The 70889-nt window shown below is 41.1% G+C and overlaps 2 protein-coding genes, 1 long non-coding RNA gene and 10 other non-coding genes across 15 annotated transcripts in view; 2 read left to right on the forward strand and 11 right to left on the reverse strand.

The window, feature by feature from the left end:
- Window positions 1–130, reverse strand: part of LOC147321743 (uncharacterized) — a 10169-nt gene extending 10039 nt beyond the window's left edge. For both annotated transcript variants that reach the window (XM_086305874.1, XM_086305872.1), the window contains exon 1: window positions 1–130. This exon is cut by the window's left edge and continues 122 nt beyond it. The gene's annotated coding sequence lies outside the window, so the exon portion shown is untranslated.
- Window positions 131–18825: 18695 nt separating this feature from the next.
- trnas-aga (transfer RNA serine (anticodon AGA)) lies at window positions 18826–18907 on the reverse strand. Its single transcript has one exon. It is a non-coding gene; the product is annotated as a tRNA-Ser (tRNA).
- A 908-nt stretch (window positions 18908–19815) lies between these two features.
- On the reverse strand, window positions 19816–19887 carry trnag-ucc (transfer RNA glycine (anticodon UCC)). Its single transcript has one exon. It is a non-coding gene; the product is annotated as a tRNA-Gly (tRNA).
- A 1353-nt stretch (window positions 19888–21240) lies between these two features.
- Window positions 21241–21322, reverse strand: trnas-cga (transfer RNA serine (anticodon CGA)). Its single transcript has one exon. It is a non-coding gene; the product is annotated as a tRNA-Ser (tRNA).
- A 575-nt stretch (window positions 21323–21897) lies between these two features.
- On the reverse strand, window positions 21898–21969 carry trnag-ucc (transfer RNA glycine (anticodon UCC)). Its single transcript has one exon. It is a non-coding gene; the product is annotated as a tRNA-Gly (tRNA).
- A 1360-nt stretch (window positions 21970–23329) lies between these two features.
- On the reverse strand, window positions 23330–23411 carry trnas-aga (transfer RNA serine (anticodon AGA)). Its single transcript has one exon. It is a non-coding gene; the product is annotated as a tRNA-Ser (tRNA).
- Window positions 23412–24319: 908 nt separating this feature from the next.
- Window positions 24320–24391, reverse strand: trnag-ucc (transfer RNA glycine (anticodon UCC)). Its single transcript has one exon. It is a non-coding gene; the product is annotated as a tRNA-Gly (tRNA).
- A 1354-nt stretch (window positions 24392–25745) lies between these two features.
- On the reverse strand, window positions 25746–25827 carry trnas-aga (transfer RNA serine (anticodon AGA)). Its single transcript has one exon. It is a non-coding gene; the product is annotated as a tRNA-Ser (tRNA).
- A 575-nt stretch (window positions 25828–26402) lies between these two features.
- Window positions 26403–26474, reverse strand: trnag-ucc (transfer RNA glycine (anticodon UCC)). The gene has a single exon. It is a non-coding gene; the product is annotated as a tRNA-Gly (tRNA).
- Window positions 26475–27828: 1354 nt separating this feature from the next.
- trnas-aga (transfer RNA serine (anticodon AGA)) lies at window positions 27829–27910 on the reverse strand. The gene has a single exon. It is a non-coding gene; the product is annotated as a tRNA-Ser (tRNA).
- Window positions 27911–29911: 2001 nt separating this feature from the next.
- On the reverse strand, window positions 29912–29993 carry trnas-cga (transfer RNA serine (anticodon CGA)). Its single transcript has one exon. It is a non-coding gene; the product is annotated as a tRNA-Ser (tRNA).
- A 13512-nt stretch (window positions 29994–43505) lies between these two features.
- LOC147321754 (uncharacterized) lies at window positions 43506–44494 on the forward strand. Its single transcript, XR_015130878.1, has 3 exons — window positions 43506–43712; window positions 43883–43934; window positions 44135–44494. It is a non-coding gene; the product is annotated as an uncharacterized LOC147321754 (long non-coding RNA).
- Window positions 44495–47613: 3119 nt separating this feature from the next.
- LOC147321755 (myelin-associated glycoprotein-like) lies at window positions 47614–51920 on the forward strand. 2 transcript variants are annotated; one of them, XM_086305894.1, is made up of 7 exons: window positions 47614–47736; window positions 47902–47953; window positions 48190–48573; window positions 50378–50683; window positions 50767–51283; window positions 51432–51471; window positions 51636–51920. In XM_086305894.1, exons 2-7 carry the CDS (start codon window positions 47905–47907, stop codon window positions 51876–51878), a joined length of 1539 nt encoding a protein of 512 aa, XP_086162020.1. In that variant the 5' UTR covers window positions 47614–47736; window positions 47902–47904; the 3' UTR covers window positions 51879–51920. The 2 variants fall into 2 exon arrangements, with proteins under 2 accessions (XP_086162020.1, XP_086162019.1); XM_086305893.1 differs by lacking the exon at window positions 47614–47736 and having other exon boundaries at window positions 47875–47953.
- Window positions 51921–70889: the final 18969 nt, after the last annotated feature.

Consider the following 70889-nt stretch of genomic DNA (forward strand, 5'->3'; position numbering starts at 1 on the left):
GAGACAAGGGTGGGCAGATCGATGCAGATATCGATCCAAACGTTGGTACTACTTTATTCTCTTTGAATGGAAAAGCAGCTCTCTGTGCAAACACCTCCTCTCATGGAACATTCTTACTTTGTTTCGCAACCCTTCTTCTTCGTCTTCCTACAAATTGTATTTGTCGTTGTCAAACAACAAAATGGTGAATTACCGCCACCAACTGGTGTGGAGTGTGAACTGGAACGTCGACCAGCAACAATTTACTTTACTTTTAAAAACTGGAATAAGGCCTGATAACTTTCACTTCTTGAGTCCTTTTGCAGTAAATCAATAAGATTCAGTTTCATTTTTATGTTACTGAGGTTTTGGATCAGTTACCTTCTCACAGTGTAATATAACATGCTCTACAGTTTCCTCTTCTCTTTTTTGAATGCTTTGAATGGAGGTTATAATCCACCATCACTGAACTAAAATGAAACTCATATGTCGTGTCCAAATTCATGGGCTGCATCCTCCTGAGGTCGCATTTGTAGACCGATTACGTCACAGCGACGCGCCGAAGGCTGTCCAAATTCGTAGACTCCTCCGAATGCAGCCGACAAATGCGTCCTCCTTTTCCCCGAATTTGAAGGATGGGTCGGGTGTGTCCTTCGTGGCCTGCCATATCCCAGAATTCATAGCGCAGCCCAGCCAAACTCCAGTTTCCAACAATGGCGGCCGCTACTAAGTTTTAAAATTACTCATACTAATCTTTCTGGGTCACAAAATAAACTTTTAACATATTTTCAGGCGAGAAAGTAGTTGTGTAAACATCAAATATCTGCTCGGTTTATCAAGATATCGCATATTTGCAAAAGTGCTTCGACGTTTTCGGAGGCTTCTGCTACCCACCAGCTCGATAGCTAGCCGGGAGCTTGAGGGTTACTGATGCGGCCGAGAACGGCACAACTCCCGGCACATCATTTTCAGATCACCGCGGACTTTCGCTGCTCAGGTTAAACGTAATATATAAGTCCCTTAGACAACCTAAAAATGTTATTGTTGGGCTTTTTTCAGTGTTTTGTTTGTTCGTGAGTAAATCGGTGTGGCTGAGATTAAAGTTATTAGATTAGATTAGATAAAATAAATGTATTAATCCCCCTGGGTGGGTTCCTCCTTGGTTTTTACACAGCTGACTAAACGTCAAACAGAAAACTGATTAAACAGAAGTATGAGACAGTCGAGAATTTACGCCAGTGTCTGGTTATATTTTAGATAGCAAGGAGCAGACGGCTGAGTTTATTAAACTCCACCGAGACAGCGGTGACGCTAATCAGAAGGCTAGACCGTTCAATTTCACGGCCGTTTACTTCCAGCCTACCCGACCTTCTGAGGACCTGGCCCAAGTATACCGCGAAGGCCGGGTCCTCAGGAGGATGCAGCCCATGAATTTGGACACGACCTTAATAGGAGGTAATTTTTTCTTAATGGATATTGTCATGGTCCGGGGTCCTTAGACCCAGAGTTTTGTGTTTAATATTGGTATCATCTTGTGTTTTGGGTTAATTCTTGTTTTCTTGTTCTTGGGGGTTTTGTGTTTAGTGTTTTCTATACCTACCCATGTCCTCCCCCAGTGCTCTGTTCATGTCCCTGAGTTTGTTTTTGAATTTTTCTGTTTTACTTTGAAGGTCTCAGTCTAGGTTTGTGTTCTTTTCCTGATTACCTTGTGTATTTATAGTGTGTCTATCTCTGCTTGTCGTTGGTTTGTCTGTGTATCGCTGTGTCTCTAACCCCAACATTCTCCGTGCGGTTTTCCCGTGTTCGTATGATTTCAGATTTGTTTACTACTTTTCCCCAGTTTAGGTTATTTTGTGGTGGACCACTAGAGGGCTCCACTCACACCCAGTGTATAGGAAGCGTCTTCCGTGGGTTTTGCTGGGATTGTGTAGCGCGGTTAAAGAAGACCTCGGGGTTTCCCCGGCTGAACTGGTCCTCGGCCAGCCTCTCCGGGTCCCTGGGGAATTCTTACCTGAGAGCCCTCCCCCATGTTTCGATACCTCTTTGTTGCCTTTTCGCCCCCCAAGAGACTCATTTCCTGTTCCTGGTCCTGTGCACCACTGCCTGCCTGACACTTTTGTTCCGAGTTTGTTGGACTCTGCTCGTTTCGTTTTCGTCAGGCACGATGCCCATAGGACTCCGCTGCGTCCACCATATGACGGGCCATACAGGGTTCTTAAACCAGGCAACAAACATTTCATTTTGGACTTTGGCGGTCGGCAGGAAGTTGTCTCTGTTGACAGACTTAAGCCTGAACATGTTATGCAAGAGGATCAGGTGGTCCCGGCCCAGGCCCCTCGCCGCGGCCGCCCACCTGCCACCGGGCTGATGGATTCTGTTTTTTCCCCCAGGAGTGACCCAAAATCAACGGAGTCCAAGTCGTCTGAAGCTTTTTCTGACCGCCAGTGCCAGCCTCGCTCCCGGGCTGGGTTGCCCTCTGTCAGTTCCCCACCCCCCCCAGTTCAGCCGTTCCGGCCGTTTGCTTAAGCCCCGGGTCCTGGACTAGTTCTGCTGGGTGTTCGGGGGGGACATGTGTGGTGGACCACTAGAGGGCTCCACTCACACCCAGTGTATAGGAAGTGTGTTCCTGTGTTTTGTGGCGCGATATGCGCAGTTGATGTTGGAGACGAATAAAGAAGGAGTGAGAACTGAGAGCTCTGTGTCGTTGTGCTTACCTCCACAATGTTTCAGTTTTCCTATCCTGCACTAAAACTCACTCGCATCTCTGCGTTGATCTGCATCTTGGGTCTTTCCTTACAACACCACACGACTGCTGCCACAGCCGTGACAATTATATTCATTTCACTTCAATTTTGATTTTATTTTTTATTAATGCATGTATGCATTTCCTTTTATATATAGCACTTATTTACAATAGCAGTTTCCAAGGTGTGTTATTGCAAGGTAAAGGTCATTTTAAACTTTGTAAAAATATTCTACTAATATCTTATATTTTAACAGGAGTGACTGGTTTTAAAAAAGGGATTTTTTACGTCTGTGTAATATTTCTTTAGTCTCTGTTACTCTGTTGTTTCTCTCCATACTCAACCTTGTTTTTGTTTTTCCCCTATAACACACAGTTATGCATCACATATTATAAATCTGACTTTGATAAATATTTAGATCTTCATACATTTCAGGGTCCAAGTGTGGGTTGACTGAAGTGTTTGCTTTTATCCCCACAACATCCTAAACTTTTACTGTTATGTATGAGCAGAAACGAAAAACCAAAAACAACATGATATATGCAGTACTGTCTTCAGCCTCTAGGCGACATTGTTGTTCAGGAAGTATATTCTCCTCTGAATAGTTGCTAAAAGCGCTTGTCTAACCAAAGACTGTAAACAGAAGACAAAAGTTTATGAACTGTAAAACAGAACAGATACACTGAAGCCACAGTGATATTAAACATACAGCACTGACAGTGATGACAGACAACACAGGGCACTAGAGTGCGAACAATTTGGTCACAAATGCGACCAAATTTTTCAGTGGTGTGACTGTTCGGGTAACAAAAATAAAATAAAATCTCTGCAACTCTCTGTGTGGTCAGCAACAGACACACATTATGCCCCTATCGTGGACTAAACCAATCAGAGATAGTCAGGGGCGGGACCTCTCTGATTGGCCGTGGTCCAGTTGAAAGTGCAGTTGGAAGAGAGAGGTGAGTAGCTTGAATAAAGCGATATCGATTCATTAAATCCTGAATCGACTTTTAAATATAACTGTGTTTTGCCAGAAACACCAGATTCTCAGATTAAAGCTCACAAAACCATTTCAACAACCACCAACCAGCAAATGAGAGCAGGTACACGGATTCCACACAAAGACGTAAACACAGACCCGACGCATCAGAATCAGCTTTGTCTTTCTCGGCTTTCTCACCCGACGGCTCGTAGACGGACACGCTGTCGGAGCTCTGTGTTTACGTCTTTTTGCGCTGATTCTGAGCTGCAGGTTTTGTCTCTCCAACCAAAATTCACCGAGCCAGCAGCAAAAGAAGCAGCAAACTGCGCTTCACATTTGATAAATGTCATCATGAATTCCCTCTGAGCTTTGCTGTTTTGCTTCCACCACGATAAAAATCATACTTCATGCAGAGCTCTCTCTCTCTCTCTCTCTCTCTCTCTCTCTGTACTTCAAGAACAGTTTCCCGTCTCAAATCTGTTTTCTGCATTTTTCATTCGCTTATTACCCATCAGTCTACCGTTGTTTACAGCACTGTCTTTTTCTTTTCTTTCTTTTTTTTCACTTAAATGACCTCGGACAAGAAAGCCTATTTTTTCTGCTGTTGTTCAATACAGAAGAAATTAAAACTTTTTAAAATTATGCAGAATATTGCAGAATATTTTTAAGGTTATCTGCTATAAAAAGCCAGACCAGGAAAATCTCTTTCATGTTTTTCTGTGTTTTATTCTCAGTTGCTTTGACACAAAGGCATCTGCTGTGATGTTCAAAATTCTGATGAAGTCTCACATGTATCAGTACTGATAAATGATCAGAATTATAATATTTCTGACTGTCTGAGGCTAAATTGAATCGAATCAGGACTTTGAGAACCAGAATCGAATGGATTATAGAAATCAGTGATGATACCCAGCCCTAGTGAGCAGCCTAGGCACGACAGAAGTGGATGTAGCTGTAATAGGAAAAGAACTATTGATAACTTTTCTGTTAAGTTAAGGCCTGATCCTTCTGAAATTCATACCCAGTGCTCTGACACGGTGTCATCAATCTTTGAATAATGCTGAAAAAGCACAGTGTATCCAGAAAAACACATTATATGCTGCAATAAATGCACTGCCCAAGTGTCCCCTCTCCCCACTGCCTTTCAGCAGCATGCAACAGCAAACAGGTTGTCAGAGGAGCCGAGATGATGATTAAGTTTAACATTTTCTACAATATTGACAAAGCACTTTAAGCACAAGATTGTTAGTTAATAATTTAGAAATGAATATTGTCTGTATGGACTGCAATTCCCCCCCCCCCCCAAAAAAAGTGCACATGTAAAACTGCGGTGTTAAGCGATGCGGTTGAAAAATTTAAGTGCGCCTTTTGTGCCGGTGCACCCATGGCAAACAGTTAGTCTAGAGCCCTGCAACATTACAGGTCAGTTTAGGTCAGTTCCAAAAACAATAATAAAACAATAACGCTATCAGGATAACTGGTGACATAAATCCAGTATGCCTCTGATGACTGGACATGAGCAGTGTTACAATTTATAAACTGATGAAAGATTTTATTACTAAAAAAATTAAGGAGTGTTTTTAAAATAAAATCTTTGTGGAAAATGAAGGTGTGGCAACAAAAATAAATATATTTGAGCAATAACTCAAGTTGTTCAAATTTGGAAGGAAGCATGATCTCTGGGTGAAGACTGTAGTAACCGGAGGATGAGAAACAATGATGGTTTAATGAGCACTGAATAACAGAGAATTCATTTGTCTTCCATACAGTTACTGGATGTAGTGTTTGTACAGCACGTTTTAAAAAATGCAAAGATAATGACTTTAAATGATCATATTAAATGGTTAATCAGTGACTTTTAAATTATAAGTTTTATTTTCATATTTAGTTGATGGAATTTGTCTTCATGTTGCAACAATCAGGAACAGCTGACAGTGAAATCTCCTTTTGAGCGGGCAGTTTGTTTAAAACCAGAGTTTATTTCAAAAATATCATTAAATGGTGGACATTTTACAGTCTGCACACCCACCTGTAGCTCCAACCCCTCACAAAGTAAAGTGGCTTCACATAGTGGTGAAACCACATACTACAATAACACCACATCTACAGTAAAAACCTGTTAACAATGCTCAAGGGTTACTTGAGCATCCCTCAAAATTTATACCCATCCTTTGCCCTTGGGACCCAAACGGGCCCCATTTTTCACTAGGGTCACACGAGGGTTAACCTGATTGTGAAATGGTTCATACTCTGATCACATCTATATGGTTTAAGTCCAGCGTGAATAATTTATGTCTCATTACAGCTCACAATGTTGTATATGAAGAATCTGAAAAGTAATAAACTGTCAATTAGTGCAATAAAAAGTATACAGTGATAAAAATGAATATAAAAGAAAATGCTCAAGTAAAGTATTAAGAAATGTACAAACATATTCAACCAACCTGATTAAACTTAGTACTTCTTTACTTTCCACTATGGCAGTCAGCACAGCACAGTGTTTGCAGTTATAGAACCAGTTTTACTTACAGTGTGTGTGCGCTCTGCTGTTGTGAAACAACAACATTTGAACGCATGAATGCTGAGTCAGGCTGATCCTCGAAAGGATCCAGACACACAACTACAGGATACAACCACAATACTTATTCACAACATCTTAAATGTATAAGCTCAAATATGATGACTGACACATAATGAACCCCAGAAGCAGGTACTATTTAAAGTACAAAACCTGTGAAACAGAGGAAAGGCTGCTGTACACGGAGGCACAGCAGGTGAGCTCAATGGATAGAATCATGTTTTTGTAACTGCTGGATCATATATTCAGTCAGGAGCTCCCGAAAGTCAAGTGAAAATCTTTACATTTTTCCAATTCAATTCAATTCAATTCAATTCAGTTTTATTTATATAGCGCCAAATCACAACAAAAGTCGCCTCAAGGCGCTTCATAGATACAGAGAAAAACCCAACAATCATATGACCCCCTATGAGCAAGCACTTTGGCGACAGTGGGAAGGAAAAACTCCCTTTTAACAGGAAGAAACCTCCAGCAGAACCAGGCTCAGGGAGGGGCGGGGCCATCTGCTGCGACCGGTTGGGGTGAGAGAAGGAAGACAGGATAAAAGACATGCTGTGGAAGAGAGACAGAGGTTAATAACAGATATGATTCAATGAAGGTCTATTAATACATAGTGAGTGAGAAAGGTGACTGGAAAGGAAAAACTCAATGCATCATGGGAATCCCCCGGCAGCCTACATCTATTGCAGCATAACTAAGGGAGGATTCAGGGTCACCTGGTCCAGCCCTAACTATATGCTTTAGCAAAAAGGAAAGTTTTAAGCCTAATCTTAAAAGTAGAGATAGTGTCTGTCTCCCGAATCCAAACTGGAAGCTGGTTCCACAGAAGAGGGGCCTGAAAACTGAAGGCTCTCCCTCCCATTCTACTTTTAAATACTCTAGGAACAACAAGTAGGCCTGCAGAGCGAGAGCGAAGTGCTCTAATAGGCTGATATGGTACTACAAGGTCATTAAGATAAGATGGGGCCTGATTATTTAAGACCTTGCATGTGAGGAGCAGCATTTTGAATTCAATTCTGGATTTAACAGGAAGCCAATGAAGGGAAGCCAAAACAGGAGAAGTATGCTCTCTCTTTCTAGTCCCTGTCAGGACTCTTGCTGCAGCATTTTGGATCAGCTGAAGGCTTTTCAGTGAGTTTTTTGGACATCCTGATAATAATGAATTACAGTAGTCCAGCCTGGAAGTAATGAATGCATGAACTATCCTTATGAGGAGCAGCTTCCTGTGCTGCTCCTCATAAGGACGCATCTTATGACATCTCAGTTTAATGTGAGAACTCATTATCGCAATTTATTCATTAAATGTTTACAATTCACCTAGACTTCACCAATTATTGTACTGAGCCTTGCAATTGGATTTTTTTCATCAGCCTCAGCTTATAGATAAGGTAGAAAAAGCTCCTCCTCCTGCCCCTCCCTTATCTCTGGTAGGTTCCTAGCAGGTGTTTGTTTTTCCAGCTAAGCAAACAAAGAAAGAGGCGACCTTGTTTCAGTCACTCTACTCTCTCTTCCAGGATCTCCACCCTCCTCTCTACCACACCTGAAACGGTCAACTTCAACTTTTTATCATCTGCTGATCAGTTGGAAACTGTTTATGCTGGGAGCAAACATTCAGTCTTTGCCTGAGTGTTGAATCAACCACGTCAGTGAAACCATCTCCCATCAGTAAGTCTGTGTTCCTGTAGCTGCCTCGATGATGACTTACCTGTTTCTCTCCTCTGTGCAGCAGTCCTGCCATTTTCCCATGTGAGGGAGAAATGTGTGAGAGAGCTGTGGAGGAGATTCTGTTCCTCTTTGTGAGATTAAAACTCTGGATTCATTAACAAACTTTCCAAGGACCTTGTTAATAAAGTCTGTGGATTTATCCCTGCCTGAAGATTGTGTAAATAGTTTCCACTTCATGACTCCTGCATCTGAGTCCGTCCTGCCTCACTGGATATAAAAAAACAACTTGTTTCAGTATCAGTTCTTCTTTTAGTGACTGTTTATGCGGATGTGTGACTTGCAGTCGGAGCATGACCCGTAACAACTGTGCCGTGTTTTTGAGGGTCTTTTCTTTTCTGTGGATGATCATTCCTGGCAGAGCAGGTGAGTTTGTTCCTGCCTTGTTTTTCATTTAAATAATGATTAAGACAATAATGTACAGTAAATGTTGCAGCACAGAGGAAAATGTGTCAAGATACAAACTTTACATTTTAAAGCTTCACAATAAGGATGATAATACATCAGTGACCAACAATGTCCAGTGACTTTTGTCACTGTGCTGTAAATATGATCACTAACATCTAACAGCTGTTACTCATGTTGACTTTGAATGAGGAAGTAAAAGGCCTGTGGATGGAGCAGGAGGGGGAGGGGAACTATTGAAAAGATGCTTCCTGTCAGTAGGTTAGGTTCAGAGTCTGTTATTCCAGTGACTTGCTCAGAGGTTAAATGAGCTTTCTGTCTGAATTTTCCAAACTCCAGGATGGACAAATTTAGTTTTCAGTAAATCTGCTTTCTGGCGCAGAGCTCTGGCCACTCTTGGACTTACTGAGACTGTGGAGTTAGTGAGAGAGATGTGGGTGCAGGGCTTTTCTGATTTTGCATATAATTTGCATACCAGTTCATGTGGAGAAAGAGAAGTAGGCAAAGCAGGTAATTTTAAAACTGAAAGTTCAGAGCTGAAGTTTTACTTTCGTCACATTTTTATCTGTCCGGCTGGGGTATTCCCATGATTAGGGATGGGTATCGTTTAGGTTTTATCCGATACCAGTACCAAACCGGTACTTTTGAAATGGTGCCGGTGCTTAAACAGTGCTCGAACCGGTGCTTAAAGAATGGAGAACACACACTTTGTCCAAAAACCTCTCATGTTCAGCTGGTTTTTGTAAAAAGATAACAATGTTAGCCTTTTCTGCAGCTATAGGGCATATATGGTATCACTCTTGGCTGGAAGCAGTGCTTAAACAATGGAAAAAAACACAAACTTTATCCAACAACCTCTCATGTTTAGCTGTTTCCCTCTTTTTCTTTAGTCATTTTAGCCTTTTTGGCCAGGGTGAAGGGAGCATCTGCCATCAAACAAGAAGACAGCCGCATGTAGCTATGATGATGTTTGCTAGTTCACCTTACATGCATTAATTTAATAACGTGGTTAGCCTACTCAACGTAAATTACACACGAGGAACATTAAGCTACTCACGCAGAGAAGAACGGCTGCTGCTGCATCATCATCCTCATCATTTCTGCTACACTGGCGGGGCTAGGGGCCAGGACTCTACTCTTCGGGTTTTTGGGGGATGTTGCAACTCCGGGTCCGATAACAGGCAACCCACCCGCAGTAGATGTGCTCGATGTGAGGTCTCGCAGCAAGCTATCAAGTAGGGCGAATTTCTCGGCTTTTAACAAAATGCTATACATCACCAGGTGTTTCATCAGATTCGAGGTGTTACCTCTTTTGCACAGTATCACCTTAAAGCACTTGTTGCAGGCTGCTGAGTTTGCATCTTTTGCTGTGAAGTACAGCCAGACTTTTGACCGCTTCGCCTTGGGCATTTTTAATCTGTAGCTCTGCTCTAAAAGAATGTACATACCTGGGCCCGCCTACTATCCTCGGAAAGATAAAATGATTGGCTAGAATTCAAAGTGTATGACATCTCAGGGGGAAAAAAAGCACCGAAATAAAGTCTGGTTACTACCGTTTATGTCAGAACCGGTGCCATGATGGCACCGGTTCTGACATAAATACCGGTACCCATCCCTACCCATGATGCATTGAGTTTTTCCTTTCCAGTCACCTTTCTCACTCACTATGTGTTAATAGACCTCTCTGCATTGAGTCATATCTGTTTTAAATATGTCTCTCTTCCACAGCATGTCTTTTATCCTGTCTTCCTTCTCTCACCCCAACCGGTCGCAGCAGATGGCCCCGCCCCTCCCTGAGCCTGGTTCTGCTGGAGGTTTCTTCCTGTTAAAAGGGAGTTTTTCCTTCCCACTGTCACCAAAGTGCTTGCTCATATGGGGTCACATGATTGTTGGGTTTATCTATTATTGTACAATCTACTGTACAATATAAAGCACCTTGAGGCGACTGCTGTTGTGATTTGGCGCTATATAAATAAAATTGAATTGTATTAAGAGGTTGCTGTGGACTTGTGTCCTCTTACCAGATGTTTCAGATCCTGAGGTGTCCTGTGTTTTTATGGAGAGATGTGTCTTACCGTGCAGTTTCCAGAGTGGTTCTGATGTTTTCATCCACTGGGTTCAGGGGACAGCAAAAATCCTTGTCCACTCCTTCTACCACAACAAAGACCAACTTGGAGATCAGGACCAGCGTTTCAGAAACAGGACTTCTCTGTTCAAGGATCAGATCTCAGTTGGAAATGCCTCACTCCAAGTGACAGGGGTTACAATCCAGGACCAGGGCAGATACAAGTGCCACATAAGCACCATCGAAGGAAACCAGGAGTCATTTGTTAACCTGAAAGTGAATGGTATGAAAAATATGCAGTATAACTTAAAACTATAGAGTCAAAAAGGTAGGCATAAAGAAGTTTTTAGATCTAGTCAGGTATTACACAAAAGGCTCCCTCAGACCAATATATACTCAGGACTTGCATTTTGTGGATATATAATAATGGGTGGATAGTGCAGTGGGGCCACGTGATGGGTGTGCATTCCATTGAAGCCTACCTTGGAATAAGAAGAGATATGTAACTGAAACAATACTAGTTATGTCCCCTAGATTAACAAGGTCCATGTCAGTTGACATGGACAGGACACACTGAGAAAAGCTCCTGGAACATAAGGGATGAGAATACAGGGCTAGAAACAGCTCACTGATCCAGACCACACCACCAGGATCTACAGCAATGACATCAGTAACAGCTCCCAGAGGAGGCTGACGTTTAAATGTAATATGCAATAGAAGAAAAAGCTGATCACGAACAACATGCGTTGGCTATACTGAAGCATTAGTTAACTGCAAAATGGAGTCTAATTACAGCTGTGCATCATTTTATTCTGTGCAGTGACAGAATTAAAGAATAGTTCTTTTTCTTTACAGTTCACCTTTTAAGTCTGGGAAGAGTAGATAGTGGGCCTAACTTTGGCCTTCTAATAACTAAAAACAACAACTGTTATTGAATGGTGCATACACCCTTGTCCTCAAACCCCAGTTATTGGCGAATCAAGTTTCTCTTTTGTTTTACAGCTCTGGTGCGTCAAATCATTATCCAGCAGGTAGGAAACAGACTCACCTGCAGCTCAGAGGGGATCTACCCTGAACCTCAGCTCACCTGGTCCACCAGGCCTCCATCCAGCATCACCCCCGAGAACACAAAAGTCCAACAGATTGAACAGCAGCTTTACAACATCAGCAGTTTCCTGATATTTCCACACACTGATACAGATCTGGTCTACATCTGCACAGTCAGCACACACAGGAACAACAGGAGGGCAACTTGGAGGCAGCTGAGTAAGTATTGAGTCCAAATCCACAAACTATTTACTTCTGAAATTTTCTTTCGAGAATGCAAAAAGAACAGATTATATTTCATTATGTGGAATAACCCGTCGCAAACCAGATGGGAGCAACTATGAACCAAGATTAATGGGTTAGTTAACTGAGTTTAGCTCAAGGTCAGAGTTTACAGCACTATTAAGGTGGTTAGCCCGGCTGGACACACAACATGCTATGTTCACAAATTTAATTTAACATCAGCTGGAAGGTGAGTATTTTCAAACATTGTGTTCATTTTTCCAACACATTCAGCATGTTATAAATTTTCTGCTGAAGGAAAACTTTTTATATACTCTGGTCCCTCATTTAGTTACATTTTTTACAATTACTATTGATGTTTTATGGCTGTAAAACCTCTCACTGCAAAAGGACACGGACCTTCAGAATAAAACAGGAAACTGTCACAGTTCTGGGTCAGTTTGACCCAGTATTTTGAGTTGTCATGTTTTGGTGTGTTTTTGCATTTTGGATTCTTTTCTTATGGTGATGATGATGATGATTATGAATCTATGTTTCAGTTATTCTTGTTTAGGGAGTTGTTCGTAGGTTTTGTGTTCTCATGTTTTTTGCACGTTTAGTTCTAGTTCCATATGTCATTTTCTGTCTGTCTCTCAGTGTCGAGTCTGCGTCTTTGTGTGATGGTTTCTTGTTCCTGTTTTATTGTGAAGGTCTGCGTCTCATGTGAGTGTGTTCAGTTTTACCTCTTGTCTCGTTGATTACTCCCAGCTGTGTCTCCCACCTGTGTGTAATCTCCCTGTGTTTCTCTGTGTGCATTTAAGTCGCGTCTTCTGTCGTTGTAGTTGCTGGTCCGTCTGTGTATCCACCCTGCTTCATCTGTGTGTTTCCCTGCTGTCAACCGCCAGCTGTTTCTGTTCGTGTTCTGTAGTCAGTTTGTTCCCAGTATAGTTTAGTCTTTGTTCTGTTCGCCTTTTGTCCATTTTTATTTTGTGTTTAATAAACCACCCTCACACCTTTACAAGTGCCTGCGTTTGGATCCTCCTTTATTTTCCACATGGCTCATCTCACTCGCCGTGACAGAAACTAACAGACACAGAGAACCAGAGAAGACACTGAACTGAACAGACAGACTCACAAGCAGACACAGTGACACCATAGACAGAGGGAACTCAGAGCAGTGGGAGCAGGCAGGCACAAAACAAAACCCTAACGAATGGCAAACGGAACCCAAAGACATAACAGAATAAACAAGAACACAGAATATTATAAAGAAACACAAAACACTGAGTCGTCAGACTCCGGACCATGACAGAACCATGTTATAGCAAGGGACCACTGTATGTAACATGCAGAACTAATGTTATGGAAGTCACACAGGAAAGTTAGGGTTTCTTTAGGATTTATTTAGTTTATAGGATAGTGTCAGATCTTAATTAACTGAAAAGCTAAATCTTTAAACTAATAAAGTTGAAAGTTTCAGAGTTTTAGTGTGAGATCACAAAGGCTACAATAATCATCTGATGAAGAACTGCTACACTGATTGCGTCTTCAGTACTGCGCCTTGATGAGGAGAGATCAGAAACAGCTGAGCGAAACACTTTGAGGACACCTGCTTGCAGAGGAATACAAACAATGGAGGCGTTTGACCCTCATGTCAGGCTCGCTCCTCCATTACAAACTGTCAGCACTTTCTTTGGATACGTCATCAGAGCTTTGTGCACCTATATCCACACATTCCTGCTCCTAGTTTATTCCGTGTATTTATATTTCTCTTTCTCATAATGTGTTTTTTCTGTCTCTGCTCCTTGTCCTTTATGCGTTTCATGTGCTTTTCTGAATTCCTGTTTTCTTTGACTCATCCCTCTGGACTTTATGTAAGTTTTCATCAACTTTGCTAAAGGTCTAAGGAGCTTGGAAAGAAAAGCACCTGAACCTCTTTAAGTTGCTTGAACACATTTCATCTCTCATCTGAGAGGCTTCTTCAGTTCTAGGGTCAAATGTTCTAGGGTCAAACTGTGAACTGCCCTCTCTGTCCACTGTGAACGAGCATCTTTGAACAGAGGCGGTGACATAGATGTCCACTTCTTGATGCATGCTCAATCATCCAGGTAAGTAAAGCTCCAGAAGTTGATTCTGTTCATCTGGACGTAGCGTTTTATGGGAGAAACATTTCGTCACTCATACGAGTGACTTCTTAAGTCTCAGCTGACTGTGGGTTTCCCCAATCTTATAAACAGTACATTTGCATATGTACTGGAAGGAGGTGGAACATTTGGAGGACTGGTCCAGGAAAAACAATCTCTGCTTAAATGAGAAGAAGACGAAGGAGATGATCGTGGACTTCAGGAGGGGAAGACGTGCACACACACAAACCCATGCACATTGGAGGATCTGCAGTCGAAGTAGTATCCAGCTACAAGTTCCTGGGTATATACTTAGATAGCAACCTCACCCGGGAAAAAAAGGTGATCAGGAAGGCTCACCAGAGGCTCTACTTCCTGAGGAGGCTGAAGCGCGCAGGAATGGAGAGCTCAGTCCTCATGTCCATTTACAGATGTGTGGTGGAGAGTATTCTGTGCTCTGGCATCAACGTGTGGCATGGACACTGCACTGTGGCAGAGAGGAAAGCTCTACAGAGGGTGGTGAACGCTACACAGAGAGTTGTCGGAGGCAGCCTCGACATACACACATCCAAATGCAGGAAGAGGGCCACCTGTATGATTAAGTACCCCACTCACCCAGCAGACACACTCTTTGTCCCGCTCCCCTCAGGCAGGAGGCTGAGGAGCATCAAATGCAAAACTACCAGACTAAGAAACGGCTTCATTCCAGAAGCTGTGAGACTTCTGAATGCATAAATGGACAAGAACTGCTATTATAGCACCTTAATCACTACTGACACTTACTGACACCGTCACTTTATCAGTGCTGGTCATCATGCCCGTTTGGTGCTAAAGTATTTATCTACACCTATAGTTATACATACACGTTATACCCATACTCCATACTAGTATTATGGTTGTTGCACTCTAGTTATAGTAGTATTTATAGTAATATTTATTGTATTGTTTTGTTACTTGTCATTTCATTTTATTTATTACTTATTACTTTAGATTTAATAATGAAGAAACAGAAATTTTTTTGCGTCTTTTCACTCCGGGACCGTGTGTCCATAATTTCGTTCCACCTCATATTAACATGTGATGCAAATGACAGTAAAGCTCCTTGAATCCCTGATTTCTTCCAGTTAATTTGCTTTGTTTTTGTCTTTGCTTGTGTTTTTCAGTTTCAGTTAAGGGTACCTACTCTGAAACAACAACAATTCCCTGCTCCAACTTAAACTCTTCACTAACCGATCTTGTCTGGAGATTCAACCACAGTCAAATAATCCTGAGTCGGACTGGGTCTGATGCCAGCTACACAGTCTCAGAGGAGTGGAAGCAGCATGTAAAGGATGTGTCAGAGTCAGGCAGCCTCACACTGCAGGACTTATCCTCAGATCAGGAGGGAACATACACGTGTGAAATCGGTGACGCTGTGGAGACACACATTACAAACACCTTTCTCAAGTTAGACAGTATTAAAGGTAAGTATTAAAGTTATTAACTGTAAAATCTGTGGAAAATAAAAACATTAGCAAACAAGCATCATGTGGGCTCTAGGTACTGTTGTTTTAAATGTATTTTTGTCTTCCAATCTTCAGACAACAGAGTCATTCCAGTGTGGCTTATCATTATTATAGTAGTAGTAGTAGTACTACTAGTAGTGCTTCTAATCTGGTACTATAAAACGAAAGGTAAAATAATCTTCTCCCTTCACTTTATTAAGAATTAACTTTTGATGTATAAGCCGTTTGTACTGATGGTTTTTCTCCTTTTTCAGATCAGAAGACAGGCAAGGAGGCGAGAAATGCAAAGAGGTGAGAAGTGACTCGGATGTAAGCCGGCAGTTTTCCTTTTTCTTTTTGTATTGGAATGCACTGAAGCAAGTCAATATATACTGTCTAATTAGTCATTTGGCAGCCTTTTTCATCACTTGAATTGAAACTTCAAAAACATATAGAGTATTATTATTTTCTGCAGAATCATTTTTAAATGTAAGTGTTAAATATTTTTAAATGTTTAAAGATCTATTTCAAAACTTGGTAAGTTGCTTACAGATGCTGACTCAAAACTAATGTTGGTGTCATAAAACCTCTTGCAATGTGCTGAGTTTCACTAAATGAAGTTGAAAATTTTTCGGAAGCAGGGCTTCTGAAAAATTGTATGGCAAAGTCAAGATAAGATCAGAACAACTGTTACGAAAGATCCATTGAGTTTTTTTGATTAGTGAACAACAATACACATGAAAGGAAAAAGTTTGAGTTTGCTAAACGTTAGCACCTTTTTGCTTGCAGAGAAAATTCTGAACCAGACAGAGAAGGCCAAGGCAAAGAGATGACCACAGCAATGCTGTGAAGGCGAAACCCCCAGGAAAGGTCCAGTTCTCTAAGGACAAATTACATTTTTTTAATTAAGATAATATTGTGAAACAGTCATGTGACATGTGACTTTCTTATCATGGAGACAAGAATCTGCCAAAAGTAAAGCACTGTTGCCTGAATGCACCAGTGTTCAGTTTTTTTTCCCTCTCGTATGTCTGAAAGCATCGTCGTTCTTTCCTGTAAATTTCAAGAAGTAACAAAGCAAGACATTCACTTCTGAACCAACTGATGTCGGGCTGTTCACACTGAAAAAAAAGAGTCAGTTCCTCACTTTAGTCCAAAATGATTAATAATGGATAAAAACATTTCACTGGAATATGATGCACACACAATGTCTACAATAGTCCAGGAGGCAAAACATCTTCACAAAGCAAAAGTAAAAGTCCAGTTCAATTCAAATGATTAGTACTAGCATACCTGGACAATGAGGAGTGTTTGTACATGCTCCTGGGTCTTTTGACCCACCGTTGTTTTCTATTATTGTGATGTATTTTGGTTGTGGTTTTCTAACGCTTTGGTTTTTGGCTCTGTTCTTGTCACGCTGGGGCAGCAGTCGTGTGGTGAAGTGAGAAAAGGATCCAAAATGCAACAACACAGTACAAAACAGGAAATGGGGAACAGGGAGCAACTAAAGCCTATACTGGGTAAACTAGTAAACAAACCTGAAACTAGTGATGGCCCACTTGAAGCTGATGCTCCGGTGCCTGTGTCAAAAAAATCGACACACTGCTTCAGAAGCTCTGTGTCGAAGCTTGATTCGTTTGGCCAAAGTCACGTGATCAGTGACGTCCGAAGCTTCATTTAGAACGTGACTGCTTCGGTATCTGATTCAGTGGTTTATAAGCAGGTGAACCATTCGCGGGATTTGTGGAGTGTTTTGATGGTTACAGATAGCAAACCACTGATATTTCTATTGAGAGATTTGGAGCCAGCGAGGAAGAGAGGAGTTTCTGTTGTGTGAGAGTATTTTGAGTTCATTTTGGTCAATAGGGTGGGTTTTCCAGCTTTGTGTTCTTGTTGTTTGCTTTTGTTTTGTGTGTGTTTATTTTATCTGACAACGGGAAAAACTTCAAATGTCAAAAATCTGCTTTTCATAATATAAATATCATTAAATAACTTTAGAAAGACTTCTATTTGACTCTTTACATTTAATGTTATAAAAATATATATTTTATGTTTTAAATAATTTTAAAATGTTAGTCTGCAAAATGTGCAGCAATTGAATTTATTTATTCTCTTTAGCTGATAGTTTGTGGGGCCCAGTTAGAATGTATAACTGCATCTATACCAGTTTCTCTGCACTCCAGCCTCTTCTGTTCCATGTGAAGGGATTTTCCTTAAGGAAGGAGAAATTATCTCCATGAAAAGGAACAGTTTCAGCCATCGCACAGTGGAACAAATTCTCTTCTTAAATACAAATGGAAAAGGGCTACCTTAAATGCATCATGTTTTTAATTTGCAAGTTTATAAGCACTTTCCCTTTCCAGTTCACAATCAATTCTACCCCCAGGTCAAAAATATGTATAGGAAAATTTCCCTAATGTAATATTATTTATAAATATACCTGTCTAGCGATTAACTGCATAAGTACATGGAGGCAGGACCTCACAGCAGAAGCATACTCCATAATGTGTTGTACATTATTATATGTATATTATATGTAACGTGGTATTTTTCAATTATTGTATGTACCAACATCAAGAAGTCACAAGCAAAGAAAGACCAAACCACGGTGCATACTTAAACAAGGAAAGTTTACTGGTCAAAATTATTTATTAAAGTAATAAACAACATTTTTGTCACCCCAAAAAATACATGTATAAAGCAACACAACGGTGGCCCAATATCAGACAGAATTCCACTCTGTAGAGTGAGCAATCATAATGAAGCAGTTGGTTTTATTTTGTAGATTCAAGCTGCTCTTCATATTTTTGGCCACCAGATGTCACCAGAGAGGACTGTGTTGAAAAGCTTTGAGTTAATGAACCGTTTTTCAATACAAGCTTCAGAAAGCTTCATTTGGCCATCAATACCTGAAACCATAAGGACGCGGGGAGTCATGCAGGAAAGACACGGAGAAAGGAAAGTAGATAGAAATGGGGAATACCAAATCACACAGAGTGACGAGGAACACAGGCAGGCACACACTATAAATACACACAAGGTAATGAAGGAATGACACACCAGAGGGGAACACAGCTGAACCTAATTAGACACGACGAAACACAAAACTTCAAAGTAAAACAGAAAACTCACAAACTGTTTTACAAACACAAACTCAGGGACACGGACAAGGCACAAGGGGGAAGAACACAGATAGGGATAATAAAACACTGAACACCAGAACCAAATCCTAACAACTAATACAAAATCAGAAGAAAATAGAAAATAACAGCTACACGGGGGCACGTGTGGGGTGGCTAAGAGACCAATTGAAGGATGCCATGTTTACTGAATATGTGCCTAATTTTGTCAGGACATAGCTGGGTCCATTGCTTCTGCGTGCTCTATTTTCACAAGCAAAGGCCTGGCTCTTTCTCAGGTGATCTCCATGACTTCTTCTCAAATCAACGTCAGGACTGCTGCAAAACAGCTGACCGTTGTCGACAGGATTCGAACCTGTGCGGGGAGACCCCAATGGATTTCTAGTCCATCGCCTTGACCGCTCGGCCACAACAACCACATTGGGCTGTGCAACTACATACTTGAAACTACATATAGGGTGATCGTGGCTCAGGGGGTTAGGAATCGCATCTGTAACCGGAAGGTCGCCGGTGCGATCCCTGGGCTCTCTGTCCTGGTCGTTGTGTCCTTGGGCAAGACACTTTACCCTACTTGCCTACTGGTGTTGGCCAGAGGGGCCGATAGCGCGATATGGCAGCCTCGCTTCTGTCAGTCTGCCCCAGGGCAGCTGTGGCTACAACTGTAGCTGCCTCCACCAGTGTGTGAATGCGAGAGTGAATGAATAGTGGTATTGTAAAGCGCTTTGGGTGCCTTGAAAAGCGCTATATAAATCCAATCCATTATTATTATTATTATTGAAAGACATACGTCTTCCAAGTCCTACGCCACACATCTTTCAAGTAGGATGTGCACAACAACGGCCACGCTGGATTGTAAATGCGGTAGCTGCATGACTTTGGTGCGAAAGCTTGTGGTTTTGCAGTTCCGTGAGATTGGTGCAGCACAGCTGCGGTTGAAGCTAGCTGGCTGACATTAGCTTGCTTGTTTGCATGAACAGTAACACACACAGCTGATGATTTTGCCACCGCAAAGAGCTGATCAGTACATGGTTAGTAAAATGTTATCTTCATTCCAAACATTCAGCACAATATTTAAAGTGGGACTGGGTGTCTTTATGAAGAAGTAGCGTGTCCAATCCCATTTTCATGTAAGAAGGTATAGGTATGAAGTGATGAGAACTCAAAGCCTGTGTGAACAGTGTCTTTCCACAGCAAACGGTAGCAGCGAGGCCGATGAAGAATGCACCTGGCCTGACATTGTAAGCATTTGCAGAAAGAGCGGAGAACGTTTTTAGTGTAAAACAACACGCAGCCCACGCGCTTGAACAGCACTGCGAGTGGCAACTGCGATGGCCGGGAATCGAACCCGGGTCAACTGCTTGGAAGGCAGCTATGCTCGCCACTATACCACCATCGCTGTGAAAGATTACAACATCACTGATTCATTGTCCGGCTTATACAGATTTTCAGGACAATTAACAAGGTGGGCATTGTGATTACTCGCTTGTCAGGTTCTAAACTGGTCAAAAGGTAGATCACTAAAAAGACTAGTGCTTTCATGCAACTGCACATTTAATCTCATCAGCAAAGCTTCTTTGCTACTCAAGTGTGGCCTCTCACGCATTTAAACTCTTGCGTGATTTTTAGCACCTTGAGAGTCGCAATGGTCACGCGAGTTCTTCAGGTCACAGCAGACAAGGTGAGAATAGGTGTGAATCTGTCTTGGGACGAATCTGGGACGAGGACGTCTTTGGCTCCTCTTTCAAGTTATTGGACTTTGGCAAAAAGGTTTTACGCTTCATTCAAAAATGAGAGCAAGTGTCTGTGTCCCGAATACAAAGTGGGAGCTGGTTCCACAGAGAGGGGCCTGAAAAGTGATGGCTCTGCCTTCCATTGCACTTTAAAATCCCCTCGGAAGCCAGCAGTCTGAGAGCAAAGCACTCTGTTGGGATGATATGGCACTGTGAGATCTTGTAGACAAAATTGGTGGTGATTATTCAAGACCTTGTGTGTGAGGGCAAGCATTTGGATTTTTATTTGGGATTTAATTGGGAGCCAATGAAGAGAGAAGTCCATATGGGGGAAATCTACTCTGTCCTTCCAGTCCCTGACTGTGCTCTGGATGCAGCGTTTTGGAAAACAGTGTAAAGGCTTTTCAGGAAGCTTTTAGGACACTGTGAAAATACTGAATTTGAATAGTGGAGGCTAGAAGTAGTGAATGTATCCTTCCTCTCTATCATTAGATGGAGAGAGTGTACAAAGGCCGGCATAGTGGGTCTGTGGCCACTCTTGCTTGCGCTTTTGCGTGTCTGTCAGCCAGCTGTGGAGAAGAGCAAAGTTTTTACATGCAAAGAGCTGTAGTGAAAAGCAGTGTTCCAAACAATGAAATGTGTCCACTCCTTGTGCTTTTCATGCAGTAATGTTTGAAGCTATTTCTGCTGTTGTCCCATTCCCGGTGAAATCCGCTGTGCCTCCAATCCCGATCCTCTTGCAAAGCAATCAGCATTTGTCAGACGCATGAGTCATTGGCGGTACTCAGACTGGATCCTGGACGACTACACGGGGCACGTGTGGGGTGGCTAAGAGACCAATTGAAGGATGCCATGTTTACTGAATATGTGCCTAATTTTGTCAGGACATAGCTGGGTCCATTGCTTCTGCGTGCTCTATTTTCACAAGCAAAGGCCTGGCTCTTTCTCCTGGCACCTTCTCAGGTGATCTCCATGACTTCTTCTCAAATAAACAACTGGACTGCCGCAAAACAGCTGACCGTTGTCGACAGGATTCGAACCTGTGCGGGGAGACCCCAATGGATTTCGAGTCCATCGCCTTGACCTCTCGGCCACAACAACCACATTGGGCTGTGGAACTACATACTTGAAAGACATACGTCTTCCAAGTCCTACGCCACACATCTTTCAAGTAGGATGTGCACAACAACGGCCACGCTGGATTGTAAATGCGGTAGCTGCATGACTTTGGTGCGAAAGCTTGTGGTTTTGCAGTTCCGTGAGATTGGTGCAGCACAGCTGCGGTTGAATCTAACTGGCTGACATTAGCTTGCTTGTTTGCATGAACAGTAACACACACAGCTGATGATTTTGCCACCGCAAAGAGCTGATCAGTACATGGTTAGTAAAATGTTATCTTCATTCCAAACATTCAGCACAATATTTAAAGTGGGACTGGGTGTCTTTATGAAGAAGTAGCGTGTCCAATCCCAGTTTCATGTAAGAAGGTATAGGTATGAAGTGATGAGAACTCAAAGCCTGTGTGAACAGTGTCTTTCCACAGCAAACGGTAGCAGCGAGGCCGATGAAGAATGCACCTGGCCTGACATTGTAAGCATTTGCAGAAAGAGCGGAGAACGTTTTTAGTGTAAAACAACACGCAGCCCACGCGCTTGAACAGCACTGCGAGTGGCAACTGCGATGGCCGGGAATCGAACCCGGGTCAACTGCTTGGAAGGCAGCTATGCTCGCCACTATACCACCATCGCTGTGAAAGGCTACAACATCACTGATTCATTGTCCGGCTTATACAGAGTTTCAGGACAATTAACAAGGTGGGCATTGTGATTACTCGCTTGTCAGGTTCTAAACTGGTCAAAAGGTAGATCACTAAAAAGACTAGTGCTTTCATGCAACTGCACATTTAATCTCATCAGCAAAGCTTCTTTGCTACTCAAGTGTGGCCTCTCACGCATTTAAACTCTTGCGTGATTTTTAGCACCTTGAGAGTCGCAATGGTCACGCGAGTTCTTCAGGTCACAGCAGACAAGGTGAGAATAGGTGTGAATCTGTCTTGGGACGAATCTGGGACGAGGACGTCTTTGGCTCCTCTTTCAAGTTATTGGACTTTGGCAAAAAGGTTTTACGCTTCATTCAAAAATGAGAGCAAGTGTCTGTGTCCCGAATACAAAGTGGGAGCTGGTTCCACAGAGAGGGGCCTGAAAAGTGATGGCTCTGCCTTCCATTGCACTTTAAAATCCCCTCGGAAGCCAGCAGTCTGAGAGCAAAGCACTCTGTTGGGATGATATGGCACTGTGAGATCTTGTAGACAAAATTGGTGGTGATTATTCAAGACCTTGTGTGTGAGGGCAAGTATTTGGATTTTTATTTGGGATTTAATTGGGAGCCAATGAAGAGAGAAGTCCATATGGGGGAAATCTACTCTGTCCTTCCAGTCCCTGACTGTGCTCTGGATGCAGCGTTTTGGAAAACAGTGTAAAGGCTTTTCAGGAAGCTTTTAGGACACTGTGAAAATACTGAATTTGAATAGTGGAGGCTAGAAGTAGTGAATATATCCTTCCTCTCTATCATTAGATGGAGAGAGTGTACAAAGGCCGGCATAGTGGGTCTGTGGCCACTCTTGCTTGCGCTTTTGCGTGTCTGTCAGCCAGCTGTGGAGAAGAGCAAAGTTTTTACATGCAAAGAGCTGTAGTGAAAAGCAGTGTTCCAAACAATGAAATGTGTCCACTCCTTGTGCTTTTCATGCAGTAATGTTTGAAGCTATTTCTGCTGTTGTCCCATTCCCGGTGAAATCCGCTGTGCCTCCAATCCCGATCCCAGTCCTCTTGCAAAGCAATCAGCATTTGTCAGACGCATGAGTCATTGGTTGTACTCAGACTGGATCCTGGACGACTACACGGGGGCACGTGTGGGGTGGCTAAGAGAGCAATTGAAGGATGCCATGTTTACTGAATATGTGCCTAATTTTGTCAGGACATAGCTGGGTCCATTGCTTCTGCGTGCTCTATTTTCACAAGCAAAGGCCTGGCTCTTTCTCCTGGCACCTTCTCAGGTGATCTCCATGCCTTCTTCTCAAATCAACGTCAGGACTGCCGCAAAAAAGCTTACCGTTGTCGACAGGATTCGAACCTGTGCGGGGAGACCCCAATGGATTTCTAGTCCATCGCCTTGACCGCTCGGCCACAACAACCACATTGGGCTGTGCAACTACATACTTGAAACTACATATAGGGTGATCGTGGCTCAGGGGGTTAGGAATCGCATCTGTAACCGGAAGGTCGCCGGTGCGATCCCTGGGCTCTCTGTCCTGGTCGTTGTGTCCTTGGGCAAGACACTTTACCCTACTTGCCTACTGGTGTTGGCCAGAGGGGCCGATAGCGCGATATGGCAGCCTCGCTTCTGTCAGTCTGCCCCAGGGCAGCTGTGGCTACAACTGTAGCTGCCTCCACCAGTGTGTGAATGCGAGAGTGAATGAATAGTGGTATTGTAAAGCGCTTTGGGTGCCTTGAAAAGCGCTATATAAATCCAATCCATTATTATTATTATTATTGAAAGACATACGTCTTCCAAGTCCTACGCCACACATCTTTCAAGTAGGATGTGCACAACAACGGCCACGCTGGATTGTAAATGCGGTAGCTGCATGACTTTGGTGCGAAAGCTTGTGGTTTTGCAGTTCCGTGAGATTGGTGCAGCACAGCTGCGGTTGAAGCTAGCTGGCTGACATTAGCTTGCTTGTTTGCATGAACAGTAACACACACAGCTGATGATTTTGCCACCGCAAAGAGCTGATCAGTACATGGTTAGTAAAATGTTATCTTCATTCCAAACATTCAGCACAATATTTAAAGTGGGACTGGGTGTCTTTATGAAGAAGTAGCGTGTCCAATCCCAGTTTCATGTAAGAAGGTATAGGTATGAAGTGATGAGAACTCAAAGCCTGTTTGAACTGTGTCTTTCCACAGCAAACGGTAGCAGCGAGGCCGATGAAGAATGCACCTGGCCTGACATTGTAAGCATTTGCAGAAAGAGCGGAGAACGTTTTTAGTGTAAAACAGTACGCAGCCCACATGCTTGAACAGCACTGCGAGTGGCAACTGCGACGGCCGGGAATCGAACCCGGGTCAACTGCTTGGAAGGCAGCTATGCTCGCCACTATACCACCATCGCTGTGCAAGGCTACAACATCACTGATTCATTGTCCGGCTTATACAGATTTTCAGGACAATTAACAAGGTGGGCATTGTGATTACTCGCTTGTCAGGTTCTAAACTGGTCAAAAGGTAGATCACTAAAAAGACTAGTGCTTTCATGCAACTGCACATTTAATCTCATCAGCAAAGCTTCTTTGCTACTCAAGTGTGGCCTCTCACGCATTTAAACTCTTGCGTGATTTTTAGCACCTTGAGAGTCGCAATGGTCACGCGAGTTCTTCAGGTCACAGCAGACAAGGTGAGAATAGGTGTGAATCTGTCTTGGGACGAATCTGGGACGAGGACGTCTTTGGCTCCTCTTTCAAGTTATTGGACTTTGGCAAAAAGGTTTTACGCTTCATTCAAAAATGAGAGCAAGTGTCTGTGTCCCGAATACAAAGTGGGAGCTGGTTCCACAGAGAGGGGCCTGAAAAGTGATGGCTCTGCCTTCCATTGCACTTTAAAATCCCCTCGGAAGCCAGCAGTCTGAGAGCAAAGCACTCTGTTGGGATGATATGGCACTGTGAGATCTTGTAGACAAAATTGGTGGTGATTATTCAAGACCTTGTGTGTGAGGGCAAGCATTTGGATTTTTATTTGGGATTTAATTGGGAGCCAATGAAGAGAGAAGTCCATATGGGGGAAATCTACTCTGTCCTTCCAGTCCCTGACTGTGCTCTGGATGCAGCGTTTTGGAAAACAGTGTAAAGGCTTTTCAGGAAGCTTTTAGGACACTGTGAAAATACTGAATTTGAATAGTGGAGGCTAGAAGTAGTGAATGTATCCTTCCTCTCTATCATTAGATGGAGAGAGTGTACAAAGGCCGGCATAGTGGGTCTGTGGCCACTCTTGCTTGCGCTTTTGCGTGTCTGTCAGCCAGCTGTGGAGAAGAGCAAAGTTTTTACATGCAAAGAGCTGTAGTGAAAAGCAGTGTTCCAAACAATGAAATGTGTCCACTCCTTGTGCTTTTCATGCAGTAATGTTTGAAGCTATTTCTGCTGTTGTCCCATTCCCGGTGAAATCCGCTGTGCCTCCAATCCCGATCCTCTTGCAAAGCAATCAGCATTTGTCAGACGCATGAGTCATTGGCGGTACTCAGACTGGATCCTGGACGACTACACGGGGGAACGTGTGGGGTGGCTAAGAGACCAATTGAAGGATGCCATGTTTACTGAATATGTGCCTAATTTTGTCAGGACATAGCTGGGTCCATTGCTTCTGCGTGCTCTATTTTCACAAGCAAAGGCCTGGCTCTTTCTCCTGGCACCTTCTCAGGTGATCTCCATGCCTTCTTCTCAAATCAACGTCTGGACTGCCGCAAAACAGCTGACCGTTGTCGACAGGATTCGAACCTGTGCGGGGAGACCCCAATGGATTTCTAGTCCATCGCCTTGACCGCTCGGCCACAACAACCACATTGGGCTGTGGAACTACATACTTGAAAGACATACGTCTTCCAAGTCCTACGCCACACATCTTTCAAGTAGGATGTGCACAACAACGGCCACGCTGGATTGTAAATGCGGTAGCTGCATGACTTTGGTGCGAAAGCTTGTGGTTTTGCAGTTCCGTGAGATTGGTGCAGCACAGCTGCGGTTGAATCTAACTGGCTGACATTAGCTTGCTTGTTTGCATGAACAGTAACACACACAGCTGATGATTTTGCCACTGCAAAGAGCTGATCAGTACATGGTTAGTAAAATGTTATCTTCATTCCAAACATTCAGCACAATATTTAAAGTGGGACTGGGTGTCTTTATGAAGAAGTAGCGTGTCCAATCCCAGTTTCATGTAAGAAGGTATAGGTATGAAGTGATGAGAACTCAAAGCCTGTGTGAACAGTGTCTTTCCACAGCAAACGGTAGCAGCGAGGCCGATGAAGAATGCACCTGGCCTGACATTGTAAGCATTTGCAGAAAGAGCGGAGAACGTTTTTAGTGTAAAACAGTACGCAGCCCACATGCTTGAACAGCACTGCGAGTGGCAACTGCGACGGCCGGGAATCGAACCCGGGTCAACTGCTTGGAAGGCAGCTATGCTCGCCACTATACCACCATCGCTGTGCAAGGCTACAACATCACTGATTCATTGTCCGGCTTATACAGATTTTCAGGACAATTAACAAGGTGGGCATTGTGATTACTCGCTTGTCAGGTTCTAAACTGGTCAAAAGGTAGATCACTAAAAAGACTAGTGCTTTCATGCAACTGCACATTTAATCTCATCAGCAAAGCTTCTTTGCTACTCAAGTGTGGCCTCTCACGCATTTAAACTCTTGCGTGATTTTTAGCACCTTGAGAGTCGCAATGGTCACGCGAGTTCTTCAGGTCACAGCAGACAAGGTGAGAATAGGTGTGAATCTGTCTTGGGACGAATCTGGGACGAGGACGTCTTTGGCTCCTCTTTCAAGTTATTGGACTTTGGCAAAAAGGTTTTACGCTTCATTCAAAAATGAGAGCAAGTGTCTGTGTCCCGAATACAAAGTGGGAGCTGGTTCCACAGAGAGGGGCCTGAAAAGTGATGGCTCTGCCTTCCATTGCACTTTAAAATCCCCTCGGAAGCCAGCAGTCTGAGAGCAAAGCACTCTGTTGGGATGATATGGCACTGTGAGATCTTGTAGACAAAATTGGTGGTGATTATTCAAGACCTTGTGTGTGAGGGCAAGCATTTGGATTTTTATTTGGGATTTAATTGGGAGCCAATGAAGAGAGAAGTCCATATGGGGGAAATCTACTCTGTCCTTCCAGTCCCTGACTGTGCTCTGGATGCAGCGTTTTGGAAAACAGTGTAAAGGCTTTTCAGGAAGCTTTTAGGACACTGTGAAAATACTGAATTTGAATAGTGGAGGCTAGAAGTAGTGAATGTATCCTTCCTCTCTATCATTAGATGGAGAGAGTGTACAAAGGCCGGCATAGTGGGTCTGTGGCCACTCTTGCTTGCGCTTTTGCGTGTCTGTCAGCCAGCTGTGGAGAAGAGCAAAGTTTTTACATGCAAAGAGCTGTAGTGAAAAGCAGTGTTCCAAACAATGAAATGTGTCCACTCCTTGTGCTTTTCATGCAGTAATGTTTGAAGCTATTTCTGCTGTTGTCCCATTCCCGGTGAAATCCGCTGTGCCTCCAATCCCGATCCTCTTGCAAAGCAATCAGCATTTGTCAGACGCATGAGTCATTGGCGGTACTCAGACTGGATCCTGGACGACTACACGGGGGAACGTGTGGGGTGGCTAAGAGACCAATTGAAGGATGCCATGTTTACTGAATATGTGCCTAATTTTGTCAGGACATAGCTGGGTCCATTGCTTCTGCGTGCTCTATTTTCACAAGCAAAGGCCTGGCTCTTTCTCCTGGCACCTTCTCAGGTGATCTCCATGCCTTCTTCTCAAATCAACGTCTGGACTGCCGCAAAACAGCTGACCGTTGTCGACAGGATTCGAACCTGTGCGGGGAGACCCCAATGGATTTCTAGTCCATCGCCTTGACCGCTCGGCCACAACAACCACATTGGGCTGTGGAACTACATACTTGAAAGACATACGTCTTCCAAGTCCTACGCCACACATCTTTCAAGTAGGATGTGCACAACAACGGCCACGCTGGATTGTAAATGCGGTAGCTGCATGACTTTGGTGCGAAAGCTTGTGGTTTTGCAGTTCCGTGAGATTGGTGCAGCACAGCTGCGGTTGAATCTAACTGGCTGACATTAGCTTGCTTGTTTGCATGAACAGTAACACACACAGCTGATGATTTTGCCACTGCAAAGAGCTGATCAGTACATGGTTAGTAAAATGTTATCTTCATTCCAAACATTCAGCACAATATTTAAAGTGGGACTGGGTGTCTTTATGAAGAAGTAGCGTGTCCAATCCCAGTTTCATGTAAGAAGGTATAGGTATGAAGTGATGAGAACTCAAAGCCTGTGTGAACAGTGTCTTTCCACAGCAAACGGTAGCAGCGAGGCCGATGAAGAATGCACCTGGCCTGACATTGTAAGCATTTGCAGAAAGAGCGGAGAACGTTTTTAGTGTAAAACAACACGCAGCCCACATGCTTGAACAGCACTGCGAGTGGCAACTGCGATGGCCGGGAATCGAACCCGGGTTAACTGCTTGGAAGGCAGCTATGCTCGCCACTATAGCACCATCTCTGTGAAAGATTACAACATCACTGATTCATTGTCCGGCTTATACAGATTTTCAGGACAATTAACAAGGTGGGCATTGTGATTACTCGCTTGTCAGGTTCTAAACTGGTCAAAAGGTAGATCACTAAAAAGACTAGTGCTTTCATGCAACTGCACATTTAATCTCATCAGCAAAGCTTCTTTGCTACTCAAGTGTGGCCTCTCACGCATTTAAACTCTTGCGTGATTTTTAGCACCTTGAGAGTCGCAATGGTCACGCGAGTTCTTCAGGTCACAGCAGACAAGGTGAGAATAGGTGTGAATCTGTCTTGGGACGAATCTGGGACGAGGACGTCTTTGGCTCCTCTTTCAAGTTATTGGACTTTGGCAAAAAGGTTTTACGCTTCATTCAAAAATGAGAGCAAGTGTCTGTGTCCCGAATACAAAGTGGGAGCTGGTTCCACAGAGAGGGGCCTGAAAAGTGATGGCTCTGCCTTCCATTGCACTTTAAAATCCCCTCGGAAGCCAGCAGTCTGAGAGCAAAGCACTCTGTTGGGATGATATGGCACTGTGAGATCTTGTAGACAAAATTGGTGGTGATTATTCAAGACCTTGTGTGTGAGGGCAAGCATTTGGATTTTTATTTGGGATTTAATTGGGAGCCAATGAAGAGAGAAGTCCATATGGGGGAAATCTACTCTGTCCTTCCAGTCCCTGACTGTGCTCTGGATGCAGCGTTTTGGAAAACAGTGTAAAGGCTTTTCAGGAAGCTTTTAGGACACTGTGAAAATACTGAATTTGAATAGTGGAGGCTAGAAGTAGTGAATGTATCCTTCCTCTCTATCATTAGATGGAGAGAGTGTACAAAGGCCGGCATAGTGGGTCTGTGGCCACTCTTGCTTGCGCTTTTGCGTGTCTGTCAGCCAGCTGTGGAGAAGAGCAAAGTTTTTACATGCAAAGAGCTGTAGTGAAAAGCAGTGTTCCAAACAATGAAATGTGTCCACTCCTTGTGCTTTTCATGCAGTAATGTTTGAAGCTATTTCTGCTGTTGTCCCATTCCCGGTGAAATCCGCTGTGCCTCCAATCCCGATCCTCTTGCAAAGCAATCAGCATTTGTCAGACGCATGAGTCATTGGCGGTACTCAGACTGGATCCTGGACGACTACACGGGGGAACGTGTGGGGTGGCTAAGAGACCAATTGAAGGATGCCATGTTTACTGAATATGTGCCTAATTTTGTCAGGACATAGCTGGGTCCATTGCTTCTGCGTGCTCTATTTTCACAAGCAAAGGCCTGGCTCTTTCTCCTGGCACCTTCTCAGGTGATCTCCATGCCTTCTTCTCAAATCAACGTCTGGACTGCCGCAAAACAGCTGACCGTTGTCGACAGGATTCGAACCTGTGCGGGGAGTCCCCAATGGATTTCGAGTCCATCGCCTTGACCTCTCGGCCACAACAACCACATTGGGCTGTGGAACTACATACTTGAAAGACATACGTCTTCCAAGTCCTACGCCACACATCTTTCATCACTGATTCATTGTCTGGCTTATACAGATTTTCAGGACAATTAACAAGGTGGGCATTGTGATTACACACTTGTGAGGTTTTAAAAGAAGTTGAATTTAGATAATAAAAATAACAAAAACACTTTTTACAGTAGCTTCACTCGTGCTGTCCTTTTCTAATGTTGATCTGCCGGTGTTCCTTCAGGTAATCTGGATCTTTAAAAGTCTTATCACATATATCACAATCAATCCTCCTATTTATTTACGAAAGTGAATAGGAAAACTGTATGTTTGTATGTATGTGTTTCCAGCATGTTGCAGATCTGAAAGAATATAACCTCCGTCACCACTATGTGAGTCTTCATGCCGACAAATATGACAACTTTCAAGGACAGTGAAGTAGAGAGAAGGTGAATGAACCGTTGGTGGGTCTGAAGAAACAGCCGTCTGTATTTACTCACAGCCTAGACATCAGTGACAATGCAGTGAAAGCTAGCTACCTCATCGCTAATGAAATTGCACTAGCATCAAAACCATTTATTGAGGGTGAATTTTTAAAAACGTATAATGAAGGCATCGGAGATAGTGTACCCTGAAAAGCGCCAGGCCTTTGTAAATATCAGCCTGACAAGAAACACAGTTGCCAACAGGATTTCTGATCTTTCAGAGGATTTGGACAGCCAGTTGAAGCAAAAAGTAAAGTTATTTATTGCGTTTTCAGTTGCAATTGATGAAGGCATGGACATTACAGATGTTCCGCAACTGGCAATTTTCATCCGCGGAGTTGATGACACATTGACCGTTACAGAGGAGTTCGTGGAGTTGGTGCCGATTACAGATACAACGACCGCAGCTGCTATTTTCACCACACTCGTCGGCGCACTGGACAGGGTTGGAGTGGAGTAGTCCCACGGTGTCAGCCTGGCTACAGCTGGTGCGCCCTCAATGATTGGGAAAAAAGCAGGCGCCGTAACCAAGTTCAGAGATAAAGCGCAATCTGCAAATGGAGTATTTGATTTTTGGGCTTTTCACTGTATTTTGTACGAGGAAGCTTTGTGTTGCAAGTCATTAAAAATGGATAATGTCATGAAGGTGGTCATCCAAATTGTTAATCCCATCTGTTCCAGAAGCCTCAATCACCGTCAGTTTGTCAGCCTTCTCAGAGAAAAAGACCACATCTATGGCCTGCAATACCACACTGAGGTAAAATGGATGAGCTGAGGTGCTATGCTGAGGCATTTCTTTGATTTACAAGAAAAAAATTGAACAGTTCATGGAAGAAAAGGGCAAACCAGTGTTAGAATTTCATTCCGCAGAATGGATGCAGAACTTGCATTTATGGTGGATGTTACAGAGCACCTGAATAACTTGAACAAACAGCTTCAAGGATGCAATAAAGTTATCGCGCAGTATTATGACAGCATACGTTCTTTCAAGTTGAAGCTGTCATTGTGGGAGACGCAGCTCACTGGTGGTGATCATAGCTAGACTGGCCATCGGGCATACTGGGCATTTGCCCGGTGGGCCGATGAGTTTTTTTTTCTTTTTTTTTTCTCGTAACGGTATAAACACTGAAAGGTGGTGGATTGGCCAGATGCTGGGAGATGTGTAAAAATAACTCAATTGTTGTTTGGTGGTGGCTATTGCGGAGCTTCCACAGATTCAGTAATGTTAGCAAGTGGTGGAGGCCAGCAGGTGGATGATGGAAAGGTGAGGCAGGAAGAGCAGAGACTTGAGGTGGCCGTCGGTCCGAGTGTCAGGTGAACTGAACTTCAAGTGAGAACTTATGACCTGCAGTCTGTCTGGGTCAGATATAAACCAAGTTTAGGTGGAGTTTATTTTCGTTATGCTGACTTTTTACAGTCAGTTACAATAACTCTGCGTACTAGCTAGCATGACGGAGTTTATATACTGCTGGGCGGGTGCTATGATGTTACTGATGTTTAACTTTATTTTATTTATAAGGTAAGTTATTAGAGTTTCCAACCATCCCGTAAAAAACCGAATCGTCTCGTATTCAGAGAAAATATTCCGCGTTTCGTATTGACCTAAGGAGCACAGTTTGTCCCGGACTTCAGCTAGAATGGAAAAAGACACAAAGCTGGAGTTTTTCTGCGTCTTTACGCTGTCAGCTGTCTCTTCTTCTCTCATCCTCTCCCCCTCCCTCTCCTTTTGCTACCACAATCATGAAACTGATCAATGATCAGATGATCGGCTTTTCTGATGCAAGTCCTGTCTCTCTTGCTTGTTTATTGTCCACTTTGCACCAGAACAAGGAACCCAGAGGAGGTCGCGCTAAACAACAGCAGCACGTTTAAACTTGATCAGCTGTTGTTAGAATTTATGTAATATTAATTTCTACTATCGGCTGATGTTTTCTGGAGCCACAGCTGTAAAGCTGCTGGTCATGATATCGGTTTGGATATGTGGTGAGAGGGAAACATGAAGATGAAACCAGGAGATGTCCTTACTGAATCATCAGAGCTGAACAGGTGATGGAGAAACAGGTTTACCTTTTAGGTGACATGAATGAGTTGAAGGGAAGTTATGAACTGTTTCTGAGAGACAAATAACACCAGGATCCTTTTTCTATGTAGCTGACAGCTGGTAACTGTGCAGGGGCGGGTCTAGCAAAATTTTGCCAGGGGGCCAGGTAGGACATTAACAGGGAAAGTGGGGCACAAGGACTACTTTTCTTTTATTATTCTCAATTAAAATGTCTAGCTTTTACCAAAAATTATTTGAATCTTACAACAAACGTTTTCATCTGATGTAAAATGTATAGAAATCCATTATTGTACATAGTAATATTTTTTCAGGGTCCCATTATACTGTATAATTAAGTTTTATTCTTTCTCACCTGTCTTTCTGTCTCCTTTCACTTTTTAAAGGTTGCCATGTTAAAAAAATATTTTGTCCTGCCATGCTGTTTATTGATGTGGTAAATGAATAATTTATGAAAATATATCTAAATCTGTCATTTATTATTTTTAATATTCAGTAATGATCATGTCTCACCTTTAGTCTTCTCTGTCTTGATTTCAGGTTTCCACCATATGTTGTAGATAGTTCAGGAGGTTAACTCGACCGAGCAGTCTTTGGGTTTCGGCTAAGTACTGTTTAGAATACCAGAATAGAGAGGATGCTGTAGGTTTAAGTTTATTAGATTGATACATATATACCAACAAGACAGTGTACATCACTGTCACAACAGTGTTTGTTTTCATTCAAAGGCTTTATGGTTTTTCCTATAAAAAAAACCATAGGAATATTCCTATTCCTATAATACCTGGTGGGCTGGTCGCTAGTCAAAATGCCCGGGCCGTTTTTTTGTCCCAGTCCAGCCCTGGTGGTGATGCAGCTCACTTCCCCTGTTTGAAAAATGTGTGCATGACCCAAAGTGTGGTAGACATGAAGCAGTTCAAAGATAAAATAACGGGACTGTTACTGGAGTTTGAGCAATGATTTCAGATTTTTGGTGAACTGGAGAAAGACTTCAAGTTTTTTGCTCGCGTTCACCGTGAATCCCTCTGATCTGCCCATCAGGATCCAACTTGAAATAATAGTGTTACTTTTATATTGTTGGATTGTCATTTATGCTTAGAAATATATACTCATATATCCTTAGAGGTATACACTGTAAAAAAATTTGTAATATAAAAGTATTTTACTGTGTATTTTACAATTTTGTACTGTTCTTCTAAAATATCATTAAATTTACATCAATAGACTGTGATTTTACATTTCAAATGTAAATTAACGTAAAATCACTGTATTGTAATAAAACATAATTTTCTTGTTTTTTTAAATGTATTTGTCTGTACATATGCATATTTAGATTGTTAAAATACATTCACAAATGTTTGTCCGTTATTTGAAAGATTGAACTGTTTAATTCAAATGTAATGCTATGGAAAAATATATAAAATGATTCTTATAATTTTTTTTTACATCAAATAATTATTATTATTATTGCCATTTAGGGCGATCGTGGCTCAAGAGTTGGCAGTTCGCCTTGTAATCAGAAGGTTCGAGCCCCGTTGTCGAACTGACAACGTTAGGCAAGACACTTCACCTACCACCTACTGGTGATGGCCAGAGGGGAATTATAAAGTGGAATTGTAAAGCACTTTGAGGGTCTCAAAAAGCACTATATGAATGCAATCCATTATTATTTAAACCAACTGTTAACTGTATATTTCTGTACATTTCAGTATTATTATTCATATTGCCGCATTCATGGACCTTGTTTATAGGTAATTTCATTGTTTAATCACATTAAAATGTTCCTAATTTAATGTTTAAAAGCATTTGAAAAAGGCAAAATCCCATGTAAAATTAGGGCAACAAACTGTATTGTCATTACTGAAAATAACTGTAATTTCATGTGAAAGTTATTTACTGTTATTTTATGGTATTATTTTGGCTCCCCAGCTGCCGGAATGTTACCGTTTTTTTAGGATTTTTTTTTTTACGGTGTATAATCGATTGCATATTGATAGGATGTGTAGGAGCCATTCTTGGGTTAATACCTTATGTGGTCGCTAGAGGTCACCTTTTTCTGTTTTGATCATGTAAAGGTATTTAAGGTAGACGCACGTACTCGGCGTCAGGTGTGTCATTAATTGTAAGAAGGCAAACAGTTTGTGACCGTTGCGCTGTTATGTTAAGTTGATATGGGAATAAAGACCAAAAAGGACAAGATAAGTACTGCTGGAGTTATTGGACTTTTTACTTAATTCATACATACCAGTGACATCGCGTCACCCCGGTTAACGACCACCTCAGTGGCTTCAAGCATAGGCTTAGCCTCTACAGGATGTCTGATCCTTAGCAGTTAGCAAAGACTCTGTGTGCCTCCCAGAGCACTCTGGCATGCACACACATCCTAAGGTCATGAGAGAGGTTGTACCTTCTCTTACTGATTTATGGTATAGGAGGACACCTACTCTGTATCTGTTTAAGTATAAGACATCATATGTTAATGAACCTACGCATATTCATGTAATCTCAATAAAGAGCAGTGTGGTACTGTGTGGTTGTGTGTTCATTGTCCTCAAAATTTTAAAATAACTTGAATTAATAGCTATGTTGTGCTTTTGGACACACTGTCCTCGGGCTCCAACTTTATGTTTATATGTTTTATGTTGATGTGCTACTGTTTCTAATTGATTATATTTATATATTTAACCTATTCTTGACTCTGTGTTTTTTGCACTTGTTTGGGGATTTCATTATTTTTATCTACATTTCTGCCTGAGAAATGACACCCTGATATAGTTCTGTGATCTGTGAAACAGTTTTGCAAATCACTGAGGCACTGTGTGTTTGTGTGTTCTTTGTCCTCAGAGTTTTCAAATAACTTCCGGTGTTTTATGAATAATAGCTATGTTATGCTTGTACTATTTTGAACATACTGTCCTGAGGCTCTAGCTTTATTTTTTATGTTGATCGCATTAAAACAAAAAAACAATGCTTGTACCAACATTATGGACTCAATTGCTCCTCTAAAATGTAGATGGCAAAAATTTAAAACTCAGCCTTGGCTAAATAAGGCCACTCGTGGCGTCAGACAGGAATGCAGGAAAGCAGAACGAAGAAAGATAAGCTCCACGGTCCTTTTGAACCACCTACATGTTCATTCTTTTTCTCCGAATTTAAAGCAGTCTCATTATCCCATCTTACTGATATAATAATGCACATGAAACCAACTATGTGCCCCTTGGGTGTGTTACCTACGCCATTTCTCAGAGATGTGCTGAAGACAGTCGGCCCCAACATCCTCGCTATTGTAAATGGCAGTGTTTCAAATGGAACTGTCCCTCATTCATTTAAACAAGCTGTTGTCCAGCCACTTCTAAAAAATCCTGGTTTGGACCCGTCAGTATTTGGCAATTCTAGACGAATCTCTAAGCTGCCATTTTTGTCTAAGGTTTTCGAGAAAGTTGTCCTCCACCAATTATATTCATTCTTAGACACACATAATATTCTGGATAAATATCAGTCTGTTTCAGAGCCTTCCACAGCACAGAGTCCGCTCTACTGAAGGTGTTCAATGATGTGCTTTTAGCTGCTGACTCTGGAAAAAGTACAGTTTTAATTCTTCGAGACCTGAGTGCAGTATTTGACACTGTCAACAACACAATCTTATTAAACTGTCTAAAGACGTGTCGGCATTCAAGGCTCTGCTTTAAAATGGTTTGCCTCTTATTTGGAGAGCAGATCATACTCTGTGATGCTGGGTAACAAATACTCTTTCCCATCTATACTCAGTTGTGGAATACCTCAGGGCTCTATTCTGTGCCCCGTCTTATTCTCCCTATACATGCTCCTATTAGGCTCCATGCCTTCGTATCATCACGTCTTGACTACTGTAACTCTCTTTATTCAGGCATCTGTCACTCAGGCCTGTCCCGCCTGCAACCTGTTCAAAATGCAGCCGCAAGGCTCCTAACGGGTACCAGAAAGAGAGAGTATTACTCCAATATTCGCATCTTTACATTGGCAGCCAGTTAAATATAGAATTGATTTTAAGGTTTTATTATTTGTTTTTAACTCTCTCTATGGTTTGGCTCCAGGTTACATTTCAGATCTCCTTAGCTTGCACCTACCCACTTGAACTCTGCGCTCCTCCAGTCAGATGCTTGTATTAGTTTCACGCTCCCAGTTCAAATCTAGAGCTACTCCCACATTCTTTGCAGTAGTTCAGCTTGTGTCAAGTGCATCTTTTAAGGGGATTACAGTGTTGTGGTTTATTTTATATCAAATTTACATTAGCAGATTTAACAAACTTTTAGGTGATTTTTATCCAGTTTGACTTCAATATTCTGTACATTAAGTTTTTATGTCCCCTTGGCTTTTAAAATGAAAGATAATTTAGATGTTTTAAAATCACTGTAACAGTATTTCCTCTATGCTGCTCAAGGCTAACAGGTGTTTTTACCTGGTGGCAGAAGATTTTGTGCCTCCAAGTTTAAAAAATTTATAATTCAGATTCCATTTCCCAATGCTGCAGTTGAAACATTCATGTAAATGAGTGATACATATGAAAAAAAGTGGGATCAGAAACAAAAATTAGAACGGGCTGTTAAGGGCCGACTTCTTGTGTCAAACATTAAAAAATAAAAATAACACAGTAACTCCAGTTGTAGTCTGTTTGTGGTGTGGATCTGCTGGTGTTCTTCAAATCAAATTAAATCAAATCAAATCAAATCAAATCACTTTTATTGTCACATCACATGTGCAGGTACATTGGTACAGCACATGTGAGTGAAATTCTTGTGTGCGAGCTTCACAAGCAACAGAGTTGTGCAAAATACAATAATGTAAACAAGCAAAATACAAGAATGGCTACATCTGAAACTAATAAATATATGTACAATATATAATAGTATATGCATTTCTGGATGTGTATACTAAATATTTTTCTACGTGTGTGTGTGTGTGTGTGTGTACACATATTTTACAAATTAAATAGAGTAAACAATGAATAGAATATATAAAATAAATAAAATAAAATATACAGAGTTGAGACATGTGCAAAACAGTGGCATTACTGTACAGTATGGAGTGCATAATGTTGAAATTCCAGTAGTGAAGCTGAGGTGTCTATGACGTGTTCAGCAGTCTGATGGCCTGATGGAAAAAGCTGTCTCTCAGTCTGCTGGTACGGGACCGGATGCTGCAGAACCTCCTTCCTGATGGAAGTAGTCTGAACAGTTTATGGCTGGGGTGACTGGAGTCCTTGATGATCCTCCCCGCTTTCCTCAGGCACCGCTTCCTGTAGATGTCTTGGAGGGAGGGAAGCTCACCTCCAATTATCCGTTCAGAGCACCGCACTACTCGCTGGAGAGCTTTGCAGTTGTAGGCGGTGCTGTTGCCATACCAGGTGGTGATGCATCCAGTGAGGATGCTCTCAATGGCACAGTGATAGAAGGTCCTGAGGCTGCGGGGGCTCATGCCGAATCTTTTCAGTCTCCTGAGAAAGAAGAGGCGCTGCTGCGCCTTCTTCACTGTTTTGTTTGTGTGTACTGACCACGTAAGATCCTCAGCCAGATGTACACCAAGGAACCGGAAGCTGCTCACTCTCTCCACAGCAGCGCCGTTGATGGTGATGGGGGTGTGTACTTCTCTGCACCTCCGGAAGTCCACTATCAACTCCTTTGTCTTTGCGACGTTGAGGGTGAGATGGTTGTCTTGACACCAGTGGGTCAGGGCGCTGACCTCCTCCCTGTAAGCCGTCTCATCACCGTTGGTGATAAGACCCACCACTGTAGTGTCGTCCGCAAACTTCACAATGATGTTGGAGTTGTTAGTGGCTGTGCAGTCGTAGGTGTAGAGTGAGTACAGGAGAGGGCTCAGTACACACCCCTGTGGAGCACCAGTGTTCAGTGTGACGGGGGATGAGGTGATGCTGCCCAGTCTGACCACTTGGCGTCTGTCAGACAGGAAGCTAAGGATCCAGCTGCAGAGGGAGCTGCTCAGTCCTAGATCCTGCAGTTTCCTATCCAGCTTCGAGGGAACGATGGTATTGAATGCTGAGCTGTAATCTACAAACAGCATCCTCACATACGTGTCTCTCTTCTCCAGGTGTGACAGGGCAGTGTGTAGTGTCAGGGCTATGGCATCATCAGTGGACCTGTTGTGGCGGTATGCAAACTGTAGAGGGTCCAGTGAGTCGGGTAGTGCAGAGCAGATGAAGTCCCTGACCAGCTTCTCGAAGCATTTGCTTACGATGGGGGTCAGGGCTACAGGTCGCCAGTCGTTCAATGAGGAGATGGTGGAGGATTTGGGTACAGGGACGATGGTGGCCATTTTGAAGCAGGCTGGGACTACAGACAGAGAGAGGGAAAGGTTGAAGATGTGCATGAACACTCCAGCCAGCTGAGCCGCGCATGACTTGAGGACGCGGCCGGGAATCCCGTCCGGACCAGTAGCTTTGCGTGCGTTCACCTTCCTGAAGCACTTCCGCACATCCTCCTCAGACACAGTGTGCGCACTGTCGTCATCCGCGGTGCGCACACTGTCCGGTCTCATGGTGTTCGCTGTGTCGAATCTAGCGTAGAATACGTTTAGATCCTCACACAGAGAGGCCGTGGTCTGCGGTGTGCTGGTTTTCCCTCTAAAGTCTGTGATCGTGTTTAGTCCCTGCCACATACTCCGAGGGTTGTCAAACTGTTGTTCCACCCTGTCCCTGTACTCACGTTTGGCTGCTTTGATCGTCTTCCGGAGTTGGTAATGTGCGTGTTTGTAGTCCGATGTGTTCGCGGAGGCAAAGGCGGTGCTCCGTGCCGCCAGTGCCGCGCGAACATCTCCGTTAATCCAGGGTTTTTGATTTGGGAAGGATTTAACTGTTCTGGATGGGACGACATCTTCCACGCATTTCCTGATAAATCCGCAGACTGAGTCTGTGTATTCATCAATGTCCCTAGCAGCCACGTGAAACATTTCCCAGTCCGCGTGATCAAAACAGTCCCGCAGCGCAGACTCCGATTGGTCCGTCCAACAGTGCACCGCCCTCCGGGTTGGAGCTTCCTGTTTCAGCTTCTGCCTGTAGGCGGGCAGGAGCAGGATGGAGCGGTGATCTGATTGGCCGAATGGGGCGCGGGGGAGGGCTTTGTACGCATCCCGGAAAGAAGTGTAGCAGTGGTCGAGTAGCCGATCTCCACGAGTGTTAAAGTGGATGTGTTGGTGGAGTTTGGGTGAGACTTTCTTCAGGTTTCCCTTATTAAAGTCTCCGGCTGTGATAAACGCTGCCTCTGGGTGTGCGGTTTCCTCGCTGCTGATCGCGCTGTACAGTTCCCTGAGTGCTCGGTCAGTGTCGGCTTGTGGGGGAATGTAAACAGCCGTAATAATCACTGCTGTAAATTCCCTCGGTAGCCAGAATGGCCGGCACTTAATCATCAGGTACTCTAGGTCCGGTGAGCAGAAGGATTTGACCGGGTGCACGTTCGCATAATCACACCAGCTGTTGTTGATCATGAAACACACACCACCGCCTCTGCTTTTCCCAGTAAGATCCTGTGACCTGTCCGCGCGATGCATGGAGAACCCCGGTAGTTGTATTGCGGAGTCCGGTACCTTGTTCGATAGCCAGGTTTCTGTGAGGCAGATCACGCAGCAGTCCCGCATCTCTCGCTGGAATGAGATCCGTGCCCGAAGCTCGCACAGCTTGTTCTCCAGAGACTGCACATTAGCCAGTAATAAACTGGGTAAGTAATAAACTTCTTAAAGTGAAACTGGATCTTTAAAAGTCTTCTCACACAGGTCCAATTTATAAGGCCTCTCCTCAGTGTGGGTAAACGTGGGGTTTTAAGTGGGAGTCTGTTGCAAACTGTTTGTCACACTGATCACAGCAGTACACATCATACCCGGTGTGAACATGTAGCTTTCATCTCAGTAGCCAGCGGAAAGTTTGTCCAGGGAAGTCACAGCTGTATGGTTTAACTCCATAGGGTATAACTTGATGACTCCGCATGTTGCAGATGCGAGCCAAAGCTCTGCCACACTGATCACAGCTGTAGGTTGAACTGTGCCCTGGAGGAGTTTGGGTCTTTTTAAGGTTCCAGACTCAGTAAAAGACTTTCCACACAAGTCACAGCTGAATGGTCTCAGTTCACTGTGGACGAGTTGGTGTCTTTTTAAATGTTTAATCTTCTGTGTTTGTCGGCCTCCTGAGAGCGCTGACTTCTCGGTCCGTGTTTGTCTTGCAGTGACAGAGATACAGACAGAGGCAGTGAGTGAAATGCAGTCGTGGAACAAACTGAACCTTCAAACTCCCTCCATTAGTTAAAACGAAGCAGTCACTGAACACCTATTACCACCACCTACTGGCAAAAATAGAACATGACATCCAACCTGTTGCAAGAAAAAAAATCCCAAAATTAAATATGTATTTTTGCATAAACTATTTTTTTTTTAACTTAACAACCACTAGCATATACAAAACTCTTGCCCATTACTGGAGCTTATGTACAAATATTAATCGTAGCATTGTATCACATTCAGAACAGTAGTAAGTGTGTGTCAGGCTTATAGATTTCATATTTTCTATTTTAGTTTGACATGTAGTATGGTAATATCTGCTAGTACAGATTATAAAGAATTACAGTAGTAAAGCTTAGAAAAGCCAAATACTTTTACAAATACATTTTTCAGTGTCACTCTGAAACAGGATGGGACAACACTACAAATGGAAGACAGCCATCTTAGAAACCTTTCATTAAAAGGGTTTGTGACATTAGTTGTTGTTCTGCTCTGTGAGTTTGATGAGTTTGTCTCTCACCTTCTATACCCTCTGCTCAGAGTGACGCTAAAGCTTGTTGTGGACCTTGAAAGCAGGTCAAGAACTATTGCCACCAGCTGAAGTCCAAGACAGTGGAGTCTGTTGAACCAAAGATAGAGACTATTGAAATTCAGATTTCAAAGTTTGGAGAGAATGACCTGGTTCTAGCCTACTATGTTAGGAAGAGCATCTGGAAAGAGTAGCTGGGAAGTTGCCTGAAAGAAAGATAGGTGGAATGGGGAAATCATACACATGTGCTCTGTTTCAGTTTTGTGGTTTTGTGGTCAGTTTAAAGACTGAAGAAAAAACAGAAGCAAAGCATGTTGGAGCCTGAAGGTGGCGCTAAAAATCCAAAAAAGGGACATCAGAGCAACTCCTAACAAATTAGCCTTCTCCAAATGAAATGTATTCAATAAATTAAACCAGAAAACAGAAGAAGAAATTACAGAATATTTGGTGTTTCCAAGAGGTACTAATACACAGAATGGCAAACCACATGACTGAGTGCCTGTATTAACACAGGTTGCAGGAACTTTACCTGCAGCTTCCTGTTGACCAGCTTCCTCAATGTGCTTAAATGTTTCTGCTTTAATTTAATGAGTCAATTATCAGTTGAGCCACTTGCACCAAAGCAGGCATTTAAATGTATATTTCTATCACTGTGGTCCTTTCAGCACCAAAATAAATCATAAATCATCATTCAACTTCAATTACTCCCAGGAGAAAGTAATTAGTTACACTACTCCTTACATTACTTTTGCATTTCTCTGTGAAATGAACTAAAAAGCACTGTCTCATTGATTATTTATTATTATTTAACAATATAAACTCATAGGGTACAGTCCTACACAACAACACAGATCTCTATTCACACAACATCTTTTTAGTATTTAGGTATGAAGATGGAGCCGACAGCACCAAGAAAAGATGAAAGCCAACACAAATAGACCTATTTGAATTGCTCACTTTCTAATGATGTCCGCCAACTATTTCCTTGCCATGTTAATTACACTTTCCACTGCTTCCCCACACTTCTACATGCCTAGTGTTAGTAACAGCAGTTACAAAGTGACTGGATGTCACCATGGATGAGTCCATTTGTCATCGCAGTAAATGACATCTGGCTTCCAGTAAGAGAGGGGGAAGGAAGGGTGTATAAGTATAAAATGAACATGAAGAATGCATATGGGGTTCTTCCTTTTTGTCTTCTGTGAGATCTTCAGTGAGAAATTCTGAAGATTCGATTTCAGACATTCAAAGCTAAAAATTCCAGCAGAGAAACCAAAGAGATCAACCACTGTTCAAACTGTGAACATTGTTTTGTATATTTTTGGCTTTTTCATCTCAATTCTTGCCACGTTAGATGATTAATTTTGAAAGATTTTGATTTGCATCATACTTCCACTGAGTGCCCAGGGGATGTTGTTTCCTGTTGGGTGATTGCTTTGTCCTCTCCAACCTTTCGCCTCCAAAGGATCAGAATAAAATCACTATTAGCTCAGAGTAGGTTAGTAAGTAGAATTAAAATTATTTGGTAGTTATAATTTGCGTTGGTCCTGCTAAAGTGCATCAATACAATTTCTACCTGCAAACTGTGAAATGACTGGACCCACACAGTGGCTTTAAGATTTATTTTTATACAACAAGCACTCTCCACTACACACACCTCTCGCCAGTCTCCTGCATAACAATAAGAAGGGGAGAGAGTCATTAGTCCCATCAAAAATCGTGAAATCGTAAAGGGAGAATTTTTTCCCCTCTGTTACAGATTCTTTTTTTGAAGTGCCACTTTGTCCTCTGTTTTCTTTTTTGGGGGAAGGGGGGGGGGGGGGGGGCATACACTGAATTGATACTATGTTTTTGGGTAACTGGCTCTATTGCAATTATTTTGTAAAACAAAACAAAACAAAAAACCGTACCTTAAAATAAAAATAAAAATGCAGAGTCCTAACTTCTATATTAAAAAACACACACACACACACACACACAAACATGGACCGAAAGCTCAAAATAGCCACTGGTCTCAGAAAACACATATCAGAACTGATAAGAACAAAGCAGAACAAACAATGCCAAAGGAGAGTACATAAACTGCTTCATGTTCAAGGGAACTACTGAGAGATTGAGGAATATATTTGCATGTGAGTGGAGGGTTCAGAACAGATGAATCTAGAGGCAGGTGGGAGTTGCAGCTTTCTAAAATGACAGCAGAGTGCATGATGGGAACATAAAAAGCAGACTGACTGAAAAAAGAAAGACAGAAATCCAATCACAGGTCTGTTTGCTTTGACATTACAACATCCAAACAGAGTGTTTCACTCGCTGTCTCTGCAGAAATCACACAGTGACTTTTACTTTGTCGTCTCTCCTCTGTGTCTGATCATTTGGTAAGAAAACATTCATACAGGTTACAAATTTTGTGCCTGGTAACGAAAAAAGGCTTTAGTTAATGGTGTTTTTTTCTTGTTTTTTCTTTTTAAAGTACTTTACAAAATGAGGCAAATTCCTGTTTTTGTTTCTTATTTGTGTAATTATTTCTTTCTTCATGTTTTTCCAGGTGATGGGTTTTATGACAGACATCACGTTACTGAGTCTCCTCATTATTCCAAGTGAGCCATCTAGTTTCAGTCATTTACTGTCTGACAGATCAGAGCAGAAAGAGATACTTTACAAAGTCACACATTTTATACTGAAGATGTTGACAGAACAAGAGATAAAAAGCAAACCCACGACTCTTAAAGTCAAATTGTTCATCATGAATTTTCTCTTTATCTACATTTCTATATTTTAATGATATTCTGTTTTTCAGGCACTTTACTGGTCCAGCAGCACTAAAGTTGCATGGGATTTGTAAACAAGATCCACTCAGAGCTTCCATCTCTGTTGGTGCAGTGATGAAGAGGTTTGTAGGATCAGGACAAGCAGCCAAAGTTTGACAGCACAAGACCTGTGTTTGGAGCGTGGATTAAAAATAATTATGAATTTGGCAATAATCCAAACAATGTGATCTTCAACAGCAGTGGGACAGTTTACATCTATCCAATGAACATTACAGGAGATTTGACAAAAAAAAACTGCACCACTCTGTTTTCCACTTTAACCACAGATTATACAAACACATACTACTTCAGAATCGTGAACTTGCCCTACAGATGTACAGCTGTTTGTGATCCTCTTCAAATAACAATTAAAGGTAAGAAAGTTTCCTCTCATTCTAAAAAGAATAAAGAAAAATCAGCTGCAGCTTTTGTGAGTCAGCTGCTTCTGTTATACTCATTTTCCATGAACAGAATCAACTTTTGGTGTTTTGGAAATTTATTTACCTGGATGATTGAGAATGCATCAAGACATTTAGTATAACACATTATTAGTCCCAGCAGAGGTGCTGCTCTTACTTTTCTAATCTCTTACTATTTTAAGAGTCTTTAGAAGGCGTTTCTGGATTTGCAGATTATAAACTGCCTTGTGGATAAATTGTTGAATCAATGTGCACTGCTGCACTGCTGCACTACTTCACACTTATATTTCATCTACGTCTATCTGGTCATGTGTCTTTTATGTTCTCTGGTTAGTCTGTCTTGTCTTCTGTGTTTTACTGTTATGTCCATGCCAGGGCAGAAGTAAATTTTCTGGGGTGAAGTTGCTGTTCGCCTTGATCAGCTAAGACTACAGATTATAGATGAAGTCAAGAAAAGTAAAAAGAATCCTGTCCTGATTACAAAGCTGATGCACACCACTTTGGCCTTGCGAATCAAAGAGATTATCAGTGATGACCTACCAGTGGGTCAGATCCTGGATCGCTGGCTTACTCTGAAATTGGAGTCTCAGGTAAAAATGTATATAGATGTATCTAACAAGATGTATTTTATATTGACTTCTGTTATCTGGCCTGTCTGAACAAGTTATTCCTTTGTAGTGTAAGGATTTTGATGTACTTTGCAGAGATTTGTAGATTAATTGAAACTTGTAAATGTAAATTTATCCTGTGTGTTCACATCTGTGTATAATTCCACAGGATTACACACCTTTACCTGAAGAACCACTTTTGTGATTTGTTGGACCAACATGCTCCCCGGCTCCAGAGCTTAATCTGAAAGAAAGCTGCTTGTTCACACATTCACAGCTAAAAATTCCAGCAGAGAAACCAAAGGGATCAACCGCTGTTCAAACTGTGAACTTGCAATTTTGTTTAGTATATTTTTTGCTTTATCCTCTCAATTCTTGCTGTGTTAGATGATTAATTTAGAAGGATTTTGTTTTGCATCATTTTTCCACTGAATGCCCAGGGGATGCTGCTTTCTTATTGGGTGATCATCATCAACTCGGGACACAGTGATACGTGCATCTTTGGATTTGGTTTGCTTTGTTCTCCAAACTTTCTCCTCCAAAGGATCAGAATAAAATCAGTGTGATGGCCAAACCCGTGGCCACACTCTAAAGTCGGTAACTTTTGTATTTTCATTCATTTGAACATAGTAATACATTTTAGTTTCCAATAACTTTATTGATTGGTTTGGATACATTTGTTCTATTTGTAAGCGCGCACATTTAGTTTACTTATGTATTCATACTACTTCATTTCTTTGCTTTCTGACTAACTTTTGTCTTTTTATTTCTTACCTGCCATCATCCCTGGGAGTTGCTGGACAAGAGATGGTAGCCAGGGTTTGAAACCACTAAATATGAAGGAAGATAATTGGACCACACCACCACTTCCTGCTGAAGGGGGAATGTGTGTTTTCTTTACTTTAAAAACAAAGTATTTGTATTTAATTAATTATTTGAGTTTAGGGTTTAATGGGGTTTTTGATTTTCTTCTTTAGTGTTTAGTTTATTAACAAACTAGATTGTACTGCATCGTTTGTGATTTATGATTGTGTTTTGTTTGTTACCCCTCATGTGTCACAATGGTCTGATCAGCCATTATATATACCCTTGTATGTCATTTCATGTTTAGGTCAGTTATGTATGTTTGGGCAGTCATTTGGTTTGTTAAGGTTGCAGTCTTTGCCTGAGTTCAGTTTTGTTTCTTTGACCTCTTTTATGAGCTCAACATTTATTATGCTTATAAATATAATTTTTGGGGGTTAAATAAATGGAAACTATATTTTTCTAATAATTCCTGGGCTCCTCCTGTTTTTCAACTCGGTCCATCACAATCAGTATTAGCTCAGAGTAGGTTAGCAACTGTTGGGATTAAATAATTTGCAGTGCCTCAATAATGCTATGCTTTTTTATTAATAAGTGTTATATAGTTATAAAGTGTAGTATTAAGTACACAGCCCTGAAAAAAAAAGGCATGTGAACATGTGTCCTCGTGAGTACAAAGCTGCAGACTCTCACTCATGCTTGCCTGGGAAAATGCAGATAAGAGGGGACCATCTCTAGTGGAAAGTTAATGGGACACTGTTTTTTAGACTAGAATGAGAGAGCTTCTGTAATAAAACTTTTAGGGGCACACCAACATTTTGAGATCCGTGGCAGTGTGTCATGCAGGACGCATCTCCCGTCTAGAAGTAGTATGAAAGAGAAATAAAGAGTTAAATGGTCAACTGAGCAGTGTTTTGTCTTCCATCGAATGCCTCTGAGGAATTAAAAGAACTTGGTGTCGATATTTACACAACATAAGTAGAATGAAAATGATTTGATTGTTATACTTATACACTCACCTCTTGCCAGTCTCCTCTGTCACTATAAAAAGGGAAGAGAGTCACTAATCCCATCAAAATCACCTGTCCACTTTGACATCCCAGCAGTGCCCCATACACTCAGCAGCAGCAGGCTAGAGACCACACCCCTGCCACATGGACATTAATTTGGCAATCTTTTGTGAAAGTGCTGCAGATTTTTTTTAAGGCATGCCACTTTTGTCCTCTATTTTCCTTTCTTTCTTTTTTGTGTGGAAAATACAGTGTACACCATGTAGATACTATGTTTTTGGGTAATAGCTGTTTGGCAATTATTCTGTTGCTGTAAGAACCCCCCCCCCCCATTTTTTCTAAAATATTTTTAGATACAAATAAAAATGAAATGTCCTTATTTAGCAAATAAAATAAAACAAACACACGGACACTAAGGTCAGTCTCAAAAAACTCAGAACAGACAAAGCCAAGGGAGGCGTACATGGAAGGGAACTACTGAGAGAATGAGGAATATGTTTGCATGTGAGTGGAGTGTCAGGTGAATCTACAGGCAGGTGGGAGTGGCAGCATCTGAAGTGTCAACAGAGTGCATGATGGGAACATAAAAAGCAGACTGACCGATTAACGAACAACAGAAAACCAAAATTATCACAGGTCTGTTTGCTTTGACATTACAACATCTAAACAGAGAAGTGTTTCACTCGCACTGCTAAAATCACACACTGACTTTTACGTTGTCGTCTCTCCTGTGTAGCAGACTGATCATTTGGTAAGAAAACATTCATTCAGTTTATTAATTTTGTGCATTGCAATGAAAAAAAAAGGCTTTATTTGATTTTTTTAGTTTTTGTTTTGTATGTGCTTTACAAAATGAGGCAAGTTCCTGTTTTTGTGTCTTATTTGTGTAATGATTCTTTTCTTCATGTTTTTCCAGGTGATGGGTTTTATGACAGACATCATGCTACTGAGTTTCCTCATTATTCCAAGTGAGCCATCTCATTTCAGTCATTTACAGTCTGTTAGATCAGAGCAGACAGATACTTGACAAAGTCAAGAAAATGACTTTGTCAGATACTGACAGATACTTGACAAAGTCAAGTATCTGAGGATGTTGAAAGAACAAGAGATAAAAAGCAAACCCACGACTCTTAAAGTCAGATTGTTCATCATGGATTTTCTCTTTATCTACATTTCTATATTTTCATGATATTCTGTTTTTCAGGCACTGTGGCTGCTTGTCCAAACACACACCTGTTCATCACTGCACCAACAGAGATGGAGGCTCTGAGTGGATCTTGTTTACAAATCCCATGTAACTTTAGTGATGCTGGAACAGAAAAGTTTGACAGCACAAGACCTGTGTTTGCAGTGTGGATTAAAAATAATCATACTGATTTGAAAAGTCATCCAGAAAACGTGATCTTCAACAGCAGTGTGACATTTAACATCTATCCAATGAATATTACAGGAAACCTGACACAGAGAAACTGCACCACTCTGTTTTCCAATTTAATCACAAATTATACAAACACATACTACTTCAGAATTATGAACTCAGCGTTCATGGCAACAGCTGTTTGTGATCCTCTTCAAATAACAATTAAAGGTAAGAAAGTTTCCTCTAATTTCTATAAACAAAGTATAATCAGCTGCAGCTTTTATTCGAAACAACTAAAAAAGAAATTATGAACAAATGTAACAGAAATGAGCACATTTAAGTGTTTTGTGTTTAGCTGGAAACTCGGAAAATTAAGGCGGCTCAGGACAATAATTAGTCTTCTGGGGTCTTTATTGTGAGCAGTAAAATTGGGAATCAGTAAAAAAAACTGTAGTAAAGACAGAAAAAAAAATAAAATAAAAAACAAAAGAGAAGAAATCCTGCATACAAAGAAAAAGTCACTGTTTAAAAGCATATTTATGATTTTTTGTTATGTTTAAATTGTCACGGCAGGGTGTGCTGGTGTGTAGATGAGGTAGATCCAAAAGCAGACACGGTGAAGACAGAACTATGTTTCCAAAAATAAAGCGAGCCTTTATTGTGGCTGATGGCATGAGAACAACTCTAGAGACACACTGAAACTGGGAAAACTAAGGGGACTATGAACACTGTATAAACTAAAAGACAATGACACTCTGTGAAAAGATTATGAAATACTATGAATACAGAGTAACTAGGGATGCTATGAAACACGCTGAAACAATGAGGGTAAAACTGTAAAACCTGTGGCAAAGATAACAGACGACCTGACAAAAAACATTAAGAGACAAAGGACTTAAATATACACATAATGTGATTAGGGGGAGTGGAGACACATGAGGAAATAGCTGACTAGGATGAACATAATGATGCACAGGAAATGTAAACCAAAAACACAAAGACATGGAAACTGGACTTTCACAATAAACAGGAAAACATGACAAGACGCAGGCATGACACAAACTTGACAACATTAACCAGACAGGCAAGAAACATGACCAATAACACACAATAAACAACAAGGGGAGTTTTAACACAGGGAAAGATGACACAAAGAAATTAAGAAACAAAGGACTAATGGCAACCTAGAAATTGACTGGATGAGCTAAACTGAAACTAGAACACAAATTAATACAAAATGACACATTAACAACATACACACGGTACCCAGTACCGTGACATAAATAGTCTGGTTTCCATGGAAATTTCACAAGTTACTGTTCAACAAACTAACGTCTTGACACAAGTCTCTCTCTACATCTCTTCCCCAACCTTTCCTGCACTTACAGGGGACATAAAAGGAAGAATCCTGTCTGTTAGTGATTAAAAACTAAAACGGCATTTGCATATTTGTCACTTCTGCATGTTTCAACTGAAATAATATTTTATGATAAGACAAAGACTGAATAAAAATTGCAGTTTTTGAATGATGATTTTATTTTTAAGGAAAAATGTTATCCAAGCCCCTGTGTTAATACTTAAATGTCTTGGCAGCAAGAACTGCAAGTGTTTTTGATAGCTGGTAATGAGTCATTCACAGTGCTATTGAAGAATTTTGGTTCCCTCTTCTTTGCTTAATAATTTTAATTCAGCTACATTTTCCAAGCATGAACAACTTGTTTAAAATCAAAGCATTACATTTAATTTTGGATTTCACGTGATAAACGTCACCTTCATTCAGGGTTTTTTTTTTTACTTTTTATTTTTTTGAGTCACAGACCATAACACAACCACCACCATCTTTTACTCAGGTTATCTTTGTCTAATATTAAACTGAATTTTAATCCGAAACTTTTAAGTGAGACAAATATGCAGGATTTCAGGAAGGAGGACAATACCTCACTTTGGTTTTTAATCCATTGTTGTGGCTGATCTTCATCTGTTTCTTGACGGTATTATTAGTTTACAAACTGTGTTTAATGTGAAACCACAGATTCTCCTTGGAGGCCCAATATTACAATCTCAGGTGATCTGAAGGAGAAGGAGTCTGTCACTATAACCTGCTCAGCTCTCACTCCCTGTCCACACTCCCCTCCTCAACTCACCTGGAATCTCCAACAAGACTCTCACAGCAAAATAGAGGAAAACACAGATGGAAGCTTTACAACTAAAATCCAGCAGAACATCACTCTGTCAGACACACATGATGGAAAGAAGATCAGCTGCTCTGCCAGATATCCTGTGAACCAAGGAAACGACACCAAGACAGCAGAGACAGAAGAGACTCTCAGTGTTTCATGTAAGACAATCAGAGTTTGTTGTTGAACTGAATCTTAAAGGACAAAATGATGTATGGGATATCTCTTTCTTTTTTCTCTCCAGATGCTCCTAAAGACACCTCAGCATCCATCAGTCCAACATGTTTGGTGTCAGCAGGCAGCTGGGTGAACCTGACCTGCTCCAGCAGAGCCAAACCTCCAGTCAGCAGCTTCACCTGGTTCAAGAAGAGCAGAGATGGAGCTGTGAAAGTATCTGAAGGAGAGATTTACAGCTTCAATGTAACAGATGGAGGAGTTTATTACTGTGTGGCCACTAATGATCTGGGTAATCAGACATCAGCAGAGATTAACATGACTGTTAAAGGCCCATTGCCTAAAGAGGAAAGTATGTGCTCCCATCATTTTTTTAAAACTTTTTTGTATCTATTATATCTTTCATTTAAAAAAACTACTTCAAGTAGTAACGAAGCACAGCCTGAATCAATATGTCAACATAAAATCTTTTTTTTTTTGTTACTTCATGATTTCTGTGCTTCAACAGACAAACTGTGGCAACATATTGGCGTAATTATTGGGATCATTTTACTCTTAATCTTACTCTGCTTGATAATCTTTGTTTGGTAAGTATCACACATGAAAGTAGAAAACACATACTGTTAGTGTCAAAGATATTTTATCTGCAAATTAAAATATCTGTTTTCCAACAGATTAACTTTATTCACAATTATATTTAGTAGAGTTAATTTAACAGCCTCTTGTGTCTTCCAGCTGGTTAAAATCAAAGCATCAAAGACAACAACAGACTCAGGTAAGGGAATTAAAACAAAACAAAACAAAAATCTATCTGCAGGATAACTGACTGTTCTAGTGATTATTTACAGTAGCATCTTTGTCAGAGCAGTCTGATCATTTAATGTAACAAAAAAATAACAGAGTCAGCTTAAGGAATATTCTATTATTTTAATTCCATAGATTCAAATAAATGAAAAGCAGGTTGTTGAAGAACCAGGAAGTAAAACAGAGGAAGTTGAAGAAAACATCCATTATAGTGAGATTAACATTTCCAAGCATCAAGCATCCTCTGACTCAGTGCAGGACAGAGGACAGGAGCAGGACACAGAGTACGCACAGGTGCAAATCAGCAAGCCAGAAAACAACTTAACACAGAGTCCTCATGTCCAGGAGGAAGTCTATAGTGAGGTGAAGAAAATTTAAAATGTTGTAAAATGACATTACTTCAGCGTCGACATGCACACATGGAGCCTTTCTGTGGGTCAGTTTCACAGTTCAGTGATGACAAAGAAACAACACCCTGCAACTTTTCATGTTCTGTTTTCATTTTCTTGTGTTCATGAAAAATCTGAATAAGCAGAAGTTTCAGCACTTCAATAAGGAACTGGTTTCACATGTCAGCCGATTCTGTTCTGTAAAACTGAAAATCAAATTGAAACATGCATGTGGTAGAAAGTATGACAACTGTAATTGATAATTTACTAGAATGTATAACAATTGAAATTTATAAGGAAAAAGAAAAAAATGTAATAATTAGCTGTATATATAGAACACCTGGCTCTAGTATTCAAGTATTTAATGACTTCATAGAGGAAATATTCTCTAAAACAAATCAAAAAGTTATGTTTATCTGTGGTGATTTTAATATTGACCTGTTGAATCCAAAAAAGCATAAAATGACCGACGAATTCCTAAACACTATGTACAGTTTGAGTTTACATCCTAAAATAACCAGGCCTAGCAGAATTACACCACATTGTGCCACCTTACTTGACAATATTTTCACTAACAATATGGAAAACAACATTGTGAGCGGAATATTAATTAATGACATCAGTGATCACCTACCAGTTTTTGCAGTTTATGACACTAATTATAAGAAAAATCAGCATGAAGAACAACTGAGATACAGACGTGTAAGGACAGAAGAAACTATGACTGCATTTAAGAACGATCTATTAAATCAGGACTGGGACAAGGTGTACAAAGAAGCTGATATTGATATTGCATATGGCATATTTTTAAGAATATTCATGGAGTTGTACGATAAAAACTGTCCAACAATAAAATACAACAGAAAGCACAAATATTCAGATAGACCATGGCTCACTAAGGGTTTACAAAATGCATGTAAAAAGAAAAATACACTCTATAGGGAATACCTAAAACAAAGAACAAAAGAAGCTGAAAATAAATATAAAAAATACAAAAATAAGTTGACCAATATTATACGTGTATGTAGAAAGGAGTATTATAGTAAAATATTGAACAACAATAAACATAATATGAAAGGAATATGGGATGTTTTAAACGGTATCATTAAAAATAATTCTGGACAACAAAGTTATCCACAATACTTTATCGATAATGGCAATATTATGGAAAACACTGCTGATAAGGTCAACAGCTTTAATCATTATTTTGTAAATATTGGACCAAAACTGGCAGAACAAATTCCTGAGTCACTGCCATCAGTAGACTGTAGTGAAAACCTGATTGATAAGAACCCTAACTCAATGTTCCTCACATCAGTGGAGGAAAAAGAAATAATTGACATTGTACACATGTGTAAATATAAAACATCCACTGATTGTAATGATATTGACATGAAAATCGTCAAGAAGGTCATTGAAGGAATTGTAGGACCTCTAACATATATTTGCAACTTATCATTTCAGACGGGAAAAGTGCCAAACAAAATGAAAATAGCTAAAGTTGTGCCGCTGTATAAAACCGGGGATAGACGCCACTTCACAAATTACAGGCCTGTTTCTTTACTACCACAATTCTCCAAAATCCTAGAAAACCTGTTTAATAAACGATTAGACAAATTCTTAGATAAATATAAATTACTCTCTGACAGTCAATATGGATTCAGATCAAAAAGATCAACATCTCTGGCATTAATCGAATCAATTGAGGAGATTACGAATGCTATAGATCAGAAACAGTATGCAGCTGGAGTATTTCTGGATCTCAAGAAAGCATTCGACACAATCAATCATGACATATTAATTAATAAACTGGAACGGTATGGGATTAGGGGGGTTGTACTGCAAGGGGTGAAAAATTATTTAAGTGACCGGAAACAATTTGTGAAGCTGGGTGTCCATTCCTCATCATGCTTGGACATTGCTTGTGGTGTTCCACAAGGCTCTGTACTGGGTCCAAAATTATTTATTATTTATATAAATGATATTTGTAAGGCATCTGAAATATTAAAATTAGTATTATTTGCAGATGACACAAATATTTTTTGTTCTGGGGGGAATCTAAAGGAGCTGCTGGATACAATTACTTCAGAAATTTGCAAAATTAAAAAATGGTTTAACAGGAACAAACTATCGCTAAATCTAAGTACAACTAAAATTATCTTATTTGGGAATTCCCTTAGAAATGCACAAGTGCAGATTCATGTAGATGGTGTGGAAATTGAAAGAGTTCTTGAACATAAGTTTCTTGGTGTGATTATAGATGATAAATTAAACTGGAAGTCTCATATAAATCATATACATAACAAAATTTCAAGAAGTGTCTCAATCTTGAGTAAAGTAAAACACATTCTGGACCACAAATCACTCCACATTCTCTATTGTTCCCTGATTGCACCGTATTTGAATTACTGTGCAGAGGTTTGGGGCAATACTTACAAATGTTCGCTATCATCAATCTTTATATTACAAAAAAGGGCCATAAGGATAATCCATAAAACTGGTTACAGAGATCATACAAATCCACTATTCTTAAAATCAAAAATTCTAAAATTCACAGATCTGGTTCATTTTCTCACAGCACAAATTATATATAAAGCAATAAATAACCTGCTTCCTGACAATATTCTAAAAATGTTTTCTAAAAGGGAACGGGGATACAATTTGAGGGGGGAATTAAATTTAAAACATCCTCGTATCCGTACAACATTAAAAAGTTTTTGCATCTCTGTGTGTGGAGTGAAGCTGTGGAACAGACTAAGTAAAGATATGAAGCAATGTCCAAGCATGGCGCAGTTTAAAAAGCGGTTTAAGGATATGGTTTTTACAGGGTACAGGGAAAAGGTAGAGATTTGATAGGGTGTTCTTGTCTAATATTTTCATGTGTGTGCGCATGCACGGGTTTGTTGGTATGGGTATATATGTATGTGTATATGTATGTATGTATGTGTATATGTGTGTATGTGTATGTGTATATGTGTATATATATATATGTATATGTGTGTGTATGTATGTGTGTGTATATATATGTGTATATATATATATCAATGGGGATGTGGCGTACAACACTAGAGGCCAACTCCAAGCCCATAGCACAAGTTACCATCAAGTGCGGGATCTACCAAGGAGATGCTCTGTCCCCACTGCTGTTCTGCATAGGCCTGAACCCCCTCAGTGAGATCATTAACAAGACTGGCTACGGATACCGACTACGGAACGGAGCAGTTGTCAGCCACCTCCTGTACATGGATGACATCAAGCTGTATGCCAAGAGTGAACGAGACATCGATTCACTGATCCACACTACCAGGCTATACAGCAATGACATTGGAATGTCGTTCGGACTGGAGAAGTGTAGTCGGATGGTAACAAAGAGAGGGAAGGTAGTCAGAACTGAGGGGATTGAACTACCAGAAGGCAACATTGCAGACATAGAGGACAGTTACAAGTACCTGGGGATCCCGCAGGCAAATGGGAACCATGAAGAGGCCGCTAGAAAGGCTGCAACCACCAAGTACCTGCAGAGGGTCAGGCAAGTCCTGAGGAGTCAGCTGAATGGTAAGAACAAGATCCGGGCCATCAACACATACGCCCTGCCCGTGATCAGGTACCCTGCTGGGGTAATAGGCTGGCCAAAGGAGGAGATAGAAGCCACTGACATAAAGACAAGAAAGCTCCTGACCATGCATGGAGGGTTTCACCCCAAGTCCAGCACCCTGAGGCTGTACGCTAAGCGGAAGGAAGGGGGCCGGGGACTGGTGAGTGTCAGCACCACAGTCCAGGATGAGACAAGGAACATCCAAGAATACATTGGGAAGATGGCCCCAACTGACCGAGTGCTCAGTGAATACCTCAGGCAGCAGAAACCCAAGAAAGAGGAGGGAGACGAGGAACCATCATGGAAGGACAGGCCCCTGCACGGTATGTACCACCGGCAGATAGAGGAGGTGGCTGATATCCAGAAATCCTACCAGTGGCTGGACAAAGCTGGACTGAAAGACAGCACAGAGGCACTAATCATGGCAGCACAAGAACAAGCTCTGAGTACAAGATCCATAGAGGCTGGGGTCTATCACACCAGGCAAGACCCCAGGTGCAGGCTGTGTAAAGATGCCCCAGAGACAATCCAGCACATAACAGCAGGGTGCAAGATGCTAGCAGGCAAGGCATACATGGAACGCCATAACCAAGTGGCCGGCATAGTGTACAGGAACATCTGTGCCGAGTATAACCTAGAAGTCCCGAGGTCAAAATGGGAGATGCCCCCAAGGGTGGTGGAGAATGACCGAGCTAAGATCCTGTGGGACTTCCAGATACAGACGGACAAAATGGTGGTGGCTAACCAACCGGACATAGTGGTGGTAGACAAACAGAAGAAGACGGCCGTAGTGATCGATGTAGCGGTTCCGAATGACAGCAATATCAGGAAGAAGGAACACGAGAAGCTGGAGAAATACCAAGGGCTCAGAGAAGAGCTCGAGAGGATGTGGAGGGTGAAGGTAACGGTGGTCCCCGTGGTAATCGGAGCACTAGGTGCGGTGACTCCCAAGCTAGGCGAGTGGCTCCAGCAGATCCCGGGAATAACATCGGAGATCTCTGTCCAGAAGAGCGCAGTCCTGGGAACAGCTAAGATACTGCGCAGGACCCTCAAGCTCCCAGGCCTCTGGTAGAGGACCCGAGCTTGAAGGATAAACCGCCCGCAGGGGCGTGCTGGGTGTTTTTTTTTTTTTTATATATATTAAATATATATAAAATTGTAGGTTGTGTATCCTTCAGGTGTTAATGGGGTTATTGAAAATGTGTATATGTGCGTATGTGTGTATATACGTAGGTATGGATAGATAGAAACATATATGTGTATATATTAAAAAAAAAAAAAAAAAAAATTACACATAACATATAATGTAATTACAAGGAGGTATTTCTGTAGTCTATTGATACTAGATAGTGGAAAAGGGGTGGGATTAAATAAGCTTATGCTTCTTCCTGCTCCTTTTTGAACATGGACGTTATTTGGAGTTGTGGTTGCTCATTTTCCTTTTGTTTGCTTTGTTCATTTGTCTCTTTTAATTCTATTTTTTTTTATACTTTTTCAACATGTTCAAAATAAAGATTCAATCAATCAATCAATCAAAAACCTACACATGCTGCAGCTTCGTTTGAGTTTTTTCTGCACTCTGCACTCAACACTTGTGTCAAGCTCACGTTTCCCAGTCTATGCCTCTCTTTTATTTTGACATTCTTGTGTTCCATGTCCAGTGTGTTTCATTTTGCTTCCCTTGTGTCATCATGTTTATTTTGTAATGGCTGTTTCCACTTCCCCCATTATCCCTCTGTGTATTTCAATCTTCTGTCTCCCTTTGTTTATCTGTTTTTATTTGTGTCATGTCACTGGAATTCTCAAGTCTCATCATGTTCATGTTTCTCAAGTCTAGTCCTAGTTCACCCAGTATAGGTAATAGTTTAGTTTTCAGCTTTGTGCGCCTCTGCCATTTGCTTTTGTATTTTTTCACGAGCCGGCTCGCTTTTTGTTAAAGAGAGGACAGCTGATGCCATTATGCATCAGACTGTCAGGGTTCATATGCCTTTTTCAGGATTCAACGTCCCTTTTCAAGCTTTTCCAGCCCCCCCCCCCCCCCCCGTTAAAATGCATGTTTCAATTTGCATCACCTCAGTAAGGCCATTTAAACAAATCATCCTAGGTGAACTTTGTTCCTTTGTTCCCCTTTTGTTAAAAATGCACCACACAAAAATACTGCAAAAGGAAACGGTCCTCTTATATACATAGTGTATAAACTCAAAATGCACATTTCACTTAAAAGTTAAGATGTGAAAATGTGAACAAATCAACTGTTAGAGATTTTCTTCTCCTGTTGAAAAAAAAAACTAAATAAATGCGTTTTCTCATCAGATACTGATGCTTCTTTCCTGTGTGACAAAAAATAGGAGACATATGTTTGTTTGTTTGTTTTTTAAGTTAATTCCCAATAAAACTGTTCTATTGCTAACTACATTGCTGTCTGTATTATTGCTGGAGTCCTAAATGATCACCTTTGAAGTGTTTGTGCTAATAACATCATGTACAGTCAGACAGGAGAACATGGAGAACAGCACTGACTGGGAGGCTTTGGACAGATCACATAGTTCAGTTCAACATATAAGACTTTAAGGATGCACAAGCATCTACTTAAAATCTATTGAATTTATCATCTGTGATATTATTATGTACAATTCCAATGTATCTTGTTTATCTCCCTTAAATAAACAGAAAGCCTTAAAGTATGAAATATTCATGTACAAATACACATATAAATGTGTGTACTGTCTGAGTGGCTGATTGTGCCCCACAGGCCTCAGTGTGAGCTTGAAGACATTTATAATGTTTAAGTAGTTTAATGTGCAGGTGCTGACTAGAAACATATTTTGAATGAAAGCCGGGGAACTTTGGTAGCACAGAAACAAGTGGCTATACCCTCATATTACCATTGTTTCACCCAAAGGCACCAAGTTAATACTCAAAAAAGCTGCAGCAATAAACACAAATATAAACAGTACTTGGTGACAACTTTACTTTTAGCCTTTAACCCTCTGGGGTCCAGGGTATAACTGGCCGTTTTTGACTACTTTTGATTTTGCCTCTATAGTTCACCTTTAAAAACGGTTTATCTTGCCAATCTGTTATTTTCTCATTTTGACAAACAGCATCAGCACAATTTATTTAAATTCAGACAAAATTTAAAATACGAGTAGAAAGTGATATTTTTGACTGTAAAAACCACAAGCATGTTTAACGAACATTTTCATAACTTGAAATGCAAATAGAAATTGTACATTTTTTTAAAAAAGTTTTGCAAATAACAAAGTTATATGGTACTATTTACTTAAAGATACGGCCAAGGCGTTTTTTATATAACCATTTCAAACTATTTACAGAACAATCAGGTGTTCTGCATCAAATAAGAAGGCACACAAATTATTTATGCAACTCCAAAAAATAGTTTGTGTCCACTATAACACAGATGAGAACAGCACAGGGATAAATCCTGCAGGTCTGACAGCAGGTGTGTCACCTAGCGTTTACACTGCAACCTGCCTTTGGTGGCTTTTTTGCAGCAACTGTGACGTTCACTAGTAGAACAAAACAACGACTACACTACACACTAACTACACAAGACAACACACTAACTTGAGACTCCAAACATGGTAAACATCACAAATCTCTCACGTATCAAAACACTCTCTCTCTCTCTTTTGCTCACTCTCTCTCTGTCGCAGGTCACTCCTAAAACTTCCACCTCTTCCCAAGTAACCAAATGGCACATGTTGCCATGTCATTTTTTGATTGGTCGAAATGGTACATTTTTCCACCAATAGGAAAGAAGTGTTTTTTCTTTCTCTTTTTTCACTCACAAGCAAAGCGTGTTTGCTAGCGCTCTCCATAGAAAACGCCGTTTATACCGTTTCTTCCCGGAGTAAACGCCACTATTTTATTCAGAACCCCCTCCAAAAAACTTCAGATTTACATGACCTATCAACACAATTTAAAAACTGGTATATAGTTTGAAGTCCGCACGTTCGATCCAAGTTGAAATAGATACTCTGGGTCCGTCGACCCGAGAGGGTTAACCAGAAAGCCTAAATTGGCTAGTTATATATTAGGCTAATGTTTAAAGCTTTCACTTGAGTAAATTAACTCACATTACTGCTAAGTAATGTTACCTAAATTCACAGCATATCCCATAATAGTGTTGCCATACTGCATCACACTCAGTGCATTTTTTTTTTTTTTTTTTTTTGTCCCGTTCGGATCTATAGCCATCAGAATTGTTGTCTTAAGGCCAAGAAAGATGCCAAGCAGATTTATTTTACCAAGTGGATCATCATGGCCTTGCCATATTGGTCCATTTGATTGACCTTTATTATAATTTTATTTATAAAGAATTCATTCTATTTTCAGTTGCTACAAACGGGACAGACATGACTGGGGGATAGGACAGGGAGAAAGAATGAAAGAAAGAGAGGGAGAGACAGAAAACCAAAGGGGAGAAGAGACGGTGAGAAGGGGGGGGGGAAGAAAAAAAAACAAACAAACAAAAAAAACAAAACACCTGGGTCACCTGTATGGAGAAAAAAAAACAGAAGAGAAAGCAAACAACAAAGAGCAACATAATAAGAAAAAAAAAAAGCACCATCACAATAAACCAGCTAGCAGTAGATATCAATAGTTACTAAATAATAAACGATATTGTGCAGCACGCAAGATAGACAGCACACAGTGTGCTTTGAGGCAGCAGCCAAGAAAGCTGTAGTCCACGTCTGTGAATACCCATGTGTACACCTGTGTGCATACCTGTGTGGATCAGCATGCTTGCATTCCAAAGGTTTCTCCATGTAACGATCTGCTAGGGAGTGTGGGGAGCCACAGCCCCGTCCTCCAGTGTATGAAGCAGGTATGGAGGAGATCAAAACTCCAGACATCCAGAGGCCCCCAGAACACAAGAGACCAAGGAAGACCAACAGAGGGGCAGCCGCGCCACTGTCCCAGTAATGTCCCCAGAGAGGTGGCGTCTGATACCCAACCTGACATATAGGTTGCAACCTTTCACACAGTAAGCATGTCTGTTATAGCCTGCGCTTCATAAATGTCTGTTTGATTATTCAAACCTGGTTTAAAACGTGACTCATTTGTTGTCCAAAAACCTTTCCTCTTGATATGGAAAGTTACTGATTTAAAAATATATGTATATTTTCAAGTTTTTAGCTGGATGTGAAACATATGATAAACTCTTGAGCATATTTATATTGCAAAATCCATAATGGTTATGGCAAAATCTTTACCATAGATCATTTATAGGGAACAAAAAAAAAAAGAGGAAAGGAGGATAAAGTGTCACTTCAGCAAAGCTGCTGGGAGACAGAAGTGTTCACACGTTTTTAACAAAAGGCTTAAAACACAAAACTCTAATATCAGTTACAACTGGTAAGATGATGAGTTTTACTTCTCACTGTTCACATTATGGTATGCTACTTTTGCTCTGTGGGACTGCAAAAATGTCTTTGTATTGATGGTATAAACCAGACTTTGTACTTTTTACTGTTTTTTCTTCTTTTGTTCACTCCTAGGCTGATAAAAAATCCAAAGACATTCGCTAACCACAAACACAGAACCCACTAACTAAATAACTATTAGCCTTACCTTCTGCTTGGATTTTAGATGTATTCCTCATGTTTACAGTCAGTCTACTATATAGGACTTGCTGCTTACACCCTGAGTTACACAATGAGTCTTTCAGATGTCCACAATGGAATAACCAGCTGCACACGTAGTTACACTGGACACCGCATGGTCTTATTTTTATTAGCCCTCGACTCAGTGGCAAAATGCTTACAATTAGTTACGGGGTCAGTTTCCTTTTCATCAGAATTATTTGCCTTCATCCAGACATAAGTTGAGCAATGGTTTTTACCAATTTCTCATTAAATCATAAAGGGAAGCTGGATTTAAAAAGAACATGGGATGTAAGTTAAGGAAATACAAATATAAGTGTGACTATGGAGCACATCTCCTTCAGCGTTCATGATGACCCAAGTGGATGACATCAGGTGTTTCTCTCAGTCAGCTGACCAACTGTCTAGGGAAAAAAATCAGCTAATAGTTATTTAGCTAGTGGGTTCTGTGTTTGTGGTTAGTGGATGTCTTTGAATTTTTTATCAGCCTAGGAGTGAACAAAAGAAGAAAAAACAGTAAAGATGTAGACTGTGAAAGTCTGGTTTATACCATCAATACAAAGACATTTTTGCAGTCCCACAGAGCAAAAGTAGCATACCATAATGTGAACAGTGAGAAGTAAAACTCATCATCTTACCAGTTGTAACTGATATTAGAGTTTTGTGTTTTAAGCCTTTTGTTAAAAACGTGTGAACACTTCTGTCTCCCAGCAGCTTTGCTGAAGTGACACTTTATCCTCCTTTCCTCTTTTTTTTGTTCCCTATTAATGATCTATGGTAATTAATAAAGATTTGTCATATTGTCCCTATAAAACACCATGTTTTTATAGAAATTATTATGATACAGAGATTTAGATTCTTGTTGCACGTTGTGCATGAAGTAAAAAAGTAATTTTATTAAGAGTGAATGTACTTTTATGTTTACCAACAGCTCGCGAAGTCCTCAGTCCAAACTGACTTTATAGTTTATAAATGTCAACTCAGAAAGCTCCTGTCGTGACCTCTCATCTGCAAGCATGCACAAACACACACACACACACACACACACACACACACACACACACACACACACACACACACAGATTTGTTTCTCTTTTCATGTATATCCTACTACTAAGATGAGTGATTGAAAAAGAAAAACAGCTGTTTCTATAAAGCAAAAAGGAGAAAAAAAAGATTTCTAAAAAGGGAAATTTATTTTATTTATTTTTATTTTATTTTAATTTTCCTCAAACGTGTCAAATATATATTTTTATGTATATTTAAATGTCCACTGAGCTGTGAGCCATGGGGCGGTAATGCACTTTAACATTGGTTGCCAACCAAGAAGAAGAAGAAGCTATGAGCCAGGAGGGAGGGGGTGAGTGAGAGAGGGATTCGTTTATGCTACGATTCAGCACAGCAAGGGAGGGGGTGAGTAACTCAAATATGCTGTTAGCATGTTAGCTGAGCGATGCTACTGTGAACCGAGGAGCTATTATCTTGATGTGAGTTTCTACTCAGGGTTTTTTTCTTCCAATTCAGAGCAGAAATGTTTTTCTTAAGAAACTGGCTGTTGTTTATTTTCCCCACAATTTTAATTTAAAGCTAGATATATTTCTACTGATGAAAATAGTTTGCTAACAGCAACAGGGATGAGTCAGTGAGTCAGTTGGGCTTGTGAATCATGATTCACGAGTCAGTAAAGTGATTCTCGAGTATTGAACAATTCGTTCACAATTCACACTTCACTATAAAGAAGAACTCAGTAAGTACAAACAACCATAGTTTAAGGACATTTTCTAAAATAAAAAGGATTCATCATCTGCAGTTTGTGGGGGAAAAAAAGGTGTCACATTAACCCTTTAAGACCTACCATAGAACCAAATCCGCCACAGCTTATATTATATTTTTACATGCTGTGGAGCCATTTTTGGGAGCATTTCAAGTTGCTATACATCAATACAACCATTATAGCCCAAATTTTAATGATATGTATGCATTAAGTGCATAGTAATTACATAAATTGCAAAAAAGTGCAATAAACTACAAAGAAATTTAAAATCGTTTTTGTTTTTTTAACATATATTTCTAGTTAAAGAAATTTAAGAGGCTTATCCCTCAAAATTCTAAATACAAAAAAGTTGCACAAAATAGTTTCCTACCACAGGAAATTTACTTTAAGTGTCTTCATAGTTTTATTTTTGAAATACACCAATTTTTATATACTGCAGGAAAAATGAAAATAATTAAATAATAAATAAATAATAAATAATAATAATAAAGAAACGACACAGAAAGTCATAGAATCAAACATAACTTTTAAAAACACCAGTATAAGCTCATAAGGTCCTGATGGTAAAAAACTACATTTCCACAAAATGACGTCACTTCCGGTTTCGGGCAGGTCATGGCGGACATGCGATAGTTCACGCTGATGGATGTAGGAAGTGTTACAAACAGCTGATCGGATCGGCAAAGCGTGTTTCTGGAACATTATGTTTTTGTTGCTGCAAGTGCATTTTATGCAGTTTTTGCAAAGCTTTATGTGGAATATGTCTGTGAAGGTTCTCAGTCATCCAGGTCATCGTAGTCAAAGGAGCTTGCAAAGAAAAGTGTCTGGACTTCTTTAAGTTGCTTGAAGACGTTTCACCTCTCATCCGAGAAGCTTCTTCAGTTCTAAGGTCAAATAGTGGAGAGTCCCAGATATAAACCTAGTGGGAGTAACAGAGGGACAAAAGGACCCCCTGATGATCCTCTAATCGCCTGAGCCAAGGTGTGAAACTGGGTGTGGGTCCCAATCAGCCAGAGTTTCGGGTGTGTTCATTGTGAAACCTGGCCCCACCTTATCATGCGAATTCCTGAGGTCAGATGGCCCAGGATGTGAGTGGGCGTTAAGGCGTCTGGGAAGGGATCTCAAAACTGGATTATAGATGGCAGACAGTTGGTGTCGTAAACCCCCGCCTCTGTTCAAAGATGGTCGCTCACAGTGGACATAGATGGCTTCTTTCACTCCTCTTTCAAACCATCTGTCCTCTCTGTCCAAAATGTGAACATATATGTGGAACTATATGTGGAAGGAAACTGTGACCGAGGACAAGCTGATGGCATAAGATGTAAGTACAACTTCTCCGGTTTCATATGAAAAAAAAATTATTGCGCTAGCTTACGTGGTTGCAGTGCTACCGGGATTTAAAAATAGTTACGCAAAACAGAGCGTGCCCGCTCCGACCGGCTTTAAAGGGTTAAAAACAAATCAGTAGATTCACAAATTATGGATACAGACTCTTTTCAGCTATAGAGGTAGAGGTACACTTCATGTACTGATTAACATACAGTTCAAAGACTTGCATTAGTGTGCGCACTTGGGCACCTTTTATTTAGCGTGGTTATAACATTATGGATTTTGCTATATAAATATGCTCAAGAGTCTATCTATCTGTTTGACATACAGCTAAAAACTTGAAAATATACATGTATTTTTAAACCAGTAACTTTCCTTATCAAGAGGAAAGGTTTTTGGACAACAAATGAGTCACATTTTAAACCAGGTTTGAATAATCAAACAGACATTTATGAAGCGCAGGCTATAACAGACATGCTTACCGTGTGAAAGGACCTTTATGCTGCGCACTGTGACTCACAGCAATGGTCCCGGGTCAGCCCTGACTTTGTGTTAAACTAATCCTAAAGTAATAATGTTATTTCTAATCACTGATATACCACAACTTTATCCTTTCAATAGCTAATGAAAGTTAGGGGACCTAGCTTCTATCGGATATTTATATAGAGATCCTCCAGCTTCAAACTGTATCACCCTTCAAGGACCTGAAGCTCCATAAAGCGCCCCTCCGACAGCCAAACCCATCTGTTCTCCGATTGAATAGTTAATTTTGTGATTGACATGACATTGACCAATCAGATGAAAGGAAAAAAATAGGCTCAAAATTTGTAGTTGAGTGCAGAGTTTCACATGTATTTTTTGGCTAAGTCCACATACAACCTTTTTTACACATACAAATCCTGATTTAAAAGTACAAAAACTGATTTACAAGTACAAAATATTTATGACCACAATTTGAGCCCATAGTCTTTTCTCCGGCTGGCTGGACCCTCAGCTTCCATGCCAGAATCTGCCACACAACTTCGCGCTGGTCCCAGGGGTACGGCAAAACTTGTAACCCTTAGTCCGGCTCCCAAAAAAGATGCTCGAGTTGTTCTTGTGTCTAAAAAAAAAAAGTTCTACTATGTTTTATGTTTCATTTTACTCTGGGCTGTGCTGAACAAAGTGAGTCAGCACAATTTAAATTCCAAAAAATTATTGGTTGTTTAAATGACCGGCATCGGACATGGCTAGCCTGTCACCAGGGACCCGGTGGGTGGTAAGAGGTAAAAAAAATACTATACTGTCAACAAACAACTCTTGGTTTGTATTTTTTCAGAATTAATTGTGTTCCATCTTATGCACTTGAGTACACCGATGTTGGATTTTTGCAATGAAATTACACGCACATATAAACAACGGACTCGTTCCCGGTGGGTGATGGGCTCTGCCAGGGCTGCCCTTTGTCACCGGTTCTGTTCATAATTTTTATGGACAGGATTTCTAGGCGCAGCCAAGTGGCGGAGTCTCATCTCTGCTTTTTACGGATGATGTGGTTCTGTTGGCTTCATCGGGTGAGGGCCTCCAGCTCGCACTGGAGCGGTTCGCAGCCGAGTGTGAAGCAGCGGGAATGAGGATCAGCACCTCCAAATCTGAGGCCATGGTTCTCAGCCGGAAAAGGGTGGAGTGCCCACTCCGGGTTGGGGATGAGTTCCTGCCCCAAGTGGAGGAGGTCAAGTATCTCTGGGTCTTGTTCGCGAGTTATGGGAGAAGGGAGCCGGAGATCGACAGACGGATTGGGGCTGCGGCTGCAGTAATGCAGACGCTGCACCGGTCCGTCGTGGTGAAGAGGGAGCTGAGTGTAAAAGCGAAGCTCTCAATTTACCGGTCGATCTACGTCCCTACCCTCACCTATGGCCACGAGCTGTGGGTAGTGACCGAAAGAACGAGATCGCGGATACAAGCGGCAGAAATGAGCTTCCTCCGAAGGGTGGCTGGCCTCTCCCTTAGAGATAGGGTGAGAAGTTTGGCCATCCAGGAGGGGCTCAGAGTTAGAGCAGCTGCTGCTCCACATCGAAAGGAGCCGGCTGAGGTGGTTCGGGCATCTGACAAGGATGCCTCCTGGGCGCCTCCTGGGTGAGGTATTCTGGGCATGTCCCACCGGGAGGAGGCCCCGGGGCAGACCCAGGAGACGCTGGAGAGATTATATCTCTCGGCTGGCCTGGGAACGCCTTGGTGTTCCCCCGGATAAGCTGGAGGAGGTGGCTGGGGGAGGTCTGGGCCTCTCTGCTTAGGCTGCTGCCCCCGCAACCTGGCCTAGGATAAAGCGGATGAAGATGGATGGATATAAACAGTATGGAGAAGATAACTTGGCATTCGTTAGGGAGGAGCTCATTGAGTGTAAGTATAGAGAGGAGGAATTCCGACCGTGATTTCTCATTCATGTACTCTGCATTGTGCATCGTATTGAGACTGTATATATATGTCCTTGTACCATGATTATTTCTTTTCAGAATAAAGGGCTAAGAAAGAAAATATTTAAGTTGAGTTAAGTGGTAAAAAAAAATTCTTCATAGACACTGGAGTTTTTGGAAAACTTTGGAACGTTGGGATGTTCTTTTTTTTGTTAGATGTTCAGTATAGTAAGCCATGTAAATAATAAATCTTTGATATAATATATATTTTGTCACTACTTATTTTTTTTAAATGAATTGAAAAAATCAATGTGAAGCGTTGTTTGGGAAGCTAAAGAGTGAGCTCTTTTCAGTGGGCTGAGCCATAAGAGAGCTTGAATTATCATCATTACTGCTTCGGTTTACACCAGAGAACTCTGAGTTTATTTAAAAATAATAATATGATAAGTTAACATACATGTCTGTGTTTTCATATATGAGATAACATTTCCTGGGGTGCCAATTTTTTTTTTTCGGGTTTTTTGTCCAGCTCTAGTGAAGTTCACCTCGATGATTACTACTTAAGAATTAAAACATAGATGTGCAACATGTCAAGACTGATTCTTTCTAAGCCCTAGTTTGGCTCGCAAAGGAGTACATTTACACCAAGTGTCAGATTTTGGCTGACATTTAAATGGATTTATGATAAGGGACTCATTAAATAAAAGCGGAAACATTTAAACACATTGAGGAAGCTCGTCAACAGGAAGCTTCTTTTTTTTTTTTTTTTTTTTTTTTTTTTTTTCTAAATGACATCAGAAACAGCAGTATGCGACATTACGTGATGGCAGAGCTTCAGTTCATCCTTTGTCATTTTTTTTTTTTTTTTTTTTTAATAAATAGGACAGGGGGAATGAATGAGAGAGAGAGGGGGAGAGAAAGAAAGAAAACCAAAGGGGAGAAGAGACGGTGAGAAGGGGGGGGAAGAGAGACAAAAAAAAAACAAAAAACTCCTGGGTCACCTGTATGGAGAAAAAAAACAAACAAACAAACAAACAAAAACAAACAGAGGAGACAGCAAACAACAAAGAGCAACATAATAATAGAGAAAACAAAGCACCATCACAATAAACTAGCTAGTCATAGATATCAGTATTTACTAAGTAATAAACGATATTGTGCAGCACGCAAGATAGACAGCGCACAGTGTGCTTTGAGGCAGCAGCCAAGAAAGCTTTAGTCCGCGTCTGTGAATACCCATGTGTGCATACCTGTGTGGATCAGCATGCTTGCATTCCAAAGGTTTCTCCATGTAATGATCTGCTAGGGAGTGTGGGGGGGCCACAGCCCCGTCCTCCAGGGTGTGAAGCGGGTATGGAGGAGATCAAAACTCCAGACATCCAGAGGCCCCCAGAACACAAGAGACCATGGAAGACCAACAGAGGGGCAGCCGCGCCACTGTCCCAGTAAGAGCTGAGGAGAGTCCCAGATGAGGGCTCGCCCAGCAGCCGCGGAGCAGAAGTCAGGGGGAGTTGCAGTGACGCGCCCGTGAGCTCCGCCGGCCCCCAGCTGCGCCTGAGTGACCGAGCCCTAGGCCGAGAGGCCGGGGGCACCCCACCTCCAAAGGGGCCCGAGCGAGCCCCAGGCCCCAGGCCCCGACAAGCGGCCGCCAAGGAGTGAGCCGGTGTGTACCCGGACGCCCACCCCCAGACACAAAGAACCACCAACACACCGACACCTGAGGGAGTCCGCCACCGGCAGGGGAAGTGGTGGTGGGTGGAGATAGGCCTCCAAACCTTGGAGGGCCTGAGGAAGCTTCTCAGACAAACAAATTCCTGTAATAAAATTACCCAGTCATGTGGTCTGCCATTCTGTGTATTATCACCTCTTGCAATAGCTGCAGCAGTCACATTTGTGGTTGTGTTTATTTGGTTTAAATGACTGATTAACTGATTAACTTGCATTAATGCAGTTATAGCGTTAACATCAATTTAACGAGATTAACGCTGACAGCACTACTTAAAAATAATCAATTTGCACCCTGATGAGACTGAGCTAAAACTTTTCAACGTTTCAGTGTTCTCATAGCGGGTTTGTGATAGGAGAGCACGACTCAGGAGAGGGATAAAAAAAGCAAAGAGTTTTTAATTAGGGAAAATATAACAAAACAAAAATTTGATACAGACAAACAAAGAAGTTCATGAGCATGGCAACATTAACTCATAAAGCAAAATACTGGAAAGCTGAGGCACAACAATAATGCAGAAGACAGGAAATGATGACATAAGCTGCTTAAAATTCTATATACCTAATGAGAGAATGAGGAAAGTGGAAAAAAATCAATTTTATTTATAAAGTGAAAAATAACAACTATGGTCACCTCAAGGCACCTTACATTGTAAGGTAGACCCTACAATAATAAACAGGTTACTATGTAAGTGGAGGGACAGGTGAGGTGAATCTAGAGAAAGGTAGGTGGGAGTGGCAGCAACTAAAATGACAGCAGAGTGCATGATGGGAATATAAAAAGCAGACTGACTGAATAAAGAAAGACAGAAAACCAAAAGCATCACAGGTCTGTTTGCTTTAACATTAAAAGATCTAAACAGAGAAAAGTCTCATTGTTTCATCAACGACAGCAGTATTATTGTAATTCTTTCTTTTAATACTTTAAGTACATTTTCCTAATTTTAACAATTTCATTCTTCTAAAATTTTTCCTGTTTCCTATTTTATTTTCACTACAGGAGTAGTGTGCCTTCTCCATAAACATTACTTCTGTATCATTAACTGTAAAATTAAAATGAACACAAATACAAATCAGCTTGATGCGTCACACAAAGAGGTGCAGAAACGTCCCACACAACCACAACTACATCATTGTGCACACATACAAAGAGAGGGATGGATGAAATGCAGTACTTAACTCGATAAATCCAATAACAATATTTAAGGAGCTAACCTGAATGCTACAGCTCAAATTAAGTTATCTTATTTTTGAAAGGAGGATAGCATAGAATAGCATAGAGAATCATTCACTTTGGCAAACATGCCACACAGGTCAGTCATGTGGAGCAGCATAACATGTGATGGAAAAGTCCTGTTCGCTCTCATCGCTCTTCAACTGCTGTACAAGTATTTTTGCAACATCTACCACACAGAAAAGCACACTGCTCCATCTGCTGGCTGTTTAATGACTTTTCACCAAAACCCTTCAGGCAGGGAACAACTCTCATGAAACCATCCTGCCTAAAGAAGTGAAGAAAAAAAGAAAGTAATGCTCATTTTTTATATGAGCATTTTTTGGGGGGTCCCATTTAAGCCATACTATGATCTCTGAGTGATTTAGTCAGCCTTTCATAAACATACATGAACGCTCTAATCAAATTCAGAGCACTCAAATTCAGTCGCACTGCATTACATCACAGTATTTGTTGAAATGTTACATGGTGCCTGATATTGTGTAATCCTTTGCTTTCTTAAAGACATTTGCTGCAAAAACAAATACAAAAATATACAACATCTGTTTAGTAATTCATTAGGATGCATAAGTACAGTTTTTGAGAAGGAAAATTTCCTGCAGTCCCAGAGTGCAGCTTAATGGCCGTTTTCCCAACACTCAAACCTATATCATTTGGCTCTGATAGAAAATAAATCTACCTAAATCAGTCAACATCATGTAGAAAGCTCTGTGTCTTCATGCTTCCTCTTTACACACTGAATGAAGAACTGAAGCAGATGGCACTGAAATCCAAAAAGTGACATCAAAGATGGATATGAAGAGCTTTTTAACTCTTCAAAACAAACAACACATTGTCACATTGATTTAACTCAACATTAAAACAAAACAAAAGAAGAAATGAAACAACAGATAAGACAATAATAAAGAATGAATGCTTTTCTTGAGTTTTTCCCCCTTTCTAGTAACCCAACGCTGAAAGGATTTAAATTTTTTTTTCACTTATCCAGTTTTAATGGCTAAAAATACATTTTTAAGAAAGTATTAAAGATAACATTACTGAGCACTTCCCGTTTTCAGCAGTCAGAGCCAAAGTCTGTACATGCCATGTAAATTACATTATATTTATGTTATAGTAACAAAGACAACACTGGACCATATGATAAAATATGTTAAATACTTAAATAAGATGAATTCACCAACAATTGAACATAATGGATAGTCATTTTTTATTGATTAAACCAAAACATTGCAATATGCAAAAACCCCCAAACAAAACCCTTTTTGGAATGGATGAATGGACCGGTGGCGAACAGATAAAAATAGTCTAACCTTTAACTAT

This window comes from Aulonocara sp. 'chitande type north' Nkhata Bay, linkage group LG9 (genome assembly GCF_057382095.1).
Source record: "Aulonocara sp. 'chitande type north' Nkhata Bay isolate Kocher_YH1m ecotype deep benthic linkage group LG9, A_spYH_male_GT1.1, whole genome shotgun sequence".
NCBI lineage: Eukaryota > Metazoa > Chordata > Actinopteri > Cichliformes > Cichlidae > Aulonocara > Aulonocara sp. 'chitande type north' Nkhata Bay.

Bases quoted from the DNA above. Each gene is read 5' to 3' on its own strand.
- LOC147321755 (XM_086305893.1), top strand. From the start codon at position 47,875: ATGATTCTTTTCTTCATGTTTTTCCAGGTGATGGGTTTTATGACAGAC. The intron at 47,954-48,189 runs GTGAGCCATCTC...TCTGTTTTTCAG, and splicing joins GAGTTTCCTCATTATTCCAA to GCACTGTGGCTGCTTGTCCA. The intron at 48,574-50,377 runs GTAAGAAAGTTT...GTGAAACCACAG, and splicing joins TCTTCAAATAACAATTAAAG to ATTCTCCTTGGAGGCCCAAT.